General features: G+C 39.1%; 5 protein-coding genes and 1 pseudogene across 10 annotated transcripts; 4 read left to right on the top strand and 2 right to left on the bottom strand.

Annotated features, from left to right (window-relative positions):
- The first annotated feature begins 8,477 nt into the window (after positions 1 to 8,477).
- On the top strand, positions 8,478 to 24,731 carry LOC107827118 (protein SUPPRESSOR OF GENE SILENCING 3-like). 6 transcript variants are annotated; one of them, XM_075247179.1, is made up of 6 exons: positions 8,478 to 8,580; positions 13,509 to 13,658; positions 14,876 to 15,048; positions 15,688 to 15,840; positions 15,957 to 16,165; positions 22,577 to 24,731. In XM_075247179.1, exon 6 carries the CDS (start codon positions 22,607 to 22,609, stop codon positions 24,497 to 24,499), a length of 1,893 nt encoding a protein of 630 aa, XP_075103280.1. In that variant the 5' UTR covers positions 8,478 to 8,580; positions 13,509 to 13,658; positions 14,876 to 15,048; positions 15,688 to 15,840; positions 15,957 to 16,165; positions 22,577 to 22,606; the 3' UTR covers positions 24,500 to 24,731. The 6 variants fall into 6 exon arrangements, with proteins under 6 accessions (XP_075103280.1, XP_075103279.1, XP_016509673.2 ...); XM_075247178.1 differs by lacking the exon at positions 8,478 to 8,580 and having other exon boundaries at positions 12,985 to 13,658; XM_016654187.2 differs by lacking the exons at positions 8,478 to 8,580; positions 13,509 to 13,658; positions 14,876 to 15,048; positions 15,957 to 16,165 and adding an exon at positions 15,160 to 15,596.
- Positions 8,574 to 11,042, top strand: LOC107827121 (uncharacterized). Its single transcript, XM_016654194.2, has one exon. It carries the CDS (start codon positions 8,636 to 8,638, stop codon positions 10,130 to 10,132), a length of 1,497 nt encoding a protein of 498 aa, XP_016509680.1. The 5' UTR covers positions 8,574 to 8,635; the 3' UTR covers positions 10,133 to 11,042.
- A 133-nt stretch (positions 24,732 to 24,864) lies between the features above and the next one.
- LOC142161667 (F-box/FBD/LRR-repeat protein At1g13570-like) lies at positions 24,865 to 27,239 on the top strand. The gene is made up of 3 exons (XM_075247181.1): positions 24,865 to 26,354; positions 26,500 to 26,658; positions 26,746 to 27,239. Exons 1-3 carry the CDS (start codon positions 26,136 to 26,138, stop codon positions 26,827 to 26,829), a joined length of 462 nt encoding a protein of 153 aa, XP_075103282.1. The 5' UTR covers positions 24,865 to 26,135; the 3' UTR covers positions 26,830 to 27,239.
- A 26,194-nt stretch (positions 27,240 to 53,433) lies between these two features.
- Positions 53,434 to 56,569, bottom strand: LOC107827113 (uncharacterized). Its single transcript, XM_075247350.1, has 5 exons — positions 56,332 to 56,569; positions 54,843 to 56,176; positions 54,315 to 54,695; positions 53,857 to 53,965; positions 53,434 to 53,777 (listed from the first exon to the last, which is right to left on the bottom strand). The coding sequence occupies exons 1-5, from the start codon at positions 56,567 to 56,569 to the stop codon at positions 53,434 to 53,436; spliced, it is 2,406 nt and encodes an 801-aa protein (XP_075103451.1).
- Positions 56,570 to 60,486: 3,917 nt separating this feature from the next.
- Positions 60,487 to 60,921, top strand: LOC107827112 (secreted RxLR effector protein 161-like). The gene has a single exon (XM_016654173.2). The coding sequence runs from the start codon at positions 60,487 to 60,489 to the stop codon at positions 60,919 to 60,921; it is 435 nt and encodes a 144-aa protein (XP_016509659.2).
- A 1,047-nt stretch (positions 60,922 to 61,968) lies between these two features.
- Positions 61,969 to 71,719, bottom strand: LOC107827111 (F-box/FBD/LRR-repeat protein At1g13570-like; annotated as a pseudogene).
- Between the last annotated feature and the right edge of the window lie 370 nt (positions 71,720 to 72,089).

Here is a 72,089-nt window from a genome sequence, read left to right as displayed (position 1 = left end):
AATTCAACTAAACATGTAATACAAGTTACAAATAAGAGATAAGACAAGTAGACATGTGAAATTAGGCTAAACATGGTGACTATAACATGCTAAAGTAACTCAATTAAGGCTTGAAAAGGAAACTACATAGCTAAAACCGGAATTTCAACATTTATCCTGTGTACGCGCTCGTCACCTTGCGTACACAGCCTTCACATAGCACAAATTATCACAACAATACCAAATCCTAAGGGAAATTCCCCCCCCCCCACAAGGTTAGACAAGTCACTTACCTCAAACCACGCTAAATCGGTCAATTAGAAGGCCTTTTCCTCGATTTTCTAACTCTGAACGACTCGAATCTAGCCAAAACCAATTACAAACTATAAATATAGCTATAGGAAACTAATTTAAATAATGAAATTATGATCTTAGTAAATCATTGAAAAATCGCCCCAAAAAGTCAACCCGTGACCGCGTCTCGGGACCCAATCAAAATTACAAAAACCAAATACTCATTCGATATTGATTCCAACCATATACGAATTACACAAATCCGATACAAAAATCTCGCTCAAATTCCCAAAATTCGGCCTAAGAGGTTTCCTCCATTTTCCCTAATTTTAAACTCCAAAACACTAATTAAAAGATGTAATTAATAGTAGATTCGCGGAAATTAATAAAAAATGAGTCAAGAATCCTTACTCCAACAATTCCTTTGAACAACCCTCAAAATTTTGCCTCAATTCGAGCTCCCAAAATCCCAAAATAAAATAATGAAGCAAAACCCTCGAAAATTCTCTTTTTCTGCCAGTGAATCCGCATATGTGGCCTTGGGGTTGTTTCTGTGATGCCGCACCTGCGAAAAAACCATCGCAGGTGCGGTCCAATCTTAAGTCTAGGGTTCTGCTTTTGCGGATAAGAGCTCGCATCTGTGATCCCACTTCTGCGGGGAAACGACCGCATCTGCGGTCAAGCCCAAGGCCGCTTCCCCAAGTTCTGCTTCTGCGAAGGAAGCCTCCGCATCCGTGAATCCGCTTCTACGGACAAATGATCGCACATGCGATCCCAGCTGGTCTAGACGAAATCCGCTTCTGAGATCAGTGGCTGGCATTTGCGAGCCCGCACCTGAGGCCAATCCCTCCGTAGGTGCGAAGACACCAGAACCAGCCCACCACTTCAACAAATCACTAAGTCCAAAAATGATCTGATATCGATCCGAATCACATCCGGGGCCCCCGGGACCCCGTCCGAGTATACCAACTAGTTTCAAAACATATAACGGAACTACTCGAGACCAAAAATCACATCAAACAACATTAATTCACCGAATTGCAACCTAGATTCAAGCTTAAGCAACTTTGAACGTCCAAATTCCGGAACTGATACCGATTCATACCAAAACAACTCTGATTGACACAAAATTTTACACACAAGTCATAATTGATATCACGGACCTATTCCAACTTTCAAAATTAGGATCCGACCCCGATATCAATAAAGTCCACTCCCGGTCAAACTTTCTAAAATTTTACCAATTTCTAACTTTCGCCGCATCACACCGAAACGACCTACGGGGCTCCAAATCAACATCTAAACGCGCTCCTAAGACCAAAATCACCTTATGGAGATATTGAAATCATCAAAAATTCTATTTTGAATTCGTCTTCACACAAGGCAAACTACGGTCAACTCCTACAAATTAACCTTCAATTTTTAGGGATTATATGTCTTATTTCACTCTGAAACTCACCCGAATCCAAAACCAAACACTACGGTAAGTCACGTAATAATAATATAAAATAGAAAAGTAAATAAATAAGGTATAAAATAGAGAAGTAAATAAATAAGGGATCGGGGCTAACACACTCAAAACGACCGGCCGGGTCATTACATACTGCCACCATAGAGTTGTTGTTGCGCCCAATTGATGACTCTGTTCCAAATTGCCTAAGCATATCTGTATTTAGTTAATAAATGGTTTCTTTTTTCATTGTGAGATTGACACAGTGTACACACATCTTGTACATTAAGGCCCCATCTCACCAATCTACCCACTGTTAGAAGTTTGTCCTGACATTGCAACCACATTGTGAATAAGGCTTTTGGTCTTGCAAGTTTCTGGAACGTTAGTTTTCTCCACCTTACTTTTGGATATTCTGGTATCAGTTGTAAGTATATTTATTTAATGACACTCTTATGTTCAATAATAGGTCTTCTCAGTTGCCCGATGGTATCTCTTGCCCCCAGAATTTGCCTAACCATCCAACTAGAGGTTTGTGGAATGGTCACAGTTCCCACACTCTGATCCTTGATGTAGTAGGCATGTATCCATTTTATCCAAAGTTTATCTTGCTTATGAGTCAAATCCCAGTGTGTCTTTGCAATTGCAGCAGTGTTCCATATCTGGAGATTATGCAAGTTAAACCCCATGTAGACGTAGGCAGGCAGATCTTCTCCCAAGCAATAAGGGCCTTCTTTGTAATTGTATTACCCCCAGCCCACGGGTTCAACTACTTGTATCACCTTAGCTGGTAAAGGGAAGAGTTGAGGCCAATAAGATTGGATCCCAAATAATACTGTTTGAATCAATTGAATTCTCCTATAATATGATAGCTTCTTTGCAGCCCATGAAGAGATTTTAGCCACAATATTTGCTATAAGGGGTTGCCAATGTACCATGGTGAGATTCTTAGTGTCCCTAGGTATTTAAAAGAATGTTTACCTAGTGAGTAACCTAGTAGTTGAACTATAGTCTATTTCTCCCTCTGTGCCATTCCCCCATAATAGACTGCACTTTTGGTTAAGTTAGCTTACAAACCTGAGGCTGCAGAGAATGTAGTAAAACATGCATGAAGTCTCTGAACAGATTCACTGTCTCCTCTAGCAAACAACAACGGGTCATTAGAAAAGCTTAGGTGAGTGATCCCCAGCCTTCTACACCTTGGATGGAATTTATATCTTTTCTCATGTTGTAGGTCTTTAAGTAGTCAACTCAATTACTCCATGGCAATGACAAAGAGAAAAAGAGATATGGGATATCCTTGTCTCAAGCCTTTGGCTACATTAAATGGCGCAACTGATTCTCCATTAAGTAGAATAGAGTAATTAACTATTTTGATACAGTTTATTACCCATTTGATGAACTTCTCTGGTAATCTCAGTCCTTCCATAACTTGTTCTAGGTAAATCTATTACAATGAGTCATAAGCTTTTTGTAGATCTACCTTTATCATACATCTGGGGGAGATATTCTTTCTACCATAGGATTTGATAAGTTCATGTGTCAGAATGATGTTGTCTGTTATCTTCCTTCCGGGGATAAATCATGCCTGAGCCTCTGAGATGATGTAGACCATAACTTTTTATAACCTGCTAGTGATGACCTTAGCAATAATCTTGTACAACACTGTACAACAAGCTATAAGCCTATAATCTTTGATTGTATCTGGATTTGGAACCTTAGGCACTATAGTGAGTCTAGTGCATTTTATAGCTTTATACAAGGTTCTTGTGGTGAAGAAAATCTTGCACAACCTCACAAACTTCATTCTTAAAAGTGGACTATGTCTCCCCCTCTAGGGCGACCTCGACCTCCCCGACCTCCACCTCGAGCTGGCTGAGCAGGTGGGGCGGTAGCTGTTGCCGGAATCATAGCCTGAGGACCCGGTGGAGCACGTGGCGGCTGAGAAGTCTATGGAGGTGCAACCCTCCTAAGTTTGGGGCAATCCCTCACCACATGACAGGTGTCGCCACACTCAAAACAACCCCTCGGAAGGCGTGGCTGCTGTGACTGACTCGGGCCAGGTCTGTTGGACTGGCCACTAAAAGCACCCCGAGCAGGAGGCACACTAGATAATGGCAGTTCATAATAAGGCTCCTGGGTCTAGAAGGGACTGGAACACCACTGACGGCTGGAAGAGCTGAATGAACGGGGTGACTCACATAACCCCTACCAAGGCGAGCTGTTGGGGCACGAGCTCCAGAATAAGAACCAGTCTCTCGAGACCTCTTGGCCTCTCTCTCCTCCCGGTCCCGGGCAAGCATGCCCTCCAATCTCCTGGCAATACTCACAATCTGCTGATAAGAAATATCCGTCTCCAACTTCCTGACCATACTGATCCGGATACTCGGGTGGAGTCCCTCAATAAACCGTCGAACCCTCTCCCAAATTGTGGCAACTAAGGCCGATGCATGTTGGGCCAAATCACTGAAGCGGACTGCATACTTTGACACAGTCATAACACTCTGGTGCAACTGCTCAAACTCCGCGCGCCATGAGTCCCTGAGGCTCTAAGGCATACTCTCTCAAAAATATGTCCGAGAACTGAATCAATGTAAGTGAAGCTGCCTCATCCGGGCTACTCAACTCATAAGCACGCCACTACTGATAGGCAGCTCCTCTAAGCTGAAAGGTGGTAAAAGAAACCCCACTCGTCTCCGCTATGCCCATAATACGGAGAATACGATGACACTCCTCTAAAAAAAACCTGAGCATCATCTGTAGCCAATCCGCTGAAGGTAGGTGGGTGGTACTTCTTGTACCTCTCAAGTCGGAGCTGCTGCGCCTCAGAAGGGACTGGCTCAGTCTCATGCTGAACTGGAGCTACTTGCGGCACAAGAATGAACTTTGGGGCCTGATCAACCTGGACCCTCTGCTCAGGAGTGCGGGCTGCGGGAGTCTGTGTCCCTCCCCCGGCCTGAGATGTGGCGGGATCTAATGGAATCAATCCAGTCTGAGCTAAGGTGCTGAACATGCACATGAACTGGGCTAGAGTCTCCTGGAGGGCGGGTGCAGCAATAGGAACCTCTAGTGCCTGCCCTCCAGCTAGAGTTGCTGGGGGCTCCTCTGTCGCAGCTTGTGCGGGTGCTCTGGCTGCATCGCGTGCTCGTCCTCTACCCCGTCCCCGGCCTCTAACGGCTCTAGCAGGGGGCACGGGTGCCTGGTCATCAGATCTCCCGGTACGGGTCCTCACCATCTGTGAGAAAGAATGGAATAGAGAAATTTTAGAATTTGTTGCCAATAACTAGCACGACAAGGAATCAAAAAGAGTATGATTGTTTCTAATAGTTCCATAGCCTCCCGAAGATAAGTACAGACGTCTCCGTACCGATCCGCGAGACTCTAATAAACTGGCTTGTGACTCACGACACATACGAACCTAGAGCTCTGATACCAACTTGTCACGACCCAACCCCTCCCTCCGTGAAACGTCGTGACGACACCTAGTCTCTACGACTAGGTAAGCCTAACACTTGCGGAAATGAGAATAAAAAAAATATGGAAATTAACAACTAACAATAACAGATATTTTAAATAAGCAATTGAGATGTCGCTCGGCATATATAATAATCTACTCCCAAAATATACATAACACTCCCAAGACCCGGAATATCGTAAGTCACGCTTTTACGAAGTTCTAACTGTTTTATACACCATTGTCTATAAAAATAAAAATAAAAATCAACATAGGGGATAAATGGGCACTCTGAGGATCTGCGGGCGCGGGCAGATATACCTTGAAGTCTCCGAAAGCAACAACGATTGCAACTAAGGACGAGGCTGGTAGAAATAACCTGGATCTGCACACGAAAAAGCATGTGCAGGAAAGGGTATGAGTACTCCACAATGGTACCTAGTAAGTGTCGAGCCTAACATCGGTCGAGTAGTAACGAGGTCAAGTCAGGCTCCTACTGGTGTGTGTGTGTGTATATATATATATATATATAATAAAACAAGGCAGAGTAAAATATCGCAGTACAATAAAGACCAAAATTTAACAAAAATGAAATCATAGAAAGATAACAGCTCAGTACACAACAATAACCACAGGGGATCTCTCGAGATACCGTCTCGTAGTCTTAAACGTAAATGTGCAGGGGGTCTCCCAGAATACCATTTCGTAGTCCCAAAGTAAATATGCAAGACAGCGGGATCTCCCGAAATACCGTTCCGTAGTCTCAAAGTAAATATGCAAGGGGATCTCCCGGAATACCGTTCCGTAGTCCCAAAAATAAATATGCAGGGGGATCTCCCGGAATACCGTTCCGTAATTCCAAAAGTAAAATACCCAGCTCAAACAGTAGAAATAATAGCTACAACACGAAATCCTACAATTTAGACTAAGTACGAGTCAAGGAAGAGGCATGGAATTCACTAAGCATGCTGCACAGAGTCAGATAGGCAATTAAGACACGTAGACATGCTATTCTAAACTATTCTAAACTAAACAGGATAATTACATATGCTGGTGTAGCTCAAATGAAGTGAAACATGTTATTACTTAGAGAAAAATAGAGTTTTACAACGAATAGTCCGTATACGCACTCGTCACCTCACATACACGACGCTCACATATTAAAGGGTACCAAATCCTAAGGGGAGTTCCCCCCACAAGGTTAGGCAAGCCACTTACCTCGAACCAAGCTCAAATCAATTCGTAACGATGCTCTTTCCACGAATATCCAACTCCGAATGGCCCAAATCTAGCCAAAATCAATTACATATCATAAATATAACTACAAGGAACTAATCTAGCTACTGAAATCAAAGCTAAAGCAAGAAATTGGAAAATCGCCCCAAAAAGTCTCCCCGGGCCCACGGCTCAAAATTGGGTAAAAGTCACCAAATACGAATACCCATTCACTCACGAGTTCACTCGTACCAAAATTATCCAAATCTGATGTCTAAATCCCAATCAAAACTCAAAAATTAGGTTAGGGAACTTTTCCTCCATTTCCCCAACTTTTCAATCCAAATCCGAAATTAAATAAAGAAATCAACATTAGATTAATGAAACATAACCAAAATCGAATAAGGAATCGTTACCCCAAAGCTCTCTCTGAAAATCCCTCAAAGAATTGCCAATTTCCGAGCTCCCAAGTCCAAAAATGGAGAAATGAATCAAACCCTCGAAATTCTCTCTTTTCTGCCCAGCGGACTCGCACCTGCGCCCTCATCATCACACCTGCGGTGCCGCTTCTGCGGCTAGGATTACGCACCTGCGATTTTTCATTAAAACTCCAGAGTCCGCACCTACGCGCCTAAGTCTGCATCTGCGAATACGCTTCTGCGTCTACTTGTCCGCTTGTGCGGAACCTTAGGTCCTCCTCATCTCCGCATCTGCGACTACCCTTCCGCAAATGCGGCTCCGCTCCTGCGGCTCACTCGTCGCATCTGTGACCCCTGACTCCCAGGCCTAAAGGCGCACCTACGATCCTAGCCTCGCTTTTGCGGGGCCGCACCTGCGGACTCTCCACCGCAGGTGCGAAAACACCAGGAACAACATATCAGAAATTCTTCTAAGTCCAAGTTTTCATCCGTTAAGCACCCCGAAACTCAACCGAGGCCCCTAGGACCTCACCCAAACATACCAACCAATCCTAAAACACCATACGAACTTAGTCGAACCTCAAACCACCTCAAATACCATCAAAAACACCAATTACACCCGGATTCAAGCCTAAATAACTTTGAAATTTCTGAATTCGACAACCGATGCCGAAACCAACTAAACCAAGTCCGATTGACCCCAAATTTTGCACACAACTCATATTCAACATTACGGACCTACTCCAACTTCCGAAATCGGGATCCGGTCCCGATATCAAAATTTCCACTACACGTCCAAATCTCCAAAAATTCGACTTTCGCTATTTCAAACCTAAATAAGCTACAGACCTCCAAAACACTATTCGGACACACCCCTAAGTCCAAAATCACATAACGGAGCTAACAGAACCGATAGAACTCTATTCCGGAGTCGTCTTCACATAGTTCCGATTACGGTTCAAATCTTAAGGCTTAAACCTCCATTTAGGGACTAAGTGTCCCAAAACACTCCAAAAACCAAAACGAAACCTCCTGGCAAGTCACAATAGCAGAAAATAGATATGGGAGAAGCAGTTAATAGGGGATCCAGGCTATAACTCTCAAAACGACTGGTCGGGTCATTACAGACCTACCAGAGTACTAGATTATTGTTATAATTTTCTCATCCCATTATGTTATTTAAAGTATTTTCAATTTTAATTTATGTCAGTCGCTACTCTATTAAATATTTATTTATATGTTATTTAATGAATATTGTGTTATTTATTAACAACATATTATATTTTAGATTTGCACTTTTTGTTTTTTTTTATGTTTATATATTTTTATACAGTTATAACTTATAATAAAATTAACTTATAATTTTATATAAAAATAAAATTAACGTAAATTAATTTATAAAAATTATACACTAAAATTAAAATATAAAATTAATATTATAAAGATATTACATAAAAAGTATAAGTAATTACAAAATTATAATATGTTAAATTAAAAGTATTATATGATAAAAGATAATATTAAAATATTAATAAATAGTAATTGTGTTATAAATAGTGTTACACTAAATTTGGTGCAACACTATTCTCGTACCAAGTATACCAAAATATTATTGTGTTGGAGCACCAAAATAATATTGTGTTGGAGATGGTCTTACTAATATTGTTATTCATTCTACTTAATCTACAAAAGGGTAAAAAGGGAGCAAACCAGCGGCAAGTTGCCGTACCTACACAACCGCCGCTTACCTCCCCGCCGGTGAGTTCAAGGTAAACTTATGTAGCTGTTTTTGGTGATTCTTCTTGCATCTATTGTGCTTGATAAATGGCCTTAAAACTTATTCAAAGAGGAACTCATGAAGCTGAAAACCCAATCGAAGTGTCTCTTAGAGAAGCTTTTGAGCTTCTTAAACCCCAACTAAACCCCCCATTTTCCTTAAAAGTCCTTACACAAGAGGAATACTCAAAAATTAATAAAGCTTTAATTTTTGGCATTTTATCCCAGCCCCATTTGGCTAAAGTTCATATTAAGCACCTACATGCAATTATTACTGATGGGTATGATTTCTTTACTTGTATTCTTGTCAATATTGTTGATGAATTGTATCCAAAGTTGCTTGACTCAGTGAAAATTCAGCTTATATGGGTTACTAAAGAGATGTTGAATGTATTAGCTATAGGGTTTGATAAATTGCTAGTGGCTCTTTTAAGGCAAATTTTAGGTGGGGATTTTAGTGAGGGCAATTTGTGGTTGTGTTTGGAGATGGTTACCTTGTTTTTAGCCAATTGGGATTGTTTATTAGAGGAAGAACCATTGGTTTTGAATAAGGGGTTGTATGTGTTCCTTCGGTTATTGGCTGATCATTATAGATTACCAAGTAATCCAATGACGGATGCATTGAAGAGAATGGAGGTTGAATTCTGTGGTCGACTTTTGCGGGAACAATTTCCCTTGTGTTTGAACATAGGGAGAGACTTAATTAGGCTTTTGCAAGACTTGGTTCATATACCTGAGTTTAAAGCCATATGGAAAGACTTGTTATTGAATCCAAGACAGTTTAGGGCGGACGGATTTGAAGATATCTCACAAATTTACCGCATAAGAACTCCAAGTTTGTACTTTTTGCTTCGAATAACTCCTGAAATGGAAACCAAATTGAGGTTTTTGCTTACACATGTCAAGTTGGGTAATCAAAAGAGGTACCAGGTTTGGTTTGCTAAGAAGTTCCTTGGAGTGCCCGAGAGAGAAACCATTTTAACTGACATTGTTAGGTTTATATGTTGTTCAGTTCGTCCATCCAGTGAAATTACGCAACCGGACATCTTACCAAGATGGGCTGTGATTGGTTGGCTATTGAAGTCGTGCAGGAAGGGTTATATTGAAGCAAATGTAAAGCTTGCATTGTTTTATGATTGGCTTTTCTTTGATGAAACCACTGATAGTGTAATGAACATTGAACCTGCAATTCTTTTAATGGTGAACTCTATACCAAAGTATATTGAAGTCACCCATACTCTTCTTGAGTTTCTACTAATTGTGGTTGACAACTATGATATTGAGAGGAAGGAGATTATCTCCAAAGGGGTGTCAACGGCTCTTTCTACGATTGTTAAAAAGGGAATTATTGGTTCACTTGATGTTTTGACTCGATGTGACATGATATCACCAGTCCTTAGGGAAATGCTTGGAAAAATGTTATTGGTCATGCAAAGTAGCCATTCCAAAAAGTTAGGATCAACCAGTGTTACCCATGACATGTCACCACCTATACATTTGCTTCCATCAAGCTTGGGATCCCAACACCCTAACAGGGTAAGCTGAAATAAATTGTGTGTCGTCACAGGCATATTCAGGACAGATCTGCTAATGCATCTCTTTCGCCTCCTGAAGAATTGCTTGTGAACTTTTTCTTTCAATAGGTGATAAAGTTCCACTCAAGTGGATGAAAATTTCAAGGAAAAGTTTGAAATCAAGGTGATAGGAGAAACATCTCTAGAGCAGTTTTTCAACGATCAGTTGAAAATGATTTACAATGCCAGGACTGCTGAGGAGGACAAGTTTGAAAAGATACAGCAGGAACAGCGTGAGATGATCTATCAATCTAATGCAACTATTTCCTCGGCTGAGGATCGTCGACTCAGGGCAGAAAAAGTTGCGAAATTTATCAAACTTCAGGACAAGGAAATGGAAGAATTTGTGGAAGAGAGGGATAATCTGATAAGAGCTCATGAAGATAGGGTAGCTGCAATGAGACGCAAATACTTGCTGCAATACTCGGAAGAGGCAGTTGCACTTGAGAAGAATTTTGATCTCGAACTGGCTAAGCTGATGGGGAAGTACTCACCAAAGCAATCTGAGCAGGTCAATGCAGTAATGCCGTGTGACCCTATAGTAATACTATTCAAGCGCCATCATAGCTTTAAATTTCTGATGAACGTGGGATCCTCCACTGACTTTTATATCCTGGTCTGTCAATTTTTTTTTTTTGATGATGCTAAAGAAATGATTCTATTAGTTATATTATGTCCTAAAATATATGCCTTGAACTAGTTGTTCTAGAACTAATGATGCACTCTAGCTACTATTAAGTCATATTTTCAGGGGTTTAATTATTTGTTTTTGGGTTGTGAAAACCTGTCGTCACCTTATGTTTGATCACTTAACCAGTGGCTTTTTCTTTGTAATTGAAGGAGTATGAAATATATGTCTGCTAATTCCTTCCTAATTGTTACATAGTCTACTGAAATTGTTTATGATTGACTTGGTACATTGATCGAGCTACTTTTGTGAGAGAGGAATGGACATTTGCTCTATCCTCTACTAGTAATGCTTCAGTATGATTTCATTTAACAAAATAAAAGGCCAAAGCACTTACAGAAGACTTGAAAACTGTATGTGCTTCTGATCTTTTTTTATCTTTTGGATGATGTTAGTTTATGAAACTAATTAAAGGATGTGTCATTTCAATTAGAACATACTGGCCCCTTCCTGTACTGCTTTATCTAGCTCTTGGTAAGTTTAATTTCACAGAATGTTTTGGCTAAATTACTTGTTTACATGACTTCCTGGTGTTCAACTGTCTCAGTGCAAAATCAATGGATCGAAAATGTTAACTTTGACTCACTCTAATACTCTTCAATTGATGAGGTTGCTTATAGTATTATCCGAAATTTTCAACATTGGCTTGTCAAAACAGTATGGTTAGGATATCATACTGAAGCAATGACTGGTCATGGTTCCATATGTGATAAATAGGAAGCATGAAAAATATACAAAAACCAACTTTTAATTGCCCTTGAAAATTCTGCACATTAGTAATTTAATTAGAGGGGCCATACTGTAGTTTTATCACAATAAATAGGAGGCAAATTGCAATTTATCCATTTTACAATGTGCACCATTTACGCATATTAGTTAGCCATCGATCATCGGAGAAGTATAGGAGTGACTACTTCACAATTAATCCTCATCAGGTTCACACTACTACTGGTTTCTTCATTGTTACAATTCATGTGCTATTATGGTCTGGGGTTCTGTAGAACATTGAAATCAAGAATTGTATTTATATTTTCTGGGGGCATAATTAAATCAAATCACCTGAATCGTGGGATTTGCTTAAAACTTGACGAGGTTGAAGTCGTCATTGATGTCGCATGATGGGGTTGGGGTTCTAAGGCTTTACCTTCTGTCTCATACTAAGTTTTAGGCTATTCATATTTTACTACTTAACTACTTACTAGTTTATTTAGGCTACTAGTTTGATGTCAAAATATATATGGCCTAAGCTATGAAACAGCTAATTTTCTAAGTTAATTTGACCAATTATTGGACTTTTTTTTCTCCTTATTGTGTGGCTATCCATGTCAGTTTGATAAGCTAATTTTCTAAGTTAATTGTAAAGAATGCAATTAGACCACACCCTTTCTATTCTTCTTACAGTTATGGAATGTTAAATTTGAAAATGTCATCCGCAGTTCTGTCTAGATAGTTTGGAGATCTTCCTCATCTTTGTATTCCTGTTTATTTTCTACCGGATCTTAACGTCGATCAGTCTTATATGATGCCTCCTACGGGAAAAACGCAAACTTTGCCTCTCGATGTACTTGACAACCTTCCCGAGAATGTTATTGATGATATTCTTAAGCGTTTGCCTTTACGAGATGATGTGAGGACAAGCATCTTATCAAGCAATTGAAGTTATATCTGGTGCAGGCTTTCATAGTTGAGACTTGATCAAACACTTTGGAAAGCTAAAAGGGATTTAACACATTACAAGTAACTTTACAAAGTTTACTCCCTCTATTCCTTGTTTGGAAGGTTGTCCTAATATTGACAACTTGATTTATTTCCTCTCTAGGAATGGTATTCAGCATCTTGTTCTTATACTTCCAATGAACAGTGTCCGAGACAAATTGCCTACTTCATTTTTCACATGTATGCAATTAAGGCAACTGGATCTCGAAAATTGGTTAATCTCTAGTTGTCCGTTGTTTGAAGAATTGGTGCTGGAAATGGTAGTTTCGTATAGCAATATTGTTGAAATTAATGCTCCCTTGCTGAGATCAATTGACTTCACAGGCTGTATAGGATCTATTACTTTAAAAGATGTCCCTCTTCTTGCAAAACTTTCACTTGTAGATACAGGATTTGTCAGGGCTGATAACTTTGAAATGGGATATTGTGAAGTTTTTAGAGGTCTTGTTCTGCTCTTGATGCATCTCGACATTGATTGCCTGGTAAATGTTGCTTCACAGCTATTAATGCATTTTTTTTCCGCTTCGAGTCATCCTAACTTTTTGAATTATTTTTAAGGTGCTTTGCTGCAGGAGCAGGTTTAGAACCAACAAAGCTTCCCTTTAATCTTAACTCTGTCAAACATTTTCGCTTATCTGTTTATCTGTGTCAATTAGATGATGTTTTATGTGCTCTTGGCTTGATTAGAAGCTTCCCATGTTTACAATATTTAGAAATTGAGGTTTTCTTTTCTTTTTCTTTCTTATGCACAATAGTTTCTTTCTTATTTCCATACTCCTTAAATCATCAATTAGTTGAGATTTGGTTAATCTTTTCTTAGACGTCTTATGTGGATGATGATGATGATGTGTCTGCTCTAGAATGTCTTGAAGTGGAACATTTCTCAGATGTCACATTTAATCACCTCAACGAATTTAAGCTAATGTATATTAATGGTTCAAAGCCTGAGTTGCAGCTTATGAAGCTTTTGTTAGCCAAGTCTCACGTGCTGGTGAGGATGCTAATCGAGCCCTTCAGGCCAGTTAAAGATTCTGCAACAGTCAAAATACTCGCTGAGTTACCAAAATTTCAGCGTGCATCACCTAAAGCAGAAGTTAGATTTCTAAACTAGTACTCCACAAGATTACAATCTTGTTTATTGATCTTCAGGATTCTTTAATCAAACCATACAATCTATGGCTCAAAATTTTGGAAGTTAATTATTCTGGGTGGATGATTTGACTAGTCTGTTACATAATTTGTCATTACTTCACGTTGACGTTGTTAATGTTTATTTCAAACTTCAAAGTTAGGTTGCGGGTTGCTGTGTGTTATTTTTCTACTTTGGTCATATCTCAAAGTAGAATTTTATCTCTGTAAGTTAGAGCCATGTAGAATTGATACTAGGTAGAGTAGATAGCACTTGCTATTTAACTTTTTCTTTATTCACTATGGTATTTAATATAATCTCACAATATCCTCCTGGAATTTATTCTGTTTTTCATGCCAAAATGAATTGGTCCAGGAAACTAACTTTAAAATAGTTATTACTGTATTACAATCTTCAAAGTACTTTGCACAATATAATATTGGTAAGTGTAATAGTAAATTGAAAGTAGACAGGAACTTAAACAAAAAAAATCAGGATAATTAATTTGAGACAGTGCATGCGTCAAGAGTTTATAGTCATTAAGAATAGGAATAGAAACAATTTATTTCATTTATTGATCTTGAAAACCTCAACTGTCATTCTTTTCCTAGTGAACTGAAAAGTTCTTTTCGAATCTGGAGATGGCTTTAAAAGGCTATGCAAAGTAAAGACTTAACAAGTTACAAATAGCGGCAACAGCTAAAGCACTGAGGATAGAGAAAGGCTGGTTACATCCTTTTGAATCATTCATCATCAAAATTCAAGAATCTTAGGTCTTGATAAGGTTGAAATGCTCTTCTTTTTTCTTCATCATTTTTTCACTTTAGGATGAATTACTTATGCATTCAGTAATTGAAATAGTAAATATTTATGTTCAAATGAACTTATTGTGTAGTTATCATTGTCAATTTGATAAGCTTAATTGAAGCAAAAAGGTAATCTGGTTTAAGACTGATGATTAGTGACTATAAGATTGAAGGACGTGTTTCTTGCCGTTGAGATTTAAAGAATGCATTTTATGAATATTAAGAGGAGATGGATTAGTGATTCAATTAGAATAGACCCTTTCTTTTCTTACATTTTTGGCATGTTGATTTAACAATAATCATAGAAGTTTAATGTCTGTGTACTCTGTCCGGATAGTTTGAGTATTCCTTACCTTTATATTCTTGTTTCTGCAGATTCTTACTGGCAATTATTATTATATGATGCCTCCTAAGGGCGAAATGCATGATTGTCAAAGTGTACCTCCAAATATACTTGGCAACCTTCCTGAGAATGTTATCGATGCCATTCTAATGCGTTTACCTTTACGAGATGTTGTGAGGACTAGCATCTTATCAAAGAAATGGAGGTATAACTGGTGCAGACTTCCAGAATTGGCTCTTGATCAAACACTCTGGATAACCAAAAAGGATTTAATGTACTTTGCACATAAATTCACAAAGATTGTCACCCACTTTTAACACTTCACGATGGACCAATAACTAAGTTTTCACTGTCCATTCATGATCATTTTTTATTTGTTTGAAGTTGAGGCATCTGACTCTCCAGAATTGTTTAATACGTCCTCCATTGGCTTTCAAGGGATTTTATAGGTTGATTAGCCTGGAACTACGTGAAGTAAAAATTTGTTCCAAATTTCTTGAGAATTTTTTATCTCATTGCCCGTTGCTCGAGTACTTGGTATTGCAGATCTCATATAGTTTTTAAGCAATATTCAAATTATTGCTCCCTGTTTGAAATCCTTTGACTTCGCAAGAGGTTCTGTTTTTCTAATAAATTCTCCTCTTCTTCCGAAACTTTCACTTGTGAATACGGATTTTTCTATGGGGCATGGAAAATATGGTCTTGCCAAGTTTTTCGAGTCTTTTCCTCCACTTGGATTATTGTGGTGTCCAGGTAAATGTTGCTCCATGATTTCATTATAGTGCATCTTTTGTCCTTGTTCTTTTGGCCTTTGAGTGGTCCTGATTTATGGCGTTGTCTTTAGTCCTTGGTTGCAGGGGCAGGTGAAGTACCAAAAGAGCTCCCCTCTGCTCTTACGCGTCTTTACTTATCTGATGTTTGTGTAGATCCAGGTTGGACTTTATGTGCTCTTTGCTTGATCAGAAGCTCCCCATATTTACAAGAAATTGAAATTCAGGTTCAAAAATTACTACTACTTTTTTCCCTCTCTTTTCTGTATGTAATTCCTTTCTTATTTCATAATCCTTAATCCTCAATGTTAGTTCAGACTGATGGTCTTTTATTAATTTGTAGTTGGACTATGAACTTTCCAATATATGGTGGTTAGATCAGGAGACCAGCTGTGTTTCTCTTGAAGTAAAAGGTTTTTCAAATGTGCCAATATTGAATCACCTAAGAGCGGTTAAGGTGATAGATACAACAGGCAAAAAGTCTGAAAAGTTGCTTATTAAGCTTCTATTAGCCAAGTCTCTGATGCTCGTAGGAATGGTAATTGAGCCCAGGTTAGATTCTCCTGAAACAAGACTTGAGTTACTCACAGAGCTAATACAATTTCCGCAGGCATCACCTAAAGCAGGAGTTATCTATATAGGTTCATAGGGTGGTATCCAGATCAGAGTCCGGTCTATCTCCACTGGTCTTTTACACCACCATGATCTTTGTCTTAGATAGGTTGGAGGTTAATTAAGGCAAATAGAGAGAAATGAATGTGGATGGTGTAGTATATGGTTGTGTTTCGGCATTGCCTTTTGATAGATAATGAATTTCAGTTTGGATAACAGTACCTTCTTACTGCATCTAATAAGAATGAGATGACTACAAATTTTCTTGCTGTCCTATTTCAGAAGTGAAAACTTTTCAAAACAATCCTGAATATATGATCCAATTTCAATAGCATACACGATATTGAATCCTTCCTGCACGCGTAATGTCACTTTCTAGCTTGTTCATCATTCATAACAAAGCGATGAAGATTTGCACTCTTTATAATTGACCAACAAACCTTTGTTTGCGATTGATTTGATATGTTATAAGGGAAAATGCCCAAGTACCCCCAACCTATGACCGAAGCTCCAACTACACATTTTTCCTTTTCCTATTACCCCCGAACTATTTTAAAATAGAATAAGTTCACCCTTGAAACACTACAACCAGATTTCTGCTGGGAGGTAAACTACACGCCCTAGACAAGTGAATATTTCATTAAAAAATTATTTTTCTGTTCTTTCCATTTTTTTTTTCTTTCTCTTTTCTCTTTTTCATTTACTCTTGTCCCCACCAAACTAGACAACAAAGTTTCATGCCATGCTCTAATTTTTGGCCCTTGATCTGTTCCTTTTTTTTTTGCTGCTAAGCTAGGCTTGAGGCCTTTAAATGGCTATTGTGGTGGCGACGTTTTGGACGGTTTCTATCACCGGTAATTGTGGGGGCATAAAAATGGTGGCTCTTATAATTAAGAGGCGAATAATGGTGAATGATCTGAGTATATTTATGTCTGTTGGGTAGGGGTGGGCGTTCGGGCAGTTTTGATTAGATATAAAAATTTTAGTTTGGATTTTTGGTTTTTGGATTGAAGAAATAACTATCCAAATCCAATCCAAATAAGCTCGGATTGGATCAGATTTTTTAAGTTCGATTTCGGAATAATCTGTTTGGATATTTTGGATTTTCTTTTGAGCCTATAAGTTGAGATGTTTCTGGCCTTCTTTTTTCTTATAAAAAATGAACATCTAAATGAAGTATTCGTGTTATATTACGTAAAAAGTTTCTTATTCTCACTGCAATCATCCCAATAAAGTATTCAAGTAACAAAATCATCATCAAGAAAATACAACATAGACGCTCACAAGGCCCATAAGAAGTAAAAATAGTAAAATCGTGTCTAAATAGAAAGTATTCTCATAGTAATTTAGGAACTAGTATTGAATATATGACTATATGAGATAATGTCTAGTATTGAATATATGACTATGAGATAATGTCTAGTATTGAATGGGTAGAGTATTGGACTTATTACTATTGACATGTGAATAATGGACTAAATATGAAGTATAAATATTTCGGATTTTCAGATAATCCGAAGTGCCAAATCCAACATCCAATCCGAAATCCAAAAAATTTAAAAATTAAGTCTGTAGTCCAATCCGTAATTCGAAAATCCAAACCAAAACTCCATAAAACTCAGATTTCGGTTTGTATTTTGGGTTTGCCCAAACTATGCCCACCCCTACTGTTGGGTAAGAAAAAGGCTTTATTCGGTTTGAAATGTCAAAAACTCTATTTTTTCTGGCAAAAAAAGAGAAGATTTTCCGGTGCTGGATATTTCCAAATCTCAGGCAAAATAAATAAAAAGATTTTTCGGTGCTGGATATTTTCAAATCTGAGTGGTTTTGCTTTACATATGTATAATTTTTTAATAAAAGTGTGATTTGTGTATTCGAGAGTGGGAGAGGAAGAAAACTAACCCAAAAAATTAAAGAAGGCCATAAAAGTCGCCGACGATTGTTGTATGTTGTTGATGGGAATAGTGAAGTAGAGGAGAAGAAGGAAAAGACAGACAAAGAAAAAGAAAAAAGAATGTATATTTTTAATTTTAATAAAATTAAGAAAGTAATATTTTAAAATTATTTTTTCTTCTCACTCTCTCAGAGAGAGTGATATACACACTTTGCTACATAAGCCTTTAGATGCAATTAATTATTCTCTAAACTAGTATAAGGAGGTAATAGGATCCCCGAAAAGGAAAGGTGTGCAGTTGGAACTTCGATATAGAATTTTTTTCCTAATACTCAATAAAACCTAATGTACCTTAAAAATAATCAAATATAATGAAGATTTTGTGATTCAGTGCGGCGGAGACAAAAAATACTAGGTGATTTCTTCTCATTTGTCCAACCCTTGGTGGATAGAGTTACCCGATTTCTGTTTCTAGTCTGCGGTGGCAGGTATCCCGTTGAATTAGTCGAGGTGCACACAAGCCCGAACACCACGGTTATAAAACAAAAGTGCAAATGAAAAGTAGAAGTAGAAAGGAATCTAAAAGGAGTTGTCCCATATATGAAAAGGAAGAAATACTCTTACCCGCTTTTAAGACCACCTTTGCCTATTTGAAACTCAATCTACAAAAGAATGTGATCAAATCTCCACTAACAAAAGCCCTGCAATGGCTATTATTTCTCCCAGAATATTTATTTTGACCATTAGAATATATACTATTTCTACTGCAAATTAAAGCCAACTTTTCACTTAAAGGAATATTCTCATTTTGAGAAGCAAGGAAAAGAGGAAAAACTTTTAATCCAGGAACAAAGGAGAAGAAGGTTTCTGGTACGCTTCGAGTTCTTTCATGGTTTCTTTTTTTAATACTCCCTAAATTGGAGTTTGTTTCAGTTATATAGATTCTATAATTGCACTCAAGGGTGTGGCCTAGACACCTAGTGGTCAAGGGTGTGGGTTGGGAACCTGCGATCTTAGGCTCAAATCCGAGCAGAGACAAAAAACACTAGGTGATTTCTTCTCATCTGTGAAAGCCTCGGTAGATAGACTTACTTGGCACCTAATGCTAGTGGGAGGTAGTAGATATCCCGCGGAATTAGTTGATTTGCGCACAAGCTGGCCCAGACACCACAAGCTGGCCCAGACACCACCGTTATCAAAAAAGAAAAAAAAGTAAAAAATATATATTACGTAATTATGTTGAGATGAACTTTGTAATGTTATGTATTATGAGTGGATTATTCAGTTCCATTGTTTTTATTTATTTATTGATGGTAATGGATAGTTCCATTGGGTTTATACTTTGAAAGCATGCTCAGGGTTTTCGCAGATTGTGGGAAATTAAAAGCTACTGAGCTTAATTTGGCATGGAAAAATAAATAAACAACTAAATGCCATTGAAAATTTCATTAAGTTAGTAGTGATTTTTATAAAACTTATCCTAATAATGAATGAACAATAATGCAAGTGTTAAAACTAGTACTCCTTCCATCAAAACAAAAAAAAAGGTAGCTCCTCTTCCAACTTAAGTCTACAATTTGTTATATATGGACACTATTATTAAGGTAACACTGGAGTTTAATAGTGTTGGAAAATGATATTGAGTCTGGTCCGCCGGCCCATAAGGGTGTTAATTTTAGCCCATTAGCCCATTAGCTTTATCCTCCTCCTAAACCCTATTTATTACTTATAAATATACCATTATGGGTGAAAAAAGGTTAGCTTCTCTACATCATCTTGGGGATTAGCAGGTTGTCGACAAAGAAAATTCATTTGTTTCCTACGATCACACAAGTCGTGGTTGTTGCAGATCCGCTTTCGCTAAGGGGAAACTCGTAAGTCTCCTAAACTAATATTTTGTTCAAATATTACAAATAGCATCTAGACTAAGTTGCTCGGACTCTTAACTTTCCGTACCGCACCCGTGTCGACATGACGTGAGTGTGGGTAGGAGATCCGTACCGAATATGGTCAACTGATTTTGGGTACTAAAACGATGGAAGAATTTGGGACAGATACAACGATTTTTGAAATCAAAACAAAAGCTACGGTGAAATTGAAAAAAATGCAATACCTTGTATGTAGAAATTTCTATATAAGTCATTTTCCTTCTATTTCCTTTTCGGATTCTGCTCTTGATTAATAATTTCTCCTTCTCTTAATACCCTGTAAGGTTTTCAAATAATGTCTCATGATTTAGACATATTTTTATAACTCTATTAATTATTTTTTAATTATTTTTAGCCGAATCCCCTTATCCGTACCTGGATACGTACTCCCGAATCATAAAGTTTAGATCATGAAGTATCCGACCTCTATATCCACATTTGTACTGGATACTCGCACCCAAGTCTGAGCAAGTAAGCACCTAGATGAATGTGGTAGTCTAAGAGTTAAAATGAAGTTGATCTTCTTTTTGAAGAATTTGGATATTCTTTGAATATGAATGGGTCCCAAATTACATCTTTGGTAATCTAATAATTTAAAAAATATTAGTAAGTGTAAATAAAAAGTGAAAGTGATTTTTATAAAATTTATCCTAATAATGAATGAACAATAATGCAAGTGTTAAAACTAGTACTCCTTCCATAAAATAAAAAAAGGTAGCTCTTCTCTTCCAACTTTAAGTCCACAATTTTGTATATATGAATACAATTATTAAGGTAACATTGGAGTTTAATAGTGTTGGACAATGATATTGAGTCCGATCTGCCCACAAGGGAGTTAATTTTAGCCCATTAGCTTATCCTCCTCGTAAACCTTTATGGGTGTAGAAAAAAAGGGTTAGCTTCTCTACATCATCTTGGGGATTAGTAGGTTGTGGACAAAGGAAATTCATTCGTTTCCTACCAGTGATACAAGTTGTGGTTGTTGCAGATCCGCTTCCGCTTAGGAGAAACTCGTAAGTCTCCTAAACTAGTATTTTGTTCAAATACTACAATTAGCATCCAGATTAAGTTGCTCGGACTCTTCACTTTCAGTACCGCACTCATGTCGACATGACGTGGGTGTGGGTATGAAATCCGTGTCGAACATGGTCAACCGATTAAAGCTAGGGTGAAATTGAAGAAATGTAATACCTTGTATATAAAATTTTCTATATCAGTCCTTTTCCTTTTATTTTCTTCTTGGATTCTGCTCTTGATTAATATTTTCTCTTTCTCGAAATACCTTGTAAGGTTTTCAAATAATGTCTCATAATTTAGACATATCTTTATAACTCTATTTTACATTTTTGAATTATTTTTCGCTTAGTCTCCCTGCCTGTATCCGTACCTGGATATGTACTCCGGAATCTTAAAGTTTAGATCATGAAGGATCTAACCTCTAGATCCCAATGCGCATCGGACACCTGCACCCAAATTTGAGCAACTAAGCTTCTTGATGAATGTTGTAGTTTAAGAGTTAAAATGATGTTGATCTTCTTTTTGAAGAATTTGGATTTAATGGGTCCCAAAGTACATCTTTGGTAATGTAATAATGCAAAAGATATTGGTAAGTGTAAATAAGAAGTGAAAGTAGACAGGAAAGTTAAAAAAGGAAGAAAATAAATTTGAGATAGTGCATGTGTCAAGAATTTCTAGTCATTAAGAATAGGAATAGAGACAATATTTTGATGTTGAAAACCTCCATGCTCATTATTTCTTTATGGAAGATTCAGTTCAGAACTGAGAAGTTCATTCTTTTGGACCATTAGAACAGTTTTTACATCTTGGAAATTAAAACCAAGTTTTCACATGAAGGCCGGCCTACTCTACAATCTCCCTCTTAAAGAGAATTATAATCTCATTCCTTTGTGTGCTACTTTGGCATTCAAGATGTCATTATATGCACAAGAGATTGGAAAGTAAATTTGGCGAGTAAAAGGTAATTTTAATGACTAGAACTAACGGCTAGGAAAGATTCATGGGAATATTTGGCAATTGAAAACTAATGGCTAGCTAGCTGGAAGAGGATATTTTTGGGATAGTTTGAGTTAGTCTATTCTTAAGCAATTGAATGCAGAATCCTTCTTCCCAAATACATATAGGAACCATTGTATTCAACCGCTTTCCTTAGTTGGCTTATCTTCTTCCTTTTCATGTCTCACCTCTGCCTCCCTTCAAACATTTGAAACTTTAACTTGAAATTGTGCCCCAGCAGCTGAAGGCACGTTCAAATTCAAGAATCTTGGTATGCTTTTAAGTGCTTTCATGTTTTTCCTCTTAATAATCATTTCTTTTCCTTTTTGATTAATTTTAGTCCATGTAAAAAGGCTTTATCTTCTTGATCTGGTTCACCTTTCCTACTGAAGGTTGTATGCTTCTGTCTCGTCGATTTGATTTATAAAATTGAAACATATGGAATTATTTCTCAGTCGAAATTCTCATGTTATTTTCATCAGTTTCTGTTTTTTTGTTGACATCTTCCTTCAACAGAAAAGCCCAGTTCGTGTAGTTCATCCAAAGATGAGTTCCAGCAAAAGGGTTGGGAAGTCTTCTAATTCATCAGGAAAGCAGAAAGCTATATGCGAAACAACTACTACACCAACGGTTGATGATATAAATGTAGGCGTAGAAGATATGGGGTTGAACTCCGATCAAAATGATGGATGGATAGTGTGTTCTAGAAAGTCCAAGAACAAGGGTGGAAGCAGCAGTGCTGGAATGAAGCAATGGATTTCTCAGAATCCCACTCCAAAAGCCAAACTGGGAATGCGTAACAATATTGTTGGATCATCAGGACAGGGGTCTAGGAATAACTGGTCCACACCTAATTATCATCCTCGAAAACCTGCTGGCAGAGAATGCTACACACCGACACCCGCTGCAGTTCCTCCTGCCCTGAAGAATGGTTGGGATTGGTCATCTGTCGCTCGTTCCAATGAGGACCATGATACTTATTCCCCTGTCGCTGATGTCAAGGCTTCCTGTGAACATGATGGAGAGGATAATGAATCGGATTTGCCTGATGATGACAGTGATGATGAGCTTCCGAGTGATGACGACTTTGATGATCACTCGGATGTAAATGAAATGAGTCATGAGGTACTCAAGGAAAGTCGTTGGTTCAAGAACCTTTTCAAATGTCTTGACAGTTTGACTGTCACTGAGATTAATGATCCGGAAAGACAGTGGCACTGCCCTGCATGCAAAGGTGGTCCGGGTGCAATTGAGTGGTTTCCAGGGATACAGTCAGTGATGAACCACGCAAAAACGAAAGGATTTAGGATGAAATTACACAGACAACTTGCTCAACTTTTGGAGGAAGAGCTGCGTCGGAGGGGAACTTCTGTTGTACCTCCAGGTCAAGTGTATGGAAGATGGGGTGGCGGTGAATATGAAGATAAGGAAATAGTGTGGCCACCGACCGCGATTATCGTGAACACAGTGCTTGAGAAAGATGAAAATGACAAGTGGATTGGAATGGGAAATCAGGAGCTGCGTGATTATTTCAGCTCTTATGCTGCTGTCAAGGCAGCGCGAAGCTCATATGGTCCACAAGGCCATCGTGGTATCAGTGTGTTGATTTTTGAGGCCACTCCCGTGGGATACATGGAGGCTGTACTTCTCAGTGAGCAGTTTTCTGAAAAAGGAAGTGATAGAGATGCATGGGAACACAATCCAGTTCTCTTTTATCCTGGGGGAAAACGTAAGCTTTATGGTTACATGGCAGAGAAAAGAGACATGGACAACTTTAACCGGCATTCACATGGGAAATCAAGGCTGAAGTTCGAGATGAGGTCATATAAAGAAACTGTTTCGAATCCAGCGATGCAGATGTCGGAGGATAATCAACAGCTCATATGGTTCAAGAACCAAGCCTCTAAGCACCAAAAGCGGGCTAAAGCTACTGAAGAGTCTCTAAGACTGGTGAGTGAAAAGCACCGTCAGACAGTCGAAGAGAACAAGATTGTCAGACTGAGAACTAAGATGCACCATGAACGGAACAAGGAAGAGATGGAATATCTAGAGCAGTTTTTTAATGATCAGTTGAAAATGATTTATGATGCCAGGACTGCTGAGGAGGACAAGTTTGAAAAGATACAGCAGGAACAGCGTGAGATGATCTATCAATCTAATGCAACTATTTCCTCGGCTGAGGATCATCGACTCAGGGCAGAGAAAGTTGCGAAATTTATCAAACTTCAGGACAAGGATATGGAAGAATTTGTGGAAGAGAGGGATAATCTGATAAGAGCTCATGAAGATAGGGTAGGTTCAATGAGACGCAAATACTTGCTGCAATACTCGGAAGAGGCAGTTGCACTTGAGAAGAATTTTGATCTCGAACTGGCTAAGCTGATGGAGAAGTACTCATCAAAGCAATCTGAGCAGGTCAACAGCAGTGATGCCGTGTGACCCTATAGTAATACTATTCAAGCGCCGTTTTAGCTTTAAATTTCTGTGAACTTGGGATTCTTCACTGACTTTTATAATCCTGGTCTGTCCATGTGTTTTGATGATGCTAAAGAAATGATTCTAATAGTTATATTATATCCTAAAACATATGGCTTGAACTATTTGTTCTAGAAGTAACGATGCACTCTAGCTGCTATTCAGTCATATTTTAAGGGGTTCAATTGTTTATTTTTGGGTTGTGAAACCTGTCTGTCACCTTATGTTTGATCACTTAACTGGTTTCTTTTCTTGGTAATTGAAGGATTCTGCAGTATATGTCTGCTAATTCCTTTCTAATTATTACATACTCTTCTGAAATTGTTTATGATCGACATATGCTCTATCCTCTACTAGTAATGCTTCAGTGTCATTTCATTTAACAAAATAGAAGGCCAAGGTACTTAAGAGAAGATTTGAAAACTATAAATAGTTTGTAACCTTTTGCATCTTCTTGATGCCTATAATGCAGTACCTTACTTAATAAAAAAAAACTATAAATAGTGCCCAACAGTTGAAGACTTTAAGCACAACCAAGAGAAAGGCTAAACTCCATCTTTTTGGATCTTGGTAAGCGTAATTTTTGCTTCTGATCCCTTTTTATCTTTCGGAAGATGTTAGTTTATGAAACTAATTAAAGGATCATTTCAATTAAAATATACTGGCCCCTTTCTGCACTGTTTTATCTTGGTAAGTTTAGTTTCACAGGCTAAATTACTTATTTCCATGACTTCCTGGCGTTCATCTGTCTCGGTGCAAAAGCTGTGGATCCAAAATGTTAAACTTTTACTCACTCTAATACTCTTCAATTGATGAGGTTGCTTATAGTATTATCCCAAAATTTTCAACATTGGCTTGTCAAAATAGTTTAGTTAGGATACTATACTGAAGCAATGCCTGGTTCACACTACTACTGTTTTCATTGTTAACACAATTCATGTGCTGTTATGGTCTGGGGTTCTGTAGAACTTTGGAATCAAGAATTGTATTTATATTTTCTGGGGGCATAATTAAATCAAATCACCTGAATCGATTTGGGTTTTTGCTTAAAACTTGATGGGTTTAAAATCGTCATTGATGTCCCATGATGTGGTTGGGGTTCTAAGGCTTTACCTTCTGCCTCATACTAAGTTTTTTAGGCTATTCAAATTTTACTACGTAACTACTTACTAGCTTATTAAGGCTACTAGTTTGATGTCAAAATATATATACCTAATCTGTGAAACAGCTAATTTTCGAAGTTAATTTGACCAATTATTGGACCTTTTTTTCTTCTCCTTATTGTGTGGCTGTCTATGTCAGTTTGATAAGCTTAATAGAAGCAAAAGGTGATGTGGTTCTCAGTCCTATTCTTTTGATTTTTTTTCTTTAGAATAAGAAATCTGTATATTCCCCTTTATTCATGATTCATGAAGTATTGACGGAAGGCTTCCTTGTTGTAAATAATGCAATTAAACCACACCCTTTCTATTCTTCTTGCAGTTATGGAGTGTTAAATTTGACAATGTCATCCGCAGTTCTGTCTAGATAGTTTGGAGATCTTCCTCATCTTTGTATTCCTGTTTATTTTCTACAGGATCTTATTGTCGATCAGTCTAATATGATGCCTCCTACGGGTAATCTCAAGAGGTTGTTTATCAAGGACGATGAGAAATTCAAATCAATCTCCTTAGAGAATGCTTCTAACTTGTCTGAACTTTCTGTTTCATTGGAGAGAGTTGTAACAGGCAGGGAAGGCAAACCTGTTTCTGATTTGGTTACATTTGTGGGTACCCTGTCTAAAGTCAAAATACTTCCTCTTAATGGCATGTTTCCGCAGGTATTTAGTGCTATTGAGATTATTTCTACACTGCTTTTTGTTCCTATTACTTTAACCAAGCTTGTATTTTACCTTCACAACTAACATTCTTATTTTTTAATTTAATGTGATTAAATTGTGTTTTCACACATCATTAATGTTTCAGCTCCTAGATGAAGCTCCTGTTCTGCCAATGTTATTGCCATCGTCATACTCTCTAAAGATTCTTGAACTCAAAGGTGTGAACTTTATGGACTTTAATCAAATATCTGTAGTTGTCCTCCTACTTGCAAGTGCTCCCAACTTGCAAGAACTCTATGTAGAGGTAAGTTGTGAAACTCCATCTAATTCATGATAATTTGTTTAGGAACCAAATAAGCACTTTTTATGTTTCTGCTATATTTTTGTGTAGGCTTCTACAATCGAGCGCGCTAAACCAGGAACAAGTCTCGGGTTATCTAAAATGCTTGGACTGCTGCACAACTTTTCCCCTTAGCAAGCTTCATCTGGTCAAATTAACGAATATCTCAGCTTTCATTCCTGAGTTTGAGTTTATCCGATTCATTCTCTTTAGCTCGCCATCACTTGTGATAATGAACATCCTGGAGCACCCAGAACTTGAAGCAGAAAAAGCATTGAATATAGCTAGGAAGATGCTCCAGTTGCGGCCACCATCAGCAGTGTCTATAGATTTCTCAAGGGACAGCAAAACACTAGTATCATAATGTGAGTTTCAGGGAACTGGCATTGGTAACAGAATTACAACATTAAGTTTTCTTACTGCATGATTTGTGGTTTGTTAACGTTCCAATTCTTTTGGTTGGTTAGGGTAAAGAATCCAGATAAAATACTTAATTTTGTGGAGAAGAAAAGAATTTCTCTTTTAAGTCATTCTTGCTAACAAGATGCATGACATTTATAGCAAGTTTGCTACTCCCTTCGTCTCATATTATCAGTCGTGGTTACTAAAAATAGTTGTCTCAAATTATTTGTCACTTTAGAAGTTCAAGACAAAATTAATTATTTTTTTCCTTTTTTACTCTTAGTAATAATTATTCTTGAAACTTTGTTCAAATACCAATGAAGAAAGATTAAATATTAAGACATGAATACGGATAAAATAGTCAAAATTCCATCCTAATTAATTTTTCTCAAGGGGCATGTATAAGAGAATCATGACAGATAATATGAGACGGAGGGAGTAATACTTTACTTGCTGCACAGCTGACATTTATGATTAGTAATACTTTACTTGCTGCACAGCTGACATTTATGATTTCAATTCTTAGCCCTTCAATCCTTGTTTCATATTTTTCTTTTGTATTTCAACAAAAGTCATTGAAATTTATGCAACTTTGAGCAAAGTGACTTGCTTAAGTTCAAAATATTGAACCATTCAAGGGTACTGACTTCGAACCGATGGTGCTTCGACTTATATATGTTTAGCACAAGCAGTGGCGGAGCCAGAAATTTTATTAAGGGGAGTCAAAATATAAAGAAATAAACTCACCAAGAAGTGTCAATACATAGTATATATATATATATATATTTAAAAAAAATTACCTAGCTACACAGACAACACAGTGTATTTTCCGACAATGGGATGTCAGTTGATACCCCTTGAGTGCATGTGGCTCCGGCACAGAGTGCTAGCATGAATTGTTATATACAATAACTGGTGAAATTAATTTACATAGTAATTCCAACACTATTAATGATTTCAGGTGTTCTTGCTAAGCCAATTTGATCCTTTACTCACAAGTACAGAGCTGAGTTTTTATAAGGGAGATCTCCAGCTAGTGACAAATAATGCACAGATGTCATTGTTTTAGTGACGGATTTGAATCCAACATTTTGTTAAAATTTCTGAGTGTTTTGAAGAGCCAAAATGAGGGAAGTAATCCAGCAATCACACTTCTCTGCATGGATCTTTATTTTCATTTAATGCCTTTCCCTAAAATTCGTATGCACCTTTTCAAAGGCTATTAGTATTTATTACAACTATACAAGGGTTATTATTATTTCTGTCATATTAATTTGGACAACTAGAACAAGTTTCTCCTGCAAATTAAAACCAACTTTTCACATCAACGTCGGCCTACTCATAGAGTTCAGAAAAAATAAAAGACTTTTTGAGACTTATGTTTTTAAATATATCATAACATTTATGTTACTATAAAACTTCTCATTATGGGTAAAATGAAAAATTTGAATTAAACTGTTTCCAAATTTTAAAAAATAATCATTCTTTTTGGGATGGATTAAGAAATAAGTTCACATTAATTATAAGTTAAAACAGATGGAGAAATATATTTCTTAATAATAATAATATGTGTAAATACAATTGGCTTACTCTGCTTGGAAAATAATTCGACGGAAACATCAATCATGATATAAAGTAAAGTCGTAATTCCGTCGCGCCTATCCCGAAATCAATACACAGCCAAATTATGACAATACACTGGCACAAATGCAATAGAATTTCCTATGTGCTGTGAACTTTTTGGTTTACATTTGTTGCTCTTTGCATTCTCTTTTTTGTTCAGTAAAGTTTTATTGTCAAAGAATATTACGAACTTATACGCTTGAATTTGACCAAGATTGAAATTTAGGGGTGTTAAAGTGAATTCGCAAAATCAAACCAAACCTATTGGCTATTATCATAATCAGGTCATATATAAAATATTTACAAGTAATTTATATGATAAGATTTAATTGGTAACATGTCAATTAATATGTTATCACAGGTTAAAATTATTAATAGTGTAGTTTTTTTTAGTTTAATAGTGTATATAATTAAATCCTTGTCTCGATGTAATTTGCTAAGTAGTACAGTTATTACTTGTAATTATGTGTTTCGGCCAGAGGCGGACCCACATGGTGTCAAGAGGGTTAAGTAATTATACCGTGCATATTGAAAAATTATATTTAAGCATAGTATTTATATAGAAAATAATAAATTGAACCCTCTTTAACAAAGATATTCTTTGTTGAGGTGGTCGAGTGGGTTCAAAATGTTTCGAGGGTGCCAAGTTCGAATCCAAATTTATTCCATCTTCCAATTAATTCTTTTAATCTCCCTCCTGGGAGGGAGCATATGCAACCAATGGCCAAGATTGTATTTGAGATTAACCCTTCTAATATTACTCTTATGTCCCCTCATATATCATTTTACTATGTTACTTTATCTTTCTTTTCTGCCGGAATACAATAAAGTTATTCTATAGTTTAATTTGCTCAAAAAATCAAACTTGCCTACAAAGTGAAATTGGTTCGTTGTTTCTTAAAATTTGATAAGAGGCAAATATATTTGTTGAAATTATTTATAATTAGTTAGTTTTATTTAGTTTAGTGACGTTTATTTGTTTTATACTGAATTTTCTAGTTTGGTATATAGCTCCAAAAAGTTGTTACTTGAATTAGTTTAGTATTTATAGATTTATTCTCTCCGCTCTTCAGATAACAACTTCTTATTAGTAACAAAGAAAACCCTAGATTTATTTAAATATTTTAGAGTTAACAAATTTTTGTTACATTGAATTTCTGGAAGTAAAATCTGTTAATATACTAAATATATTTCTACGAGCAGAGATAGATAAATTTGTTTGAACCTTTTGAAAAATATTTTCATTTTTGTTAAACTATAGAGTGCCAACTTTAGAATAACTTCATTTTGAGATTGTGTTAAGACTAATAAATAAATAAATGATCAAATCTTGGTTGTCATACCCGACACCATTTATACTATTACTTGTGCTCGTCTTTGACTAAACCCGCTTGTGCAAAATCCTAGGTCCGCCACTGTTTCGACTAAATGCTTAGGAGTGTTTGAATGTTCTCTTTAATAATTCACTTTTATTTTCATTTGATAACAATAATAGTATATGACTAAATGCTATTTGAAGACCGCATGGTAAAACGTTACCATGTACCCTATGTTTACACTAATTCATTTCTCCCTCCGGTCCATAATTCTAATCTTTGGCACACCATTTAAGAAAATTCGAATTTGTAAGGAAAAAAATATATTTATTAAATTATTTTTAATTAACTATTATCTTGAAACATTAAGATATGTAAATAAGGACAAATTTTTAAAAAATAAAATTAATTCCTTCTTGATTATGTAAAAAAAACTTATTTTGAACCAAAATAAAAAGGCCAAAGTCACTTAACCGGAGGGAGTATCGTTAAGTAATGAATCAATTGAAAATACACTTAATTATCATAGTTAGGTGATACATATCAGGTTATCATTGGTTTGATGAATGCATAATTTTTTTACGATGAAAGTAATTATTTCGAAAAAGAATTTAAGTTTTTATAGACCGTCAAGAATGGCTAAAGCATGGAAGACTTGCTTTGTGTAACTTTAACAACATTTGAGGCGTTGAAGATATACTTCACTAATTTTGACGATTTTTTTAGCGTGTTAAGCTACAACAGTTAGATTGAAGGCAACTCATAAATAACGAAAAGGAAAAAGAATGAAAAAGCTAAGCAAAACAGTAAATTGGATTCATAAAATCTGATTGATGATTACAATGCATAGGGACAGAATATAAAGATGATATAGGCACAACAGTACTAGTCGTTGGTACCTAATGGACATGTGTCCTTGATTCATTATACCGAGTACTATAGACTAAACTGTAATATTCCTAAATTAGGAGACTATAACATAAGGACTCATAAACAATTATAATTAACTAAGGAGCCCCTCCCAATTCCTTCTTGATCTCTAATTCAGATTGAGTCACGTTAATTCGTGACAATTCAACTCCCCTTAAGAAAATTCATGGCATCAAACATCAAATCCAGGAAACTATGATTTGAGGAAACGATAATCCTCCATGTTGCTTCTTCTTTTGAAAGATTTGCCCACTTGAAAAGCACTTGAACAACTGCTTTGTTGCCTTACTTAATCATTTTTCTTTCTATAATAGCTATGGGCTCGGTTAATATTTGTCCTTCGTTGCTGCAGTATGGAGGGTCCATGGAAGGAACCACTTGATCACCAATCTTTTTTTTTAGTTGCGACACGTGAAAGACGAGGTGAATTTTTGAACCCATTGGCAGCTTGAGCTCATCAACGACAGCTCCAGTTCTTCGACTGACTTCATATTGGCCAAAAAATCTTGTTGATAATTTAAGGTTCTTTCGAACAGCCACAGACATTTGCCGATAAGGTTGAAGTTTGAGGTAGACCATATCTCCCACCTTGAATTCCTTCTAGCTCCTTTTTTATTCTGCAAATTATTTCATGTAATTCTGGGCTTGGACCAAATTATCCTTCAATATTTGATCCAGTAATTGCCTCTTTTTCAATACCTGATCTACAGATTTTATCTTTGATTGTGCAATAAGCTCGAAACTGGAAAGTGGAGGGTCGTAGCCATAGAGGGCCTTGAAGGGTGTCATGCCAATACCCGATTGGAACTTTGTGTTGTACCAATATTCAGCCATAGAAATCCATTTGCTCCAATCCTTGGGCTTGAGACCAGTCATGCATCGTAGGTAAGTTTCAACACATTATTTTAGCCTTTCCGATTGGCCATCAGTTTGTGGATGATAAGCCGGCGTTTCTCTACCTGTAATCCTTTGAATATTTCCTTCTAAAACAAACTAGTGAATATAGGATCTCTGTCGGAAAGGATGGATTTTGGGATCCCATATAGCTTGCAAACATTATCAAAGAATAATTGAGCTACCTGTGAAGCATTATAGGGATGAGTTAAAGTAAAGAGATGTGCATACTTTGTGTATCTATCAATAACCACTAGAATTGTATTCTTTCCAAAGGAATTGGGCAAGCCTTCAATAAAGTCCATAGTCACATGTTCCCAAGCATTAGACGGTACTGACAGAGGTTGCAAAAGGCCCGTGTATGGTACATGTTCAGCTTTGTTTCTTTAGCAGGTATCACAAGCTTTGGCCTTTTCCTTGATATCCTTTATCATACTCGTCCAAAAGAAATTAGCTTTCACCCTTTGCTAAGTACCTAGAATCCCAAAATGACCCCCCCACGGGTGCAATGCATTTGCTCAATTATCTTGTTTTTGATCTCGCCATTATTACCCACTCATAATTTGCCGTTCATTCGTAAGACTCCCTTGATGAAAGTGACATTTGGAACAACAGTTGAGTCCAGAGTTAATTGTGTAATCAACTTTTGGGCTACTTGATCCCAATCATAGCTGTCAATTAGCTCGTGATCCCATTTGGGCTGAACAACTCATAGTACATAGCATTCTGATGGCCCAACCCCTTCGCTATTGGGTTCAATTTTTCTAGATAAAGCGTCTGCCACAATGTTATCAACCCCTTTACGAAATTGTATTTCATAGCTGAGGCCCATAAGTTTGGAGACGCCTTTATGTTGCAAAGTCATAGTCACCCTTTGATCCTTCAAGAATTTGAGGCTGAAGTGGTCTGTCCGGATAATAAAATGGTTGGGCTGAAGGTAATTCCGCCATTTGTCTACTGCCAATAATAAGGCCAACAGTTCCTTCTCGTACGTGGACAAGCCCAAATGTTTTGGGCTTAAGGCTTGGCTCAAAAAAGCTATTGCCTTGTGATTTTTTATCAAGACTGCTCCGATCCTTGTCCTACTTGCATCAACCTCAATAATAAATGGAATAGAGAAATCAGAAAGTCCCAAAATAGGAGCTCTAATCATGGCATTTTTCAGTTCATCAAATGCCAAAGAAGCTTTTCCACTCCAACTGAATGCTCCCTTTTTCTAACAATTCAGTTAAGGGCCGACTAATAATTGCAAAATGCTTAATGAATTGTCGATAATAGCCGGTTAAACCAAGAAATCCCCTCATCTCTCGTACACTTTGTGGATAAGGCAAATCCACCATTGCTTCAATCTTTGATGGGTCGGTCCTTGGACTGATATCATGTCACGACCCAAACCGATGGGCCACGACGGGCACTCGGTACCTTACTCAACCGAGTACCAACATAACGTATCTTTTCGTATCATACTATTATAGATAACTGAGTCAAAGAGGCTGCCGTGGGATAAGTAGAATACAATATGTAATACTAACTTATACATGGACATACGAGCCTATAAGACCAAAATAACCACTCGCACACTGAACATAGGCCGACAAGGCCATATAATCTTTTGCGTACATGACATCTGTCTACAAGCCTCTAAGAATACATAATTATTATAAGGATCGGGACAGAATCCCGCCATACCAAACAATACACGTCTAAAGCATACTGACCAAACAAGCAATTCCGGAGCAAATGGAGCGCACCAACACCTTCCGCTGAGCTGATAGCCTACTTGGAGGACTCTCGACCTATCTATCGGGACTTGCGGGCATGAAACGGAGTGTCCCCAGGCAAAGGGACGTCAGTACAAATAATGTACCGAGTATGTAAGGAATAAAATCAGTAAATAATAGACATGAGAGAAACATGGAGTAAAAGACTCAACATGTATATTTGAATAGCTCTGTGAATCATTTAATATTATAATGTCATGCATATGCCTATAAATATCATACCATGCATGTGTATATGCGTTCATATTATCATCAAGCCTCTGAGGGCATCCCATTATATCACTTCGGCTACTATGGGCAACATCATCAATGTATACCAGCTGATCAGGTGGTAGTGCGTATATAACGCCATAACTGTTTTCCATATCCCATATACATATATATACATATATACGCGTATATAACGTCATCTGGTCATGGGTCAATGTACATGTATAAATGAATGCAATATATAAGAAGTACATAAATAAAATCTTTCGGAATGTCATAAGACCATTATGCCTTTGATTAATATCATGAAGTAAACTTTGTCAACTTACGTATTTTCTGAGACCCATGAACAGATGATAAAATAATAGGATACATGGGGAATCAAGAATATAGACATCCCTAGTATTTATATGAATAAAGTCATTTATGAAAGTTGCGCGTATTTTGCTCGTTTCATTTAAATCATTTGGATCATGCCAAAAGAAAAGAAGGGACAACCTTAACATACCTGGACCGATTCTCTTGACAATTCCTCTAACACACGTCTTTTGTGAAAAATACATAACAACGGATCGAAGTAGGGAAATATCCATTAGTAAGCTTAGCATCCAACATTGCTGGTCCATGGAGATTAAAGCTTAGCATCCAAGGTTGTTGGTCCATGGAGATTAAAGGTAAGCATCCAACGTTGCTGGTCCATGGAGATTAAAGCTTAGCATCTAACGTTAGCAAGCTTTAATCATATCCAAAAGTTTCTCCATGTAAAATTTATCTTTCCGACTTGCCGAAATATGTATCACTTTTTGTTATTTTGGGAAGTCTTTTACCTTAGTGGGTGTGGGCCCCACTAAGGTGATGACTTAGCCAAGAATTTCTCTAAATGATCCACCTTATTTGTTGAGTAAAGAGTCACTAAATTAAACTTAGATTGCTGCCACGTTGAGGATAAGATCCATTAAGCTTATCCACCATTCTAATTAATTGTTAACTTATTAATCTCTCACTGACCGATAATTACCCAATTATACACATAATTAAGAATTCTCTCAAATTACTTAAAATGCTACTCACTTTTAACACACTTTATACACCTTACTATCATGGTCATGTGGTACCTTGTATGGTACTAGTCCATAAATATCGGGTATTATAGCTCGGACCGTATTTTATCCCAAACTGACAAACTTCGACGAAACCCACTTTCTTCGATTCGCTTACCCTCTCTCCTTCATGAATTTACTCATCACTGAGGTCATCAAGCCTCTGAGGGCATCCCATTATATCATTTTGACTACTGTGGGCAACATCATCAATGTATACCAGCTGATCAGGTGGAGGTGCGTATATAACGCCGTAACCTTTTTTCATATCTCACATACACATATATACATATATACGCGTATATAACGTCATCTGGTCATGGGTCAATGTACATGTATAAATGAATGTAATGTATAAAAAGTGCGTCAATAAAATCTTTCGAAATGTCATAAGACCATTATGCCTTTGATTAATATCATGAAGAAAACTTTGTCAACTTACGTATTTTCTAAGACCCATAAACAAATGATAAAATAATAGGATACATGGGGAATCAAGAATATAGACACCCATAGTATTTATATGAATAGAGTCATTTATGAAAGTTGCGTATTTTGCTCATTTCATTTGTATCATTTGGATCATGCCAAAAGGAAAGAAGGGATAACCTTAACATACCTGGACCGTTTCTCTTGACAATTCCTCTAATACACGTCTTTTGCGAAAAACACATAACGGCGGATCGAAGTAGGAAAATTGTGAGGACCCGTAAAAATTTTAACCAAAAACTCGGGGTTTCGTGGTGCCAAGTTAGATTCCTGCGTTACTATTGTAGAAATTTTTCGCGGCGACTTGCGAGCTGCGGTTCGGACTTTTTGGACGGAACAGTACCCTATGGACTTAGAGGAAAATGTTTCGCAGAAGGAAGAGTTTCTGCGGCCCATTATGCGACCGCATAAATACTCTGTGGACCGCATAATGGCCGCAGAGTGAAGCAGTAAGTTTGGCCAATTTGAGGTCAGTTTTTCAGTTGATTATGCGACCGCATAATCGATATGCGGACCGCATATCGGTCACATAATTTTCTCTTGGGTTTCTGCGGTGGGAGTTCTGCGGTGCATTATCCGATCGCAGAACAAGTATGCGGACCGCATACTGGTCGCATACCTTAGCCGAAGGTTTAGGCCCCTGAGGGCCATTTCTGCGATCACTTTGCGGACCGCATAACCATTATGCGGTCGCATATGCGACCGCAGACCTATGTCGGGGCACCATTTTTCTTAATTTAAAACCCGACCCCCATTCCGTTAAAACACATATTTAGCCTATTTTGAAGCTCATTTATGATATTTCTAGTGTAAGAGAGAGGGGGTTCTAGAGGGAGAGCCTATTTCCCATCAATTAATCTTCAACCATCACTCAAAGCTTGGAAATATTCAAGTAAAGCACCAAATCCTTCATCCAAAAAGGTAAGACTTCATCACTCCAACTCTTAATTTCAAACATAGCTATAATGGGGTATTAATAAGATGGTCCATGGGTATGAGGGTTGTTCATCTTGCATGCATGTGATAAAGAGTGTGGGAAAAATAAAAAGTGAACTAGAAGCATGAACGTTTTTCTAATTTTGGGTTCAATTTGTATATTGCAAAAATAGATTGAGGTTGCTAAGGGTTCTGGATGATTGTAGAGTCTAAAGAAGCGCAATTGAGGTATGTATAACTAACTATTTTCTTCTTAGAATCGAACTCCTGGTGTCCGAATAATTGTTGTAAGTTCCAACTTGATCATACGAGAATTGTTTGCCTTAGTGTGTTGGATTGAAAGATTCATGTTCCCTAATCGTTTTAGATGGTTACCATGTCATCATGATATTTGAGAACGTAACTATGGTTTTCCAAGCTCATTCGCTTATGTGTGCAATGCCTTATGTGATAGTACTTATCGACATGAATGATGACGTTATTTGAACGAATAAAAAGGGAAAGACTTGAATTGTAAAATGTGCCTAAGTGCCAAGAACTACTTAATAAATGAGGTTTTTTGTGCCATGTAATGAAAGATGGGAAAGAAATATGAACTAAGTGAACAATTGAAAGAGGTTATGTTTCAAGTGGGATGGCTTAGCCGATCGGGCCGAGATCGGACGCCATGCTATACATATGGTGGCATTTATGTGGAATTATTGATTTACATTATGGATATGGATATGTATCACTTGAGATGGCTTAGCCGGTCGGGCCGAGACCGGACTCCGTGTAAAAACACGGTGGCATTGTGAGTTGTGGCTTTGGCACTAAAGATTATTAATCTAAAAAGATGGAAAGATTGAATTGGAAACTATGTGATCCTTACTTGGTGTTTCTTTGTATTTCTATGAAGTACTTATTGATTAGTATGACTGCCTTCTCTTTGTTTCACTGTTCTTCCTACTAAGATTGGTGTTTTTCTTACATACTAGTACTATTCGACAGTACTAACGTCCTTTTTGCCGGGGGCGCTACATCTTTGAATGGATGTAGGTGGTTCCATCGCAGATAGTGCCGATCGCAGAGAGTGGTGCTCTCTTTCTCTCCTCACAGCAGTCTTGGTGATCCCCATTTCTCCCAGGGGTCATGTGGTCCTTCTTTTGTATAAGTTTTCATATTTTGAGGTATAGCCGGGGCCTTGTTGCCGGCATTGTCATGTTGCTCTTTTGTACTCTTAGAGGCTCCGTAGACGTTTATGTGGGTCATGTATGTATGTTGGGGTAGTCGTTGGATCGAGTTGTATTTTAGGAACTCAACTATGGCATAATGTATATAAGGAAAAATGAACTAGCAACGTTTATATAGTTATATAACTGATTTCTCCCCTATTTTAAAATGATGATGCAATCTTTTTTTTTTGGATTACGAATGAGTCGGGTAGGAAAGGTTTAATAGGCTTGCTCGATCGGGTTCACTCGGTTGAGCGTCGGTCGCACTCCCCGAGGTTGGGGCGTGACAAACTTTGTATCAGAGCCTAAGGTTTTAAAGTGTCCTAGGATATCTCGGAGCCATGTCTAGTAGAGCCCTTCTTATCGGTGTGTTGTCGACCACATTTATAATTAGGGAGCTACTTGGACATTTAGGAATAATACCCTTCATTGTTGTTCTATATTGTGCGATATAGCGGAATGTGAGGTTGTTCTCCTTTAACTCGTGCATTGTTCTAATTTTCAGTAAATGACACCTAAGAAGAGAGCGAGAATTGGCCAAGAAGCCAATGCCACACCAGGAGTGGCTGTTGATCCCTTACTTGATAATACGGGTGTGGATAATCCCCCTACTACCACACTGCCTGATTCATCTACTCTAGAATATACTACCCCAGTTCCTACACCCGCGGAGGATGCCACAATCCCTCCCGTAGATATACCTGTTCCACCTCCAGCCCAACTCCAGGTCCCGGTATTTCTGATGGGGATCTTAGGGGAGCTATTCAGATGCTGACTCAGTTAGTAGCTTCTCAGGCCCAGAGGTCAAATGTTGCACCCACCTTATTTGGCTCGCAAGAGGATTCTTCTGGTTCCAGGGTAAACAGGTTCCTTCAGTTAGACCCTCCAGTGTTCACAGGTACTGATCTCGGGGCAGACCCTCAGGATTTTATTGATGAGATGCATAAGACTCTCCGAGTTATGCGTGCTACTGCAGTAGAGGGAGTAGAGTTGGACTCTTATAGTCTGAAAGAGGTAGCATATTCCTGGTTTGAGATGTGGGAAGATTCCCGTAAGGAGGGGAGCCCTCCGGCGAGATGGAGTGAGTTCGCGGATGCCTTCATAGACCATTTCTTGCCTGCCGAGACTAAGGCAGACCGTGCTGTGGAGTTTGAGACCCTTAAACAGGGTAGTAAGAATGTATGGGAGTATCACATGGAGTTCGTGCGCCTGTCGAAGTATGGTGTTCATATGATGCCGACTATGGAGGCAAGAGTGCGTCGATTTGTGCAGGGCCTTAGCCCTTTGGTTATTAATGAGGTTTCCACAACTGCTCTAAATTCTGACATTAACTATGGAAGGATGGTGGCATTTGCCCAAGCTACGGAGGCTCGAAAGTTAAAGCTCAGGATGGAACGGGAAAGTAGTAGTAGGGCCCGATCAGCGGGGCAACCTTGGGGATTCATTCAGAGGTGGGAGATCAGCTTTTCGGGGAGGATCATCAGGGCCACCCCAGTCTTATGCTCAGTCTTCAGCTAGTGCCCCGCCATCAGGGCACGATTAGTAGCAGGGGAGTCACTTTAGGCCCGGTTAGGGCAGCAGGGGGTCCCACCATCAGGGGCGATCAGGAGGGAGATTCCAGCAGCAGCAGAGGGCCCCATGCCCTAAGTGTGGGAGGATACATTCGGGAGTCTGCTACTTAGACATGCCAGTATGTTACGGATGCGTGATGAGATGTCATATTCAGAGGGAGTGTCGTGCATCCCGTCAGGGTGCAGGCAGGGGCACAACTCAGTCATCCAGTCCTACAGCTGCTACATCTTCAGCACCCCCTCCAGCTCGAGGCTCTTTAGCACCCACAGGGCATGGTGCAGCTAGGGGTGGTGCACAGAGTTCGGGAGGACCCAGCTAATTCAATGCTATGAGTGGTCGACAGAGTGCAGAGGCTTCCCCAGATGTCGTCACAGGTATATTGACTGTCCAATCTCATGATGTGTATGCCCTTATTGATCCCTGATCTTCTTTGTCCTATGTTACTCCGTATATTGCTACGAGCTTCGGGATAGAACCGGAACAACTTCATGAGCCGTTCTCTGTATCTACTCTAATTGGCGAGTGTATTATGACTGCACGAATTTATAGGGATTGTGTTGTCACGGTGCGTGGTCGGATTACCATGGCCGATCTTATTGAAGTAGGGATGATTGATTTTGATGTAATAATGGGAATGGATTGGCTCTATTCATGTTTTGCCAAACTTGACTGTCGGACCAGAATTATGAGGCTTGAGTTTCCAATCGAGCCAACTGTTGAGTGGGAGGGGAATAATGTTATGCCGAAAGATAGGTTTATTTCTTACCTTAAGGCCACAAATATGATCATGAAGGGGTATATTTATCATTTAGTCCGAGTGACGGACACCACTACTGAGGTGCCTACCCTTGAATCTGTACAAATTGTGAATGACTTCCCCGATGTCTTTCCGGATGAGCTCCTTGAATCCCTCCAGACATGGAGATTGATTTTGGGATTGATATGATGCCAGGCACGCAGCCTATATCCATTCCACCTTATAGAATGGCACCGGCAGAATTAAAAGAGGTAAAGGAACAACTGAGGGATTTGCTAGAGAAAGGTTTCATCCGACCGAGTGTGTCACCTTGGGGCGCACCAGTTCTCTTTGTCAGAAAGAAAGATGGATCGCTGCGGATGTGTATTGATTACCGGCAACTCAACAAAGTCACAATAAAAAACAAATACCCATTTCCTAGAATATATGATTTGTTTGACCAATTGCAAGGTGCTAAGTTCTTCTCCAAAATTGATTTGCGGTCCGGGTACTATCAATTGAAGGTAAGGGAGCAGGATATTCTAAAAACAGCTTTCAGAACCCGGTATGGGCACTTTGAATTTTTGGTAATGTCTTTCGGGCTAACAAATGCCCCGACATCTTTCATGGATCTTATGAATCGAGTCGTCAAGCCGTTCCTCGACTCCTTTGTGATAGTATTCATTGACGACATCCTGGTGTATTCACGAAGTCGAGAGGATCACGCTGATCACCTCAGGGCAGTTCTGCAAACTCTTCATCAACACCAATTGTATGCAAAGTTCTCGAAATGTGAATTTTGGCTTGAATCTGTTACATTCCTGGGTCATGTCGTCTTCGGGGAAGGAATTAAGGTGGATCCTCAAATGATTACAGCGGTGAAGGATTGGCCTAGACCAACTACTCCAACAGAGATTCGCAGTTTCTTGGGTTTGCCCGGGTATTATAGGAGGTTTGTGGATGGGTTCTCTACTCTTGCCTCTCCATTGACTAAATTGATGCAGAGGGCGGTTAAGTTCCAGTGGTTCGATGCTTGTGAAAGGAGCTTCCAGGAATTGAAATCAAGATTGACTTCGGCGCCGGTATTGACCCTGCCAGAGGGTACCGAGGGGTTTGTGGTATATTGCGATGCTTCAAGGATAGGTCTTGGGTGTGTATTAATGCAACATGGTAAGGTTATAGCATATGCTTCAAGGCAACTTAATAATCATGAAAAGAACTATCCAACTCATGACTTAGAGCTTGCGGCAGCGGTTTTTACATTAAAAATTTGGCGTCATTATTTGTATGGAGTCCATGTAGATGTATTCACGGACCACGAGAGTCTTCAATACATTTTCAAACAGAAGGAATTGAACTTAAGGCAGAGAAGGTGTCTTGAGTTGCTCAAAGATTATGGCATCGACATTTTGTATCATCCGGGGAAAGTTAATGTGGTGGTGGATGCTCTTAGTCGGAAATCTATGGGTAGTTTGGCTCGCTTGGAGGCATGTCAAAGGCCCTTGGCGTGGGAGGTTCACCAGTTGGCCGGTTTGGGAGTTCGTCTTACGGACTCTAGTGAAGGGGGAGTGATTGTGCGGAATAGGGCGGAATCATCTCTTGTGACGGAGGTCAAGGAGAAACAATACAGTGATCCAGTATTGGTGCAACTGAAGGAAGGGATTCATAAACATAATACTACAGCTTTTTCTCTTGGCATGGATGACAATACATTACGGTACCAAGGACGACTATGTGTTCCAAACGTAGATGGTCTTCAGGAAAGAGTCATGGCAGAAGCGCATACTTCTAGATATTTTGTGCACCCAGGCTCTACAAAAATGTATCATGACCTCAAGGAAGTTTACTGGTGGAATAACATGAAGAGGGGTATGGCAGACTTTGTGGCAAAATATTCAAACTGTCAATAAGTGAAGGCCGAGCATCAAAGGCCCGGTGGGTTAGCTCAGAGTATAGAAATTCCAATGTAGAAATGGAAAATGATCAACATGGATTTTGTGGTAGGGTTACCACGCACTCCGCGTAAGTTTGACTCAATTTGGGTGATCGTGGACCGACTCACGAAATCAGCACACTTTTTACCAGTTAAATCCACCAACACTACGAAACAATATGCTCAGTTGTATATCAAGGAAATAGTCAAGCTTCATGGCACTCCAGTTTTCATCATTTCCGATCGAGGGGCCCAATTCACAGCTAATTTCTGGAAGAAATTTCAGCAAGGTTTGGGTACGCAGGTAAATCTTAGCATGACTTTCCATCCACAGACTGACGGGCAAGCAAAACGGACTATTCAGACGCTTGAGGACATATTGGGTGCGTGTGTACTTGACTTCAAGGGTAGCTGGGATGATCATTTGTCACTCATAGAATTTTCTTATAACAACAACTTCCATGCCAGTATTCAGATGGCGCCATTCGAGGCCTTGTATGGTAGAAGATGTAGGTCGCCGATTGGCTGGTTCGAGGTTGGAGAAGCTGAACTAATAGGACCAGACCTTGTGCATCAGGCTATGGAAAAGGTTAAGATCATAAAAGAGCGGTTGAAAACTGCTCAGAGTCGTCAAAAATCCTACTCGGATGTTCGTCGCAGAGACTTAGAGTTCAAAGAAGATGATTGGGTGTTCTTGAAGGTATCTCCCATGAAGGGGATTATGCGGTTTGGAAATAAAAGTAAATTAAGTCCAAGGTATGTCGGGCCGTATAGAATCATTCAAAGGATAGGTCAGGTGGTGTACAAGCTTGAACTACGACCTGAGATGTCATTAGTACACCCGGTATTCCATGTGTCCATGTTGAAGAAGGTAGTTGGAGATCCGTCCGCTATTGTGCCGGTTGAGGCCATCGAGGTTAGTGAAGAGTTGTCATATGAAGAAATTCCGGATGCTATTCTTGATAGGCAGGTCCGAAAGTTGAGAAACAAAGAAATTGCATTCGTGAAGGTGTTATGGCGAAACCAACAAGTCGAAGAAGCTACTTGGGAAGCCGAGAATGAAACGAAAGAAAAGCACCCTCATTTATTTGAATAGCCATATAATAGCTCTATAAAGTTGTCCCCTCCCCCCCCCCCCAAAAAAAATTTGTATCACTTGTTCGGCTAATATAAAGACACTACTTTCTAGTTGTATGTGCCCCCATGAGGCTTCGGTTGGTGTTATTTTGTATTCTGTTGTGTCATTTAATTCTATATATGTTGCTAAGATGTGTTTCGGGGGCTCTCTGACAGGTGGATAGGCCTAAATACAAAGAAAACTCTGGCGAAATTTTCAGGAAATTAGGAAGTTAGGCAAATTTGGGGTTGATGATATGCGGCATAACTGAAACTGTGTTAAGTGAACCTTGATCCTCATTCGAGGATGGATGATCTTAAGTGGGGGAGGATGTGAGGACCCGTAAAAATTTTAACCAAAAACTCGGGGTTTCGTGGTGCCAAGTTAGATTCCTGCGTTACTATAGTAGAAATTCTTCGCGGTGACTTGCGAGCCGCGATTCAGACTTTTTGGACTGAACAGTACCCTACGGACTTAGAGAAAAATATTTCGCATAAGGAAGCGTTTCTGCAGCCCATTATGCGGCCGCATAATCACTCTGCGGACCACATAATGGCCGCAGAGTGAAGCAGTGAGTTTGGCCAATTTGAGGTCAGTTTTGCGATCGATTATGCGACTGCATAATCGATATGCGGACCGCATATCGGTCGCATAATTTCCTCTTGGGTTTCTGCGGAGGGAGTTCTGCGGTGCATTATGCGACCGCAGAACAAGTATGCGGACCGCATACTGATCGCATACCTGAGCCGAAAGTTTAGGCCCCTGAGGGCCGTTTCTGCGGTCACTTTGCGGACCGCATAACCATTATGCGGTTGCATATTTGACCGCAAACCTGTGTCGGGGCACCATTTTTCTTAATTTAAAACCCGACCCCTATTCCGTTAAAACACCCATTTAGCCTATTTTGAAGCTCATTTATGATATTTCTAGTGTGAGAGAGAGGGGATTCTAGAGGGAGGGACTAATTTTCATCAATTAATTTTCAACCATCACTCAAATCTTGGAAATATTCAAGCAAAGAACCAAATTCTTCATCCAAAAAGGTAAAACTTCATCACACAGCTCTTAATTTTAAACATAGCTATAATGGGGTATTAATAAGATGGTCCATGGGTATGAGGGTTGTTCATCTTGCATGCATGTAACAAAGAGTGAGGAAAAAATAAAAAGTAAACTAGAACCATGAACGTTTTTCTAATTTTGCATTCAATTTGTATATTGCAAAAATAGATTGAGGTTGCTAAGGGTTTCGGATAATTGTAGAGTCTAAAGAAGCGCAATTGAGGTATGTATGGCTAACTCTTTTCTTCTTAGAATCGAACTCCTGATGTCCGAATAATTGGTGTAAGTTCCAACTTGATCATACTAGAATTGTTTGCCTTAGTATGTTGGATTGAAAGATTCATGTTCCCTAATCATTTTAGATGGTTACCATTTCATCATGCTATTTGAGAACGTAACTATGATTTTCCAAGCTCCTTCCCTTATGTGTGCAATGCCTTATGTGATGGTACTTATCGACATGAATGATGACGTTATTTGAACGAATAAAAAGGGAAAGACTTGAATTGTAAAATGTGCCCAAGTTCCAAGAACTACTTAATAAATGAGGTTGTTTGTGCCATGTAATGAAAGATGGGAAAGAAATGTGAACTAAGTGAACAATTGAAAGAGGTTATGTCTCAAGTGGGATGGCTTAGCTGATCGGGCCGAGATCAGACGCCATGTTGTACACATGGTGGCATTTATGTTGGAATTATTGATTTACATTATGGATATGGATATGTCTCACTTGAGATGGATTAGCCGGTCGGGCCGAGACCGGACTCCGTGTAAAAATACGGTAGCATTGTGAGTTGTGATTTTGGCACTAAAGATTATTAATCTAAAAAGATGGAAAGATTGAATTGGAAACTATGTGATCCTTACGTGGTGTTTCTTTGTATTTCTATGAAGTACTTATTGATTAGTATGACTGCCTTCTCTTTGTTTCATTGTTCATCCTACTAAGATTGGTGTTTGCCTTATATACTAGTACTATTTGACAGTACTAACGTCCCTTTTGTCGGGGGCACTATATTTTTGAATGGATGTAGGTGGTTCAATCGCAGATAGTGCCGATCGCAGAGAGTGGTGCTCTCTTTCTCTCCTCACAGCAGTCTTGGTAAGCCCCATTTATCCCAGGGGTCATGTGGTCCTTCTTTTGTATAAGTTTTCATATTTTGAGGTATAGTCGGGGCCTTATTGCCGGTATTGTCATGTTGCTCTTTTGTACTCTTAGAGGCTCCGTAGACGTTTTGGTGGGTCATGTATGTATGTTGGGGTGGTCGTTGGATCGAGTTGTATTTTGGGAACTCAACTATGGCATAATGTATATAAGAAAAAATGAACTAGCAACGTTTATATAGTTATATAACTGATTTCTCCCCTATTTTAAAATGGTGATGCGATCGTTTTTTTTTTTTGGATTACGAATGAGTCGGTTAGGAAAGGTTTAATAGGCTTGCTCGATCGGGTTCACTCGGTTGAGAGCTGGTCACGTTCTCCGAGGTTGGGGCGTGACAGAAATATCCATTAGCAAGCTTAGCATCCAACGTTGTTGGTCCATGGAGATTAAAGCTTAGCATCCAACGTTGCTGGTCCATGGAGATTAAAGCTTAGCATCCAACGTTGCTGGTCCATGGAGATTAAAGCTTAGCATCTAACGTTAGCAAGCTTTAATCATATCCAAAATCTTCTCCATGTAAAATATATCTTTCCCACTTGCCAAAATATGTATCACTTTTTGTTATTTTGGGAAGTCTTTTACCTGAGTGGGTGTGGCCCCCACTAAGGTGATGACTTAGACAAGAATTTCTCTAAATGATCCACCTTATTTGTTGAGGAAAGAGTCACTAAATTAAACTTAGATTGCTGCCACGTTGAGGATAAGATCCATTAAGCTTATTCACCATTCTAATTAATTGTTAACTTATTAATCTTTCACTAACCAATAATTAACTAATTACCCACATAATTAAGAATTCTCTCAAATTACTTAAAATGCTACTCACTTTTAAACACTTTATGTATCTTACTATCATGTTCATGTGGTACCTTGTATGGTACTAGTCCATAAATACCGAGCATTATAGCTCAGACCGTATTTTATCCCAAATTGACAAACTTTGACGAAACTCACTTTCTTCGATTCGCTTACCCTCTCCCCTTCACGAATTTACTCATCACTTGTTTGAAATAGCATAATACTTATAATCTCAAAATAATCTCATTCCCGAACTTACGTCGATTAACTTACGACAAAACTTTAACGTACAAAAATGCGAAATGTAACATCTCATTTCCGAGCTTTCATCAATTTACTTATGGCGTACTTTTACGTACGAAAACATGGGGTGTAACATATCAAATGGCCTAAGTATTCAATTTGGGTTCGGCCAAAACAACACTTTGACATCTTAGCGAACAACAAATTAGCCCTTAGAACTTCAAATACCATTTTCAAATGTTGCAAATAATATTCTAGAGACATACTGTAGACTAATATGTCGTCAAAGAAAACAAGGATAAATTTTCTTAAATATGGACTGAAAAGTTTATGCATCAAAGCTTGAAATGTAGCGAGTGCATTAGTAAGGACAAAAGGCATTACTCTAAACCCCCACAATCCATGATCAGTTTTAAATGCCGTATTGAATTCATCTCATACCTCATATGTATTTGATGGTATTCGGACCTCAAATCTAGCTGGAAAAATAAGGCAACCCCATTAAGTTCATCAAGAAAATCTTCAACTTTCGAAATTGCATATTTATTCTTAATTGTGAAGTCATTAAGCCTCCGATCGTCCATACAAAGCCTCCACGTGGAATCATTTTTCTTAACCAAAATGACTGGAGAAGCAAATGGGGGAAGTATTGGGTACTACAATTTGCACATCAAGCATCTCTTTCACCATTCTTTCAATGGTGTTCTTTTGTTTGAACGAATACCTGTAAGGTATTTGGTTGATGGGCTTAGCTCCAGGTTCTAGTTCAATTGCATGGTCACAAGCTCTTTCCGGTGGAAGCCCATGAGGTTCTTTAAAAATATCGACAAAGTCTTTAATTAAAGACTTAATGGGCTCAACTAATTCCAACAGAGGGTCGGCAGGGATAGTAACTGGGCTATAATGACACAGCGGCCCACCTTCAATAATCGTCATATAGATTTAGCATCCCCCAATTCAATCAAGCCCACATCGTCACTGCTAGTTAATAGCAACCTTTCACATCTGAAAAATGAGATGCTATGAGAACGGGTGTGCAGCAAAATAAGAGTTACAAAATTGAGCCAATCCATTCTAAGTACAATGTCACTACCATCTGCTCCTAACATATTCAAGTCCCACACAAAGGCCTCTCCATTCATTGTCCACGAAAATTTTGAGAACCTTTGGTTGCATTTTATTATCTGGCCATTGGCCGCCTTCACATTCATGATCCGGTTAGCAAGTACCATGTTTAGTCGCAATTGCTTAATAACTCGGGGATCCACAAAGCTATGCATTGCTCCGGTATAGATAAAGACCATAACTGAAAATTTTCTTACCCATCCTTCAATACGTATTAACAGCTACCTCTACTTGTTCAACCTCTCATTCACCCGTTACTTCATTATGCAATTCTTCATCAAGGGCCTCCATAAATGTCTCCTCACCTTCCTTCGTATTCAATGCCTTGGGCTTGCATTGGTGTCCAGGAGAGTATTTATCATGACACTTGAAACATAGGTTCTGCTCTCTCAAGGCCTCGATAGAAAGGTTTTTCTGGCCCATCAACTTGAAGTTATTTCCCGAGCTTCGACCAACAGAAAAAGAAACTTGGGCTTTGGCTGGGTATTGTGATGGGTTGGGCTTGGGAATTTTGGACAAGGTCTGTTTGGCAGAAGCATTGAGGGAACACTCATAACGTTTGGCAAACTTGTATGCTTTTAACAAAGTTTGTGGATTATCCACATCAACAAAGGGCCCAAGTTCTTCTTTTAGGCTGCCCACAAAGCATTCAATGAAATATGCCTCGTCTAAATAGGGCCTAGCTCATAACACATGACAGCGTAGATCCTCAAAATTCTTTTGGAAACTATCTATATCAGCCCATTGTTGCAATTGGTTGAACTCTGTGACTTTATTAATGGCCTTGGATTGACCATAATGTTCACAAATATCAATACAAAATTGGGGCCAAGTAATAGTCTATCATATAAACCAGTTATCAATAGCCTCCCTGGTATTGATGGTCACGTACGTTATTTTTTCGACCTTAGGGACACGGTACAGGTTGAAATAATGATCACAAAGCCAAATCCAAGCTCGAGTATTATTACCATCAAATTTTGGGAAAGACAATTTACTCTTTGGCATGCGCGACTGTTGAGATTGGGATTCAAGCGGGACATGAAAATGGTTTGGTGTGTTATAAGGAGGAGGTATAAAAGTAGTGTATGGGTATGTGGGCATTTGGGTCAAAATTCCCATCTGGGCCTTTGAAGGGATTTAGGTTATAGTCATTATTGGTGTATATGAGGAGAAAAGGGCTGAGGATGAGTAAAGTGGCAATTGGGAAGATGAAGTTATGGAGTTGAAAATTCCAAAGGTTAAGGGAATCACCGGGTTTGCGTAGGAAGGGAAATTCGACTAGTCATGGAACGGAAAAAACTAGAAGTGGTACGAGGTAGACCTAGTATTGAAGGTTGAAGATGTGGCTGGTTGTATGAAAAATAAGGGCTCATAGGGGCAAATGTCAATGGGTCACTAGATGGTGTTGTATAGGTTAATCTGGGTAGAGAGGTAGGAGTAGGAAGAGGTAAGCAACTTATGGTACCGGAATAAATGGGAGTCGTCGGGGCCGGCGGCAACCACAACCTACCGGTGATACCAGGGTAAGCCGGTATCAGTGGGAATGAATGAGGATGAGTAACCTCTGTTGCTGACGATAGGGTTACCAGTGTCAACATAGCTCGAGGAATCCATGAACAGATGACTATTCTGACTCCAAATACGTACCTTCTTTAGTTAGCGCCATGTTAGACGATACTTCCTATCGGGAAGCTTCCCTCTGATGAATATCCACCACCAACGATTTCAAATGCCGGGTTGCTACTTATATTTTTTTTTGCAACTCTTCTAAGTCCTCAATCCTCTTGCTAGAGGTTGTTATGAACGCTTGGATCTGTGTTTCGAGGTTGGAAGTACCACCCCCGCCGTCGGAGTATTGGGTATTATCCACCATGGTTGCCCAAGACGGATGCTATGATACCAAAATGTAGCGTATTAAGCTACAACAATTGGATTGAAGGCAACTCGTGAATAACAAAAAGGAAAAAGAATGAAAATGCTAAGCAAAACAGTAAATTGGATTCATAAAATCTGATTGATGATTACAATGCATAGGGACAAAATATAAAGATGATAGATACACAACTGTACTAGCCGTTGGTACCTAATGGACATGTGTCCTTGATTCATTAGACCTAGTACTATAGACTAAATTGTAATATTCCTAAACTAGGAAACTATAACATAAGGACTGATAAACAATTATAATTAACTAAGGAGTCCCTCCCAATTGCTTCTTGATCTCTAATTCATATTGAGTCACGTTAATTTGTGACAATTTTGTTGAGAGAAAAACATGGAAATGTTAGTCTGATTTACGTTATAAAAGGAAATACTAGTAACTAATTTGGTTGGAGTAAAACTAGGACTCTACTTTTAATGGAGTATCCCCCTCCCCCCTCCCCCAAATAAGTTATGGCCGTAATCATTTAATGTGATGCTGTAAAATGTTTTGTGCACTTATAGGGGTAATGTATTAGGGAAATAATACATATATTAACTTTGGCTTATTAATCTTTTGTTTGGTAGACTAATACATGCATTAGATATACACCATATTCAGTATTATTTTTATATATAATAAATTAAAGCATTAGCAATACCATAATTTTTAATATATGGATAAACATGTATAAAGATATAATTGATCTTTCAAATACTAATCAAAAGTAATTTTCAAATAAATTAACCAAATTTGTTTAACCAAAGTAGTTCGAAAAAAACACTTGTAACCTTCACCAAACGGGCTATTAAACCCGAAGGTATGGTCATTCTGGTCTAGGGGAACTAAAATGTTCTTTTATACTCGAAAGAACTGTTAAAGACATTTATCGATCCAAGCGGAGAGAAAGGCTACTTCCATCTTTTTCAATATTTGGCCTTTGGTAAGCTTAATATCTGCTTCTCGTCATTCTTCTTTGTCTTCTGCAAGATGTTAACTCTTCGAAATAAAGGCTCCCTCTTCTCTTTTTTACAGTAATTGCTATTGGCGTTTGATGCATCTATGTATATGTTTACATGATTTTTCAGTTTCAGTTGTATTTACAAATTGCCAGAGAATGTTAGGGTTATGTAGATTGTGGGAATAAAACTATTAAGCTTATTTACGCTATATGCTCTAACAAATAAATAAACTGGAGCCAACTTCTTGATTGGATATTCAATGCAACTATTACAAACTAGGAAAAAGGAAACTGCAGAATTGAATACTAAACTGACTGGAATTAGAAATAAGAAGGAAAGATGGGAAACTTGGAGAAGAAGTGGGGAGGAGAACATAAACAATACTGATTACTAACTGCCTACCCATTTTCCCCATGTTCCCTGCTATTTGTAACCACTCCGAACCCTCTTCCCGATCATTCTTGTGCTGAGTCACCCTTCCAAATGAAATCAGTTAGTCTTCTACTGGGTTGTTTAATTCTATTACTTCTTCTTAGATTAGTTCCAGGCCCAATATTCTCTTCAAATGACTCCACCCTAGGCCCACACACTTCTTCAGCTGATTCTAGGCCCAATTCTTGAACTGGATTCATAACATTACCCCCGCCTGAATTGAGAACCTTGTCCTCAAGGTTCAAAGAAGGTGGTTCCAGGTCCTCACCATCAAGAATGGGCGTCACCTGCTGATTAGGACGACCTTCGCAACGCTACAGCAGAGAAATGTGAAATACAAGATGAATGCGCGAAGCACTAGGCAAGTCTAACTTATATGCTACTGATCCAATCCGTTTGAGCACCTGAAATGGCCAAAAAGCGGCCCAATTTGTGATGTCGTCGGAGTCTCACTGAATATTGCCTGTAAGGCTTTAATTTGACATACGCCCAATCACCTTCTTGGAGTTGAACATCAGACCTTCCTTTATCAGCTAAGGACTTCATACGATTTTGAGCCTTCAATAAATATAACTTAAGGATCTCCAGTACTTCGTCTCGCTTAAGCATATATTGCTGCACTAAGTCATCGACCGAACTTCCAAGTATATACCGAGCTACTGTTGGTGACTCTCTTCCGTATAAAACTTGAAACGGAGTCAAACCAGCCGAGGTTTGGAGGGCAGTGTTATACCAAAATTCTGCCCAAGGAATCAATGGCACCCAGTCATGAGGATTATCCGCAATAAAGCAGCGCAAGTATTGCTCAATACACTTGTTCAAGGCTTCGGATTGGCCATCCGTTTGTGGGTGATACGCTGTACTCATAGCAAGAGTAGTGCACTGAAACCTATGTATTTCTTGCCAAAAGGATTGGAGGAATCGAGGGTCCCGATTAGTCACTATGACGCGTGGAGGCCCATGGAGCTTGATCACATTAGAAATAAAAGCTACAACAACAGATTGGGGAGAAAACGAAGCTGGTAAGGGAATAAAATGCCCATACTTAGACAATGTCCACAACAGTCATAATTGTAGCCTTACCCTTCGAGCTTGGCAGGCAAGTGATGAAATCCATCGCAATCTTCTCAAAAACCATTTCTGGAATCGGCAATGGTTGGAGCAGACCGACTGGGGCATGGTGCGTGTCTTTCATCTGTTGGCAGGTTTGACAGATGGTCACAAAGTTCTTGACATCTTGACGCATATTATTCCAAAAGTTTTTGAAAGATACTCGATGAAAGGTGTGTGCAATTCCGGCGTGACCACCAAGAGGAGTATCATGGAACTCCTGCATCAGTTTAATGCGTATAGGAGAGTCGCTAGGAAGAACCAAATGTCCCCTATAAGATAGAAGTCCATCCCTGAGAATGTAATCAGCAAATACTTCAGGTTCGTCTTGCAACCCGTGCAGGATATCCAGCAATTCCGGATGATTTTTAGTAGCCTCGCGTACTTCATCGACCCAATCACAGGTGCGGACAGTGATGGCATTAAGGACGGCATCAGGAGGCCTAGATAAAGTATATGTTGCTTGGTTCTGTTTGCCAGATCGGTAAATAATCTTGAAGTCATAGCCAACTAACTTTCCCAGCCATTTTTGTTGCTCCGGAGTTTGGATGGTCCGCTTAGTGAGGCACATAAGAGACTGTTGATCAGTAATGATTGTGAAACGATGACCAAGTAAGTATTGTCTCCATTTACCAACTGATTGAGTAATGGCAAATATCTCACGGTGATAAGTAGGAGCCTTTTGCATGCGTGGACTCTATTTTTGGCTATAATAAGCAAGAGGATGGCCATTCTGGGACAAGACAGCCCCAATTCCTACCCCAGATGCATCAGTTTCCAAAGTGAACTCCTGAGAAAAATTTGGCAATGCTAAGACCGGAGTGCTGCTCAGAAGATGTTTCAGAGTCTCAAAGGCTTGTTGGGCCTGAGTAGTCCAAACGAAAGCCTCGTTGCGTAGTAGATCTGTCAAAGGACTAGCAATCATAGCATAGTGTTTGATGAAACGCCTGTAATATCTAGCCAGCCCCAAGAAACTTCGAACTTTTTTTACATTGTGAGGAATAGGCCATTGTTGTATGGCTTCAATCGTGGGGTGATCAACTGCTAGCTAACATGGCCCAAGTAATCAATTTTCTGCTGGCCAAAGGAACATTTGGGTCGCTCAGCCACTAACTGATGGTCACGCAGTAGTTGCGGAACCAATGTTAAATGCTCCAAGTGAAGCGCCCAAGTCTGGCTGTATACCAATATGTCGTCGAAGAAAACCAGAACAAAACGCCGGAGATATGGTCTAAAAATAGCATTCATGGTAGCCTGAAAAGTCGAAGGAGCGTTGGACAACCCGAAGGGTATGACCAAAAATTCATAATGTCCTTCGTGAGTGCGAAAAGCAGTTTTGGGTACATCTTCTGGTCGGACACAGATCTAGTGATAGCCGGATAGCAGGTCCTACTTAGAGAAGTACTGGGATCCATGTAACTCATCAAATAGTTCATCTATTGTCGGAATGGGAAATCGATCTCGCAATGTGATTGCATTTAGCGCTCTATAATCGACACAGAAACGCCAACTGCCATCTTTCTTTCGAACCAACAATACAGGAGATGAAAATGGGCTAGTACTAGGTTGTATGACTCCTTCAGCTAACATTTCAGACATCAGTTGCTACATAATTTGCTTCTGAAATTACGGATAGCGATAAGGGCGAACATTAACAGGTCCGGATCATGGAGTCAAATGGATTGCATGGCCCTGAGATCGGACAGGAGGTAAACCTTGAGGCTTTTGGAAAATATCCGCATAATCTTCCAATAGGCTTAGCAAATCAGGGGGCTCTTCCATTTGTATCGGAGGTGTGTCATCCACCACCATCAAGCAAAAATATGATGACACTGCATCTAGCTCTGCCAATCGTCGTAGAGACTGCAATTGCATCGGTTGAGATTCTATCGGTGGTTCTCCAACTAGTCGGACTTGTGTGCCTTGGAATGTGAATTCCATAACTCTTGTGGTATAATCAGTCAATATCGGACCAAGTGTAAGCAACCAAGTAATGGCTAGGACGACATCTGACCCATGCATCAAAAGAACATACAACCAAGTTGAGTGCGGCATTATGGACCACACCTTCACACCTTAAACGCTAACCACTACCAACCACCACAGAACATGGTGTAACCGGTGAAACAACCAAGTTAAAGAACTTAGCAGCTCTACTTTGCACAAAATTGTGCGTGCTCCCATTATCCACCATAACCTGTACCGGCATTCCACAAACATGACCCTTGAAACGAAGAGACGTTGGAGAATGCCCACCGGCCAGAGTGTGGTATGAAATAGCGGAATGTTGCTGGAGTTCCAAACATTGAAGCTCCTCTGCGAGAAAATCATCTATATTGAAGGTATAACTTTCAGTGGTGGACCCGAGATTTTTATCAAGCGGGTTCAAAATGCGAAGAAGCAAATATATAAAGAGGTCAACAAAAAAAATATATTAATAAAATATATTATTACAACTGTCCTCTACGAGTTTTCATTTCCTGAAACGTATTCATAATAGTCTCATCAGAAATGGTGTTAAATATTTTTCTTTCTACATAAGGTACCAAACAACCGCTCATGAATTCGTCATTCATTCGGTTTCGCAATTCACTCTTGATCAATTTCATCGCCGAAAAAGTTCTTTCAACGGTAGCAGTGGCAACAGGTAGAAGCAAAGCAAATTTCACAAGGTAAAACACAAATGGATAATTCAAATGCTTCTTTGTTTTAACTAGTGTTACAGAAAGATCAACAATATAAGTTTCAAGCTGATTCTTGAGTGTAACCGTTATATTCTCATCAAAATCATCAGGATACAATTCAGCCATCCTCAATATCTTGTTTATGTTAAAACTGAAAAATGAGTCAACTGGATTTAAGCAAGCTACTCCAACAAGCAAGTTCGTTGTCACCTCATTAAAATGAGCATTGAGTTCTTGAACTTGCTAATCAATAATCTTAAAAAATATATCAACACGATAGTGATGTAAAATAGTATAATCAGCAACTTTACGTCGAGATCTTCCAGAGTTAACATAGAGGCCATCAAAGTTTGGTATCAAAATATTTTACTTGACACAAAATGCAGATACCTTATCAATAAGTGAATCCCATTCTTCTTCTCTTAACTTTTGCAACCATCTCTTTGCCACTTCAACAAGTAGAATAGCATTTGCAATATCTTGCTCCTTTTTTTGTAAGGATGTATTAAGTTCATTTGTGATCCCCAAAACATCTCTCATTAGGTGCAACATGAAAGCAACCTCAAATGTTTGACAAGTGCTAAGATATCCCTTTGCCTTAGCTCTTTCTTCTAAAGTCGGGGCATCAACAACGATAGTATCAAGAACATCAATAATTGAGCTAAACATAAAAATAAAGTTCTTAAAAGATTTGTAGTGAGAACCCCAACGAGTATCTGCAGCTCTAGCAAGACCAAGTTCTTGATTCAAACCCCTACCAGTTTCAAGTTCACCCATGTCTAATGCCTCTTGAACTTTTTCTGCTTGAGATTCTCGAAGATCATCCATACGTTTAAAAGAACCTCCCACTATATTCAATACATTAGAAACCAACAATACAAGTTCTCCCACTTCAAGACACTTTTTGGATACCGCAACAAGAGTCAATTGAAGTTGGTGTGCAAAGCAATGAATGGAATAAGCAGATTTACTTTCTTGTTGAATCAAAGTTTTGAGGCCACGTAAATCCCCTTGCATGTTGCTTGCTCCATCATAGCACTGTCCACGCACATAAGATAAACTCAAAGAATGTTGAGCAAGGTAATCAACAATTGCTTTCTTTAAACACAAAGCAGTAGTATTACGAACATGAACGATCCAAATAAAATGATCCACCATAGATCCGCATCTATTAACATATCGCAAGACAATAGCTAATTGCTCTTTGCGTGATACATCACATGATTCATCAACTAGCAATGCAAAAAAGTCTCCATTTAGATCGTCCATAATTGCTTTAACTGTTTCAATTTTACATGCAATGATAATGTCTTTCTGAATTTTATGAGAAGTCAACTGATCATTCTTTGGAGCCTTTTTCAACACAAGATCACGAATTTTATCGCTCCTCTCTGCATACCATGAAAGAATCTCAAGAAAGTTACCCTTGTTTAATGATGATTCATCTTCACGATGTCCACGGAACGCCAATCCTTGATTCAATAGGAGTCTCACCACCTCAATTGAAGCCTTCAAGCAAATTTTGTATTCGAGCTTGGTTTGAGTGGATTGCCTATCAAATGAAGTTTGAATTGACTGTTTTTGTTTTAATAGATCTTCACATTTCCTTGTTGCCTGATTATGAATACTGCTCGACCCATGCATATCTAATATGTTCTTTTTGTGCCAGCTCTTAAATCCTAAACTTGAAAATACATCACCTCCACCTTGATGAATGCCTTCATCTTGAAATAAGTAACAATACAAACAGTAAGCTGCATCTTCTATCACACTATACTCCAACCAATTATGATATCCTTTAAACCATTTAGGATTGAAATGGCGCTTTAAGCCCGAAAAATCGCTTTGAGGAAACTTATGATATCGGGGTTGGCGGGACCTCTTCGGAGGTATTCTCTTCTAATCTCATCACGCTCATTTGGATGAAAGTCTCTAATGGGTAATCTCTCCTTTGGATCAGTCTTTAAAGAATCGAGATCTATTCCTTGTCTTTGTTTTTTAGAGGATTGAGGTTGTTCTACTAATTGGTTCAAATGTTTTTCCACGGGAGTAACAATTAGAGAGGATGAACTTGATTGTGGCAACTTGGAAGATACCAGAGGATAAAATCTCTTCATTGTAACATAAACTGGATTACCATATTAGAATTCGAATTAGAAGAATATTTTAATTAAACTTAAATTTAAACTAACATTTATTCATTCTTCACCAATAATTTAATTTTCTTTTAATTTACATATCATTATATTATAAAACAGTTAGATGAGATTTTAATCATCATTAAATAGCTTTGGACCACAACTTTGGAAGTTCAAAATATCTTTACAGGAGTTATTATTTTCATCATAACTTTTCTTGAAGCAACAAAGAGAACAAATAAAAAAATCAGCAATGTATTTTCTAGTGATGGGCAAGTATTTTAAAGCAGATTATTTATATCATGGAATAAATGAGTTAATTGAAAGGAACACCTATATAATGCAGATAGCCAAACACATATACACTTATACACTTAGAAAACAAAATTAATCTGAATCCAATGTGTTATAGTCAATTAGTCATCCCTAAATCACTTAATGATAAGATAGACCTAATTTATATGTACAAGAAAAAGATTAGAAATCAGAGAGAAACCTGATAGTGAGAGAGTGAGAGGCTAATGGCAGGAGACAGCTATGGAAGGAAGCAATATGACCTTGAAATTAAACTAAAAGATTCAGTAGAGAGAGAGAGAGAAAGGGAGGGAGAGAGAAAGAGACAACAAGCATTTTTTATGAAATATGCAGAGAAACAGAGAAGGGTTTCGGAATTGGGGCTGTTAGTTTGGGAATGGGGTGGGTCACTGTATTTTAAACATAAACGACGTCGTATTTAAATAGGAAAATTGTATTTAAAAAAAAAAGAATTCTGACTGGTTTCGAACTCAAGACCTTGAGGAAAATTTGAACCCACTTTGCCAACAGGCTATTCGTCATCAATGTTTTAAGCGGGGTCAAAATAATTTTTATACATAAAACGTTTTTAGAAATATAAAATGCGCATATATATACAGTATTATTTTTCGACGAAGCGGGTTCATTTGAACCCTCTTGACCCTACGTGGGTCCGCCCCTGTATACTCTATATATGTATAGCCTAAGCTGTGAAACAGTGAGGTTTGTAAGCTTAATAGAAGCAAAAGGTGATGGGCTTCATGTTTCTATTTTTTATTTAATATTTAATTTGCAGGGGAGCCTTGGAGTAATAGTAAAGTTGTCTCTATAGGGTCACTGGTTCGAGCCGCGAAATCAGTTACTGATACTTGCATTACGATAGCCTACCTATACCACACCCCCTTGGGGTGCAGCTCTTCCCCGGACCCTGCGTGAATGCGGGATGATTCGTGTGTCAGGCTGCCCCTTTTTTTAGAATAAAAAATCTGTATAATCCTCTATATTCATGCTGTAGAAATCTTTTTTCTTTGATGGAGCATGTTATAAAACAAAAGCTTTATCTTCTTTTTTGTACTTTTTATAGATGTTAGTTTTCTCGGGTATGTGCAGACGTTCAGTAATTGTGCTTGGCGTTTGGTGCAGCTATAGGATCTCTAATTATGTTGAAAACTTGAAATACACTTAATAGTGCTAAATATGACATTATTTTTCAGTTCCCATTATTGTGAAGTGAAACTACAGAGATTATTAGGCTATATATGCAAATTCTAGTACGTAGTAGAACTTCTAATTCAATGTCAAATCTAGCCCAAAGCTGAAACTTTATTAAGCTAATCTTATGGGTTAAGCTGATTTTATGACTAAATATTTCTCCTTATTGTGCATCTATCCATGTCAGTTGAACCATAAATAGAACCCTTCACGATTTTGATTCATTCTTCACCATTTCTATTCGGTTTTTGGAGCTTTTGGGAGAGATTTGAAGAGGGAATCAAGGGGGTTTCGTTGAGGTAAGTTACTTAAGCCCTAATACTTGTATATATGGTGGTTTTCCGTTGTTTAATCTTGGTAATTAGTGAAAATGAGGGGTTAGGGCTTGAAATTTTTAGAGAGTAATTTAATGATTTGAAGGACCAAACGATGTAAGATTTTGATGAATTTGGTATGGTTAGACTCGGGAGAGGACAAGGATTATTATTCTGCCATTTTTGACTGATTTCGAGACATGGGTCCGGAGGTCGGGTTTTGGTCGGTTTCAGATTTTTGGCATAATTTGATAGTTTTTCTTGTGGAATTCATTCCATTAGCGTATATTAAAGGTATTGTACTGATTGTGAATAGATTCAGAGCATTTGGAGACCGAGTCCAGAGATGAGGGCATCCCGGAGTAGGATGTTTTTACGCTGTTAAGGTAAGTAACAGTTTTAACTCTGGCTTTGAAGGTATAAACCCGGAGATTTGACATCATGTGATTGTTTGGAAGTGATACCCACGCTAGGTGACGAGCGTGTGGGTGTGCACCGCGAGGGATTGAGACTTGGTCCGTCCCGTGAGGCTGTGAGGCCTAATGGCTATTATCTGTGGTTATGTGTTTAATTGTTGTTGAACTTATTTGCCTTCATGATAGAGATCATGCTTAGGCTTTATTCATGCTCACATTATTTGTACTCAGTCATAGAAATTATTGTACTTGTTTACCTCAGTCTTTATTATTTGCTAATATGCGGTGATACTTGATGTGAGTTGTGTTCCCTTATTTGTTGGTGATGATGAGGCTAGTGAGGTACATGATTGAGTGAGGCCGAGGGCCTGGTTATGAGGATATTAATACCATAGCGCGTGAGTTATCCGCGTAGCACGTGAGTTGACCATGCGGGTCCAGGTATTGATACCATAGCACGTGAGTTGTCCGCGTAGCACGTGAGTTGACCATGCGGATCGAGGTATTGATTTGATGGCACATGAATTGTCCGTGCTTAGCACTTGGGCTTTGGGAGCCCCTCCGGAGTCTGTACACACCCCCAGTGAGCGTAGAGTGTTGAGTGTTTTGAGTATTGAGTGTTGAGTGCGAGTGCTGAGTGATGGATTGACACTGCTGTGATGTGGTATTTAATTGTGTTGTTACTGCATTTATCTGTTAAACTTCTTTGTGGCATTTACTAAGTTATGGAATTTACCTGTTGATTTCTATTTATTTTTAAAATTGTGAAAATAAATAATTGGACTGTTTTACTTAGCTCGTCATTATTGCTCAGTTCCTTAGTTATTTCTGTTACTTGCTGAGGTGGTTGTACTCATGCTACACCCTGCACTTTATGTGTAGATTTAGGTAAGTTACAGCGCGGCGATCGTTGAGTTCAGGCCGACTATCTGTGTAGATTGCAAGGTAGCTGCTAGCGTCTGCAGGACCTTGTCACTCCTTTTATCATTTCTTCTTTTGGATTGTATTGACAGTTAGACAGTTTCATTTCTTAGTTCATAGATTTAGACGCCCATGACTTAGTGACACCCCGATGTTTGGGGCTCGTTTCTGTATTTCTAAAATTATATTTGAAGTTGATTTAGTTTATGAGAAATTCAAATATTGAAATATTTTACTAAATTTTTATAATCGGTTTAGTAGTAATATTTTGGGAAATAAGCTTGCCTTGTAACACGATAGGCGCCATCACGACCATGGTTAGATTTTTGGGTCGTGACAGTCTCGAAGTGAAGTAGATCACTCTGTTTTCTATCGACAATGGTACAAAAAAGAACATTTATCTGGTCGTTTATATTGATGACATTTTCATAAGTGGAAATGATCAAGAAGGAATATTTGAGCATCTATTCAGTCACTTTCAAACCAAGGGCTTGGGAAGTTAAAGTATTTTTTGGAAATCGAGGTAGCACAATCCAAGACTGGTATTGCTATCTCACTGGACATACTTGAGGAAACATGCATGTTAAACTGCAAACTTATTGATGCTCCTATAGATCCAAATGTCAAACTCGTCCCGGGACAGGGAGAGTCATTAGAGGATCCTGGCAGATATCGAAGACTGGTCGGTAAACTGAATTATCTTACTATCACACGACCTAATATTTCATTTACAGTAAGTATGGTTAGTCAGTTTCACCAAGCTCCGTGTAAAGATCAATGGGACGCAGTAATTCGCATTCTAAGATACATCAAAAAAGCTCCAGGACAAGGACTATTATATGAAGACAAAGGTCACACAAACAATGTTGGATATTCTGATGCTGATTGGGCAGGTTCTCCGTCAGATAGACGCTCCACTTCTGGGTACTGTGTCATGATTGGGAGAAATTTAATTTCTTGGAAAAACAAAAAGCAAGATGTTGTTGCCAGATCTAGTGCAGAAGTAGAATATCGAGCTATGGCCCTTGCTACATGCGAGCTTATTTGGTTGAAACAACTCCTCCAAGAGTTACAATGTGTTGAGTTCAAACAGATGGAGCTTATATGCGACAATCAGGCTGCCCTTCATATTGCTTCTAATCCAGTTTTTCATGAAAGAATGAAACATATATAGGTGGATTGTCATTTTATTAGGCAGGAGATCGAGTCCGGATGCATTGTCACTAGCTTTGTCGGTTCAAATGATCAATTGGCAGATGTTCTTACTAAGCCCCTTAGAGGGGCTCAGATTGAATACATTTGTAGCAAGCTTGGAGCATATGACATGTGCGCTCCAGTTTGAGGGGGAGTGTTAAGACTTAAATCTTGTCAGAGAGTATTTCAATATTAGATTGTATAGTGTTAGATTATGTCTAATGGTATGGTCAAAGATTGTGGGTAAAAGCCATGATCTTAGGAATACACTTTTGAATTATGTCTCTAGCTTTGTGTATATATTCTAGGTGTAATCTATCTTTTGAAGTAAGAAGTGAAATACACTTATATAGTTCACATATACAAATGATTTTTAATGTCTTAACACTATTTACTTAAGTGAAACAAAAAATTGGTGCAGCATGAAAAACAGGAAACTCTCCATATGAAGATCAAATAAAATAACATACTGATATAACACATTGAATAACTAAAAGTGAAGTTGCATAGCAGCTCAGTGCTAGCTAATGGAAAATTAATAATTTGGCACTAGTACAAAATCTCCAAGCTTTAACTCTTTCAATGATATGGAGCTTGAAAAGCATGGCTCTACCTTTCTGGCATAAAATACTTATGACAAATATTCATGCCTGCCATAGTGATTTTATCAAAGTAGAGAATCAAATTACACAGGGGAGCCTTGGTGTAACTGGTAAAGTTGATGTCATGTGACCAGGAGGTCACAGTTTCGAACCGTGAAAATAACCTCTTGTAAAAATGTTGGGTAAGACTGCGTACAATATACCCTTGTGGTCTGGCCCTTCCCCGGACCCCGCTCATAGACCCTTGTGGCTTCCCTTTATTTAAAATCAAATTACACATAACTCTGCTTGCCACAGCAATTTGATCAAAGTGGAGAATCAAACTAAAACATAACTTTGAAATAAAACAACCCACAGTATAAATTCAGATACCAAAATCTCATTTCGAACATCATTCAAGTTCAGGATGAAAAGTAAATACCCTTAGCTTTTTAACAATGTAAACAGCCTTCCCAAAACATCAACACGGATATTGGCGTATGTTCGCAAAACAGTCATATACCACTGCATCCACCATAACTAACATCTGTTCATCTTAACTTACAAAAAATTACGCCAATATCATTGTCTGATAAAAGACTAGCGATCAAACAAGATTGTTATCTATGTTATAGTGAACTTCTGCTTTAGATGATGCTCTTGGAAATTTTGTTATCTCTGCAAGTACCTTTAGTCTCGTTTCAGCAAATACTTTTCCTTTGTTGGGCTGGATTAGCATTTTCACCAGCATCGGAGACTTGGCTAATAGAAGCTTGATAAGCTCAATTTCAGGCTTTGTGCCTGTAATACCTTCAAGATTAACAACCCTGAGGTGATTCAGTGTCACATCTGAAAAGCTTGCAGGAATATCATTGACAACATCACCGGGCACAGGATCAATCACTTTATCCAATGCCACATAACCCACCTAAGAAAGATAAAGAAAATCAACAACTCAAATTAAATAATAGAAAGAAATACTATGAACATAAGCAAATCACCACATAAAGAAGAACACATTCAAAACAAAGTACCCAAAAAAAAGAGAAGCAAACTTCATTAGCACCTTCATTTGAATATCTTGTAAATACGGGGAGCTTCTTATCAAGCAAAGAGCATACGAGAGTTCAGCTAATTCATCCAGACAAATGTTGGTTAAGCAAAGATGTTTAAGACAATGAAGAGAAGAGGAAAGCTTTGCTGGTATGTCGCCTGATCCTGCAGCCAAAAACTAAGAAGAGAATATCGAAAATCAGGATCTCTCAAAGTCCAAAAGATGGTATATCTATGGAAATGCTTTACAGTTTAGTTTAGTCATGATGCAGCATTTACCCTGACACTAAGGTAATTCAAGTAGAGATGCTCGAGAGCAGGAAAAGACTCAAAATACTTGGCAAGATCAAGTTGTCCAGCCTCCCCAGAAGGTACTCCTGTATTAAAAAGTGAAAGTTTCACAAGAAGAGGTGCTTTCTTCAACGAAATATCATTTATACTGCCATTGAAGTCGAAGGATCTCAAGTTGGGAGCATCAATTTGGATGTGATTTAAAATACTTGAGATTTGCAGCACCAACTTCTCGAGCAACGGGCAAAGAGATTAAAATATTAAATAATTCGGATGAAAATGTTATGTCATACAGTTCAAGGCTAACTAACTCGTTAAATCCTCTAAAGGCATGTGGAGGGTGAATTGAACAATTATGGAGTCTCAAATGTCTCATTTGCGAACATGTGAAAAATGAAGAAGGCAATTTGTATGGGTTATCCTTGGGAAATTGAAGAGCAAGATGTTGAATGCCATTTCTTGAGAGGAAAGATACCAGTTTGTCAATTTTAGGGTAATTTCCCAGATCAGCAATACTGGAGAGGGTAAACTGAGTAATTGGTCCGACATGGAGGGTCAAAAGATCGTAGATAATGTCTATAAACCGAATTGCAAGGGGTATTGAGTTATTTGTTGTTTCCCAAAGTGCTTGATCAAGCGTTAACACTGGAAGTCTGCACCATTTACACCTCCATTTCTTCGATAAGATGCTTGTTCTCACAGCATCTCGTAAAGGCAAACACACAAGAATATTATCAAGTATATTCTCGGGAAGGTAGCTAAGCACATCGAGAGGTAAAGTTTCACTACAGTGTTGATTGTCGTCAGGACACATCATATGATAATATTCTTGCCAATCAGAACCTGTAGACAATAAACAAGAATAGAAAGGTAAGGAATTTCCAAAACTATCTGGCCAGAAATGTTGTTCAAACTGTCAAATACACGCCTTAGATGTTAGTACAAGAAAAACAGAAAGGGCCGGTGTGTTCTATTGAACTGACACATCCATCTTTTATTCCCAGAATCACATTATTCACAGGGGATTAAACAGAAACAGGAATCACATTAACTTTTGCTTCTATTATCTGCCCATGTTTTTCGCACCTGCGAGACCTTCATCTCACCTGCTCTTTCGCATCTGCGGAAACAGGTGCGCACCTGTGCATTCCACTTAACCGACAAGGCTTCGCACCTACGACAGCCTCCTCGCACCTGCGAGCCCGCAGGTGCGATCCTCTCTTCGCATCTGTGACCAAGACCCGGGCCTCCATCTCTGCATCTGCGAGCCTCCCACGCACCTGCTATCATCGCACCTGCAGTTCCCAATCCGCAGGTGCAGACACACCAGAACAGCAGCTCCAGCTGCATTTTCCAACTTCCAAACTCCCTGATACCCATCTGAAATCATCCCGAGCCCCTCGGGACCTCAGCCAAAAATATCAACAAGTCATATATCAACATACCAACTTAGTCGAACCTTCGAATCACTCAAAATAACATCAAATCATCAAATTACCCTCGGATTCAAACATAAGAATTTCTAAATTCCCAAATTCGCCAACGACGCCGAAACCTATCAAACCACGTCCAAATGACCTCAAATTTTGCACATACATCACAAATGACACTACGAACCTACTCCTACTCCCGGAATTTCATTCCGACCCCGATATCAAATTTTTCCACTACCGACCGAAATCGCCAAATTTTCAATTTCGCCAATTCAAGCCTAATTCTACCACGGACCTCCAAATTACATTGCGGACGCACTCCTAAGTCCAAAATCACCTAACGGATCTAACTAAACCATCGAAATTCAAATCCGAGATCGTTTACACATATGTCCATATTCGATGTATTTTTCTAACTTAAAATTTTCAAATATGAGACTAAGTGTCTCATTTCACTCCGAGTTCCTTCCGGACCCGAACCAACTAACTCGATAAGTCATAAATCAATTGCAAGACATAAATTGAGCAGTAAATGGGGGAACGGGGTTATAATATTCAAAATGATTGGCCGGGTCATTACATTCTCCCCTTCTTAAACAAACGTTCGTCCTCGAACGAGTTTAACAGAAGAACATACCTGAAATCACAGCATCTGAAGCAATAGCGTCTGGCCTAGCTGGGAGGGCATAGAAATGGGCCTGGCCACCCCTGATCTGCCTCCCCCTCTCGGGCGACCCATAGCTGACTAGGCTCCGCCCCTAGCTGGCTGAACTCCACCCCTAGCTGGCTGGGCGGGTGGTGGAGGAACTGGTGTTGGTGACGTTGGCCGAGTACTCCGCTACGGAGTCCCACCCAATAGCCTAGGGCAATTTCTCGCAATGTGACCAAAATCCCTGCACTCGAAACAACCCCTCCTCTGACGAAACTGCTGCTCCTGATGCCCAAAAGAATTACCCGACGATACCTGAGCAGGCGGGGCATAATGAGAACACTGTGCTGGCAATGCACTGAATGTTGACTGACTCTGCTGAAACTGGTCCTGCTAAAACTGACCTCCCTGAGGAGCACCACTAGAACCACCCTGACCACGAGGCCTCATAGCCTCCCTCTCAGTCCTCTCCTGACCTCGAACCATCTCAATCTGTCGAGCAATGTCGACAACCTCATCAAAGGTAACCCCAGATACTCTCTCCCTGGTCATAAGCAATCGAAGCTGAAAACCGAGGCCATTTATAAACCTCCTGATCCTTTCTCTGTCTGTGGGAACCAACCAGACCGCATGACGAGCTAACTCGGAGAACCGCATCTCATACTGTGTAACAGACATCTCGCCTTGGCGAAGATGCTCAAACTGCCTGTGCAGCTCCTCTCTGCGGCACTTAGGTACAAAATTCTCCAGAAAAAGAACGGAGAGCTGCTTCCAAGTAAGGGGTGCTGCGCCAACAGGCCTACACCTCTCGTAAGTCTCCCACCATCTGAGTGCAGCCCCAAAAAAACTGAAAGGTAGTGAATGAGACCCCACAAGTCTCCAGAATACCAGCAGTACAGAGTATCCTCTGACACCTGTCCAAGAAGTCCTAAGCGTCCTCTCTCTTTGTGCCACTGAAAGGTGGCTGCTGGAGTCTCCCAAACCACTCCAACCTATACTGATCATCCTCAGGAATAGCAGGAACCACATTGTCCTGTGCAGCTACAACTGACTAGGCTGGTGGTGCCTCCGGTGTTTGAAGTCCCTGAACAACCTGCTCGAGTGTGCGAGCGACGGGAGTCTGAGTGCCTCTCCCAGCCTGAGAAGTGGCTGCGGCCGTCGAAATAGAGACTGCCTGAGCAAGGCCGGTACACGCTGTCAGAATCTGAGCTAGGGCCTCCTGAAGTCTAGGAATCACAATAGGCACAGGTGGTGCCTGAGATGGTGCATCAATAACTGGAATCTGGTCCTGTTCTGGGACAACCAGTGGATCTGCAGGTACTGCCCCAGCTGCTGTACGGGATGCACCTCTGCCCCTACCACGGCCTCTACCATGACCTCGGCCTCTTGCAGCCCGAACTGGTGGCTAGCCCTCTTGACCGGTAGCACGAGTCATCACCATCTGTGAGAGAATGAAATATAAATGTTTAGTTACTAGAATACACAGAACGCACGATAAGAATCCAAGAATGTGAAATTTTTCTAAAGGTTCTGTAGCCTCTCGAAGATAAGTACAGACATCTCCGTACTGATCCACAAGACTTTACTAAACCCGCTCATGACTCGTGAGACCTATGTAACCTAGGCTCTGATACCAACTTGTCACGACATAAAAATTTAACCATGGTCGTGATGGCGCCTATCGTGTTACAAGACAAGCCTATTTCCCAAAATATTACTACTAAACCGATTATAAGAATTTAGTAAAACATTTCAACATTTGAATTTCTCATAAACTAAATAAACTTTAAATATAATTTTAGAAATACGGACACGAGCCCCAAACATCGGGGTGTTACTAAGTCATGAGCGTCTAAATCTATGAACTAAGAAATGAAACTGTCTAATTGTCAATACAATCCAAAAGAAGAAATGATAAAATGAGTGACAAGGTCCTGCGGATGCTAGCAGCTACCTTGCAATCTCCACAGATAGCCGGCCTGAACTCAATGATCGTCGCGCTGTAACTCACTTGAATCTGCACATAAAGTGCATGGTGTAGCATGAGTACAACCACCTCAGCAAGTAACATAAATAACTAAGGAACTGAGCAATAGTGACGAGCTAAGTAAAAAAGTCCAATTATTTATTTTCACAATTTGAAAAATAAACAGAAATCAATAGATAAATTCCATAACTCAGTAAATGCCACAAAGAAGTTTAACAGATAAATGCAGCAACAACACAATTAAATACCACCTCACAGTAGTGTCACTCCATCACTCGCACTCAACACTCAATACTCAAAACACTCAACACTCTACGCTCACAAGGGGTGTGTACAGACTCTGGAGGGGCTCCCAAAGCCCAAGCGCTAAGCACGGACAACTCACATGCCATCATATCAATACCTCGATCCGCACGGTCAACTCACGTGCTACGTGGATAACTCACGCGCTATGGTATCAATAGTTGGACCCGCACGGTCAACTCACGTGCTACGCGGACAACTCATACGCTATGGTATTAATATCCTCACAACCAGGCTCTCGACCTCACTTAATCATGTACCTCACTAGCCTCATCATCACCAACAAATAAGGGAACACAAACCACATCAAGTATCACCGCATATTAGCAAATAATAGAGATTGAGGTAAACAGGTACAATAATTTCTATGACTGAGTATAAATAATGTGAGCATGAATAAAGCCTAAGCATGATCTCTATCATGAAGGCAAACTAGTTCAACAACAATTAAACACATAACCACAGATAATAGCCATTAGGCCTCACAGCCTCACGGGATGGACCAAGTCTCAATCCCTCACGGTGCACACCCACACGCTCGTCACCTAGCGTGGGTATCACTTCCAAACAATCACGTGATGTCAAATCTCCGAGTTTATACCCTCAAAGCGAGAGTTAAAACTGTTACTTACCTTAACAGCGTAAAACAATCCTACTCCGGGATGCCCTCGTCTCTGGACTCGGTCTCCAAATGCTCTGAATCTATTCACAATCAGTACAATACCATCAATATACGTTAATGGAATAAATTCCACAAGAAAAAACTATCAAATTATGCCAAAAATCCGAAACTGACCAAAACCCGACCCCCGGGCCCACGTCTAGAAATCAGTCAAAAATGGCAGAATAATAAACCTTGTCCTCTCCCGAGTCTAACCATACCAAATTCATCAAAATCCGACATCGTTTGGTCCTTCAAATCCTTAAATTACTCTACAAAAATTCCAAGCCCTAACCCCTCACTTTCACTAATTACCAAGATTAAACAATAGAAGATCACCATATATACAAGTATTAGGGCTCAAGTAACTTACCTCAACGAAACCCCCTTGATTCCCTCTTCAAATCTCTCCCAAAAGCTCCAAAAACCGAATAGAAATGGTGAAGAATGAACCAAAATCGTGAAGGGTTCTATTTATGGTTTCTGCCCAGGTTTTTCGCACTTGCGGGACCTTCATCGTACCTGCGCTTCCGCATCTGCGGACACAGGTGCGCACCTGTGCATTCCACTTAACCGACCAGGCTTCGCACCTTCGATAGCCTCTTCGCACCTGTGAGCCCGCAGGTGCGATCTTCTCTTCGCATCTGGGACCAAGCCACGGGCCTCCATCTCCGTATCTGTGAGCCTCCCATGCACCTGCGATCATCGCACCTGCGGTTCCCAATCCGCAGGTGCGGACACACTAGAACATCAGCTCTATCTGCATTTTCCAACTTCCAAACTCCCCGATACCCATCCGAAATCAACCCGAGCCCCTCGGGAACTCAACCAAAAGTACCAACAAGTCATATATCAACATACCAACTTAGTCGAACCTTCGAATCACTCAAAACAATATCAAATCATCAAATTACCCTCAGATTCAAACCTAAGAATTTCTAAATTTCCAAATTCGCCAACGACGCCGAAATCTATCAAACCACGTTCGAATGACCTCAAATTTTGCATACACCTCACAAATGACACTACAAACCTACTCCAACTCCCGAAATTTCATTCCGACCCCGATATCAAATTTTTCCACTGCCGACCGAAATCGCCGAAATTTTAATTTTGCCAATTCAAGCCTAATTGTACCACAGACCTCCAAATCACATTTCGGACGCACTCCTAAGTCCAAAATCACCTAACGGAGCTAACTGAACCATCAGAATTCAAATCCGAGATCCTTTACACTTAGGTCCATATCCGGTCCACTTTTCTAACTTAAAATTTTTAATTATGAGACTAAGTATCTCATTTCACTCTGAGTTCCTTCCGGACCCGAACCAACTAACCCGATAAGTCATAAATAAATTAAAAGACATAAATTGAGCAGTAAATAGGAGAACGGGGTTATAATATTCAAAACGATTGGCCGGGTCGTTATAGAGACATCCCAAATTGTTGGACAGCAGAGCTAAATCTACCAAACCATGCTCTCAGAGATTGCTTAAGGCCATATAGTGAACGTTTCGGACGACATACTAAGTTTGACTCCCCCTGAACCTAGGAGGTTTCTCCAAATAAACTTCCTCAACAAGCTCACCATGTAAGAAAGCATTCTTAATATCTAGTTGAAGAAGCGACCAATGGGGCATTGTTGCTAAGGAGATAAGCAGTCGGACAGATGGAATCTTGGCAACTGGAGAGAATGTGTCACCATAGTCAAGACCATAAATCTGGGTGTATCCTTTAGCAACAAGGCGAGGTTTCAGCTGATCAATTGTTCAATCTGAACTTACCTTTATTGTATAGATCCACCGACATCCAATGATAGATTGTCCTTCTGGTAACTGGACCAATTCCCAAGTATTATTGGTCTCTAGAGCAGTCACTTCTTCGATCATAGCACCTTTCCACCCTGAATGTTCCAATGCTTTGCCAACAGTCTTTGGCATAGGTACATTAGATAAGGAAGATACAAAGGTATAATATAGTAAGGACAATCGATGATAACTTAAGAAGTTAAATCGTACTGGTTTTTGAGTAGTGTGTATACCTTTGCATATGGCAATTGGTAGAGTAACTGCATCTGATGAAGGCATGACTGAAGCATGTGACGTAGGATCAAGAGAGTCAACCAACGTATCCAGATCAAGAGTAGTGCTATCATTAGTATTCGCTAGAGGACGGGCAAATCTGGAGTATACTTGGAGAGGAGGAGGAGAGCCTTGAGGTCTGTCTGGATGACTAACCTGTGGCACAAGAAGTATAGGCACTCGCAAAACTTGAGGCATCAAATTTCTGCTTGTAGTGTTTAGTGAAAAATAAGGAGATATCTCAAAGAAGGCTACATCTGCAGAGATCAAATATTTATGTGCTTTTGGATCATAGCATTTATAACATTTCTGGTAACAAGAGTATCCAAGAAAGACACACTTAATTGACTTTGGTTGGAGTTTGTCGTTTCCATGACTGTGATCATGAACAAAGCAAGTACATCCAAACACTTTCAAAGGTAAACGATAGGGATTTTGACCTGGAAAGAGAATTGAGTGAGGAATTTGATGTTGCAACACAGAAGAGGGCATCCTATTGATCATATAGCAAGCAGTGAGAATGGCATCTCCCCAAAAACGAAGAGGAACGTGAGAGTGCATAAGTAAGGTACGATCAGTTTCAATGAGATGCTGATTTTTACGTTTGGCAACTCCATTTTATTGAGGAGTATATGCACAAGAAGTCTGATGAGTGATTCCTTGAGATGACATGAAATTAGTGAAGGGAGATAATAGATACTCCTTTACATTGTCACTACGTAATACCTTTACTTAAATACCAAAATGATTGAAAACAATTCAGAATGATTTTTCATTAAGAATACCCACGTGCAGCGGGAGAAGTCATCAATAAAGGTAACAAAATACTAAAATCCTAAACTTGAAACAACACGACTTGGACCCCAAGCATCTAAGTGAACAATATCAAACATCGATGAAGTCCTATTATTGACTCTTTTGGAAAACGAAGTGCGAGTGTATTTCCCAAGCTGACAAGACTCACATTCAAAAGAAGACAATATGGAAAGACTAGGAATTAATTTTTGAATCTTTTTAAGACTCGGGTGGCCTAAACGGCTGTGGAGTAGATCAGCTGATGCAGCAGAAGTGAATGCAACTGGTGATTGTGATTTGGACATAAGATATAGTCCCTGTGACCCATATCCCGTTCCAATCATCTTCCCCGTTTTCCAGTCCTGCACAACAATAGAGTTAGCAAAAAAAGTGACAGAACAATTAAGATTTTTGGTTAATTTAATTAGAAGTCAAATTGAATGGGCATTCCGGAGCAAATAAAACAGAGTTTAAAGAGATAGAGGGAAGAAGTTGTACTTCTCCTATTCCTTTTATTGCAGTTCGCGAGCCATTAGCAAGGATAACCGCAGAGAGGGTTGAAGAAGGAATAAGGTTTGAGAAAAGATTCTGATTACTAGAGATATGGTCAGATGCACCAGAGTCCAGTATCCACGAGCAATTGGGTGAAGACCTACCCAGACAAGCAAAGGAATTACCTGTTTGTGAGGTACCATATGGGAATGTCTGTTGTTTAGCCACTCGATACTATAGGTAATCACTATAATCCACCATAGATAAAGTAGTAAAATCAACATGTTGATCATCTGTTTCACCACCATTTTGAACCATATGGGTTGTACTGCGATTGTTTGTACGTGGTGGTCGACCATGCAGTTTCAAACAAGTTTGCCGAGTATGTCATGGCTTGTTGCACTAGTTGCAATAGGGTCTGTTGCTTTTACCTTTTCCTCTTTGAGAGACATTTTGCTCCTGTGGATTTTTATTTTGCACAATTAATACATATGTCTCCACTTTATTAGTATCAAGTATTTCTGTTCTAATACGCAATAGTCGAGCTGAAACCCCAACTAATGAAGGAACTGCAAAGCTTGCCAAGATCTGATCCTTTACAGGGTTGAGATCAGATCGAAGTCCTTCGGTGCCAAAACCATAAAGAACTTATCTCTTTGTTGCTCCTGGGTGGTGACACTTGCAGAAAGTGGCATGAGCGAGTCAAATTGATCTTTTAAAGTATCTATTTGTCTTAAATAACTCATCGTATCTTGATTATTCTGCTGAAGTTGGACTAAATCTGAAACTACTTTGTATCTTCGTTGTATATCATTCGTATAC

This window comes from Nicotiana tabacum, chromosome 24, assembly GCF_000715075.1.
Source record: "Nicotiana tabacum cultivar K326 chromosome 24, ASM71507v2, whole genome shotgun sequence".
NCBI lineage: Eukaryota > Viridiplantae > Streptophyta > Magnoliopsida > Solanales > Solanaceae > Nicotiana > Nicotiana tabacum.
The sequence above is the reverse complement of the archived record's forward strand: the minus strand, read 5'-3'. Positions and strand labels throughout refer to the sequence as shown.

Excerpts from the sequence above, each read along its gene's own strand:
- LOC107827113 (XM_075247350.1), bottom strand. The coding sequence starts at position 56,569 with ATGAAGAGATTTTATCCTCTGGTATCTTCCAAGTTGCCACAATCAAGT. Across the intron at positions 56,177-56,331 it reads AAGAGAATACCTCCGAAGAG|ATGAAGGCATTCATCAAGGT; the intron begins GTCCCGCCAACC and ends ACTTATTTCAAG. Across the intron at positions 53,778-53,856 it reads TTCTGTGGTGGTTGGTAGTG|ATGTCGTCCTAGCCATTACT; the intron begins GTTAGCGTTTAA and ends TGCATGGGTCAG.
- LOC107827112 (XM_016654173.2), top strand. The coding sequence starts at position 60,487 with ATGGTTAGTCAGTTTCACCAAGCTCCGTGTAAAGATCAATGGGACGCA.
- LOC107827121 (XM_016654194.2), top strand. The coding sequence starts at position 8,636 with ATGGCCTTAAAACTTATTCAAAGAGGAACTCATGAAGCTGAAAACCCA.
- LOC107827118 (XM_016654187.2), top strand. The coding sequence starts at position 15,531 with ATGGAAAATATGGTCTTGCCAAGTTTTTCGAGTCTTTTCCTCCACTTG. Across the intron at positions 15,597-15,687 it reads TGGATTATTGTGGTGTCCAG|TCCTTGGTTGCAGGGGCAGG; the intron begins GTAAATGTTGCT and ends CGTTGTCTTTAG. Across the intron at positions 15,841-22,576 it reads TACAAGAAATTGAAATTCAG|AAAAGCCCAGTTCGTGTAGT; the intron begins GTTCAAAAATTA and ends TTCCTTCAACAG.
- LOC142161667 (XM_075247181.1), top strand. The coding sequence starts at position 26,136 with ATGATGCCTCCTACGGGTAATCTCAAGAGGTTGTTTATCAAGGACGAT. Across the intron at positions 26,355-26,499 it reads TTAATGGCATGTTTCCGCAG|CTCCTAGATGAAGCTCCTGT; the intron begins GTATTTAGTGCT and ends TTAATGTTTCAG. Across the intron at positions 26,659-26,745 it reads TGCAAGAACTCTATGTAGAG|GCTTCTACAATCGAGCGCGC; the intron begins GTAAGTTGTGAA and ends ATTTTTGTGTAG.